This window comes from Oryza brachyantha, chromosome 3 (genome assembly GCF_000231095.2).
Source record: "Oryza brachyantha chromosome 3, ObraRS2, whole genome shotgun sequence".
NCBI classification, from domain to species: Eukaryota; Viridiplantae; Streptophyta; class Magnoliopsida; order Poales; family Poaceae; genus Oryza; species Oryza brachyantha.
Window position 1 is genome coordinate 11,004,362 of NC_023165.2, and position 70,056 is coordinate 11,074,417.

Sequence of the window (70,056 nt, forward strand, 5' to 3'; positions counted from 1 at the left end):
ATCATGCACTCCTATGTAACACTAAAATTCTAGTCTCATATTGCACGGACGCTGATTTCCCGATATTAAATTCTGGGGAAAATGTACAGATTATTGTTTGCTTCCTTCCCCCGGAGATCCTTACATTCTGAACTCTTGGAACAATCTTCTCACTCTAGAAATCTAGCAAAGCAGGGTAATGGATTAACATTAGAAAGTTTCAATATAGAAGCTGGAACTAGAAAGGGTTAAAAAAGCAATATTTCCAATCAAGAGCCATACTGTTGTATGAGAAAATGGTCTAATTTCGATCATCTAGCATTCACTACTGTATATGGAAGATTTCTAGGCACAGAAATTTTCTGCCATTTTCAAAAGACTAGTTAGTACTTAATAGCTGCATAAATTCGGGAAAAATATCATTCCAAGCACGGCTATATTAGTTTCTATTAAACTCCAAATAATTGCATTTTGCATTTAACCTGATCATTTCCCACATTGTACCGCTAAACCTTCATTTTCAATATCTATCAATTTAATTGCTAGCAATTTCAAGATTGTTTTAGGGTTTCTTTTTCAAATCCTTTTTACAGCTCACTTTTCATGATGCCTGTGAAAACAAGTAAAAACAATACCCAAAAAATCTCCTAAAAATCAAAATTAGTCTCAACTTGCAAACTATGCCAAGCAGTTACTAGTATGTGCGTATTATCTGCCCCATTATTGAAACTTGAAAGCATCTTGGCTTCATTTCGTCTAAAACCTTATATGTATGGTTGACATGACTTGATCAAAAGGGGGAAAATTAACGATTTGCCACTCTTACAAGTGCAATTAATCTCATGTATCTGTGACATAATGTTTCTGCTTCCACCCAACAAAAAGTATGGACACTATTAGTATGTGCATATTATCTGCCCCATTTGAAACTTGAAAGCATCTTGGCTTCATTTCGTCTAAAACCTGATATGTATGGTTGACATGACTTGATCAAAAAGGGGGAAATTAATGATTTGCTACTTTTATAAGTGCAATTAATCTCATGTGTCTGTGACCTGTAAACCCGAATCCATATGTCATAAACACGTGAGAGTGACAAAAAGTTAAGGTCACTCGTAAGAATGGCAAATAGTTATTTTAACGAGAACCGAGGCCTCGTAAAGGTCCTATAATATATCTTCTCATTATCTTGCGATGATCATATGTAGATACTTTGATCCCTTCAACCAAAAGAAAAGGTTCTATATTAGTTTCTTGTTGCTCATAAGTGAAACCCAATTTTGGTTCAAAAAATAAGTGAACCCCGAACCCAGGCAGATGGGGTCCTTTCTTTTTCTTCTGCCAGCACCAAAAACTGTGGGACAGAAATGTTATCTTTCAACTTTTAAATAATAAAAAGAACCAAATCCTTAAGCTGAAATATCAAATAAGGACCTCGCCACTTCTGTTGTCCTGTTCTCAGTCCATGATTCCTAAGAATAAGTTAGGAATCTACCTAAATGTCCTTTAAAATCAAAATTAGCTTCGACTTGGAGGCTATGCCAAAGCAGTTCTCTAAAGAATGTGTTAATTATCTGTAGCGTTATTGAAAGCATCTCTAACCCAATGTTTGATTGTTTGGGTTTTATATGTAAAAAGCCAAACGACATATTTGCAAACGAAAAATAAATTATGAATAAAACTTTTATATACGTAACAGTCTAAAATCCAATTCTGAAAAATAAACTTAGGTGAAAAAACTCAAAATCAACTCTAAATTTAGGCCCTGTTTAGTTCAAAAACATCACATCGAATATTTGGACATCTAAATAAAGCATTAAATATACATGAACATTAAAACTAATTACGCAGTTATGAGAAAAATCGTGAGATGAATATTTTGAGCCTAATTAGTACATGATTAGCCATAAGTGCTACAATAACCAATATATGCTAATGACGGATTAATTAGACTCAAAAGATTGTCTCGCGGTTTCAGGCAGAATCTAAAATTTATTTTGTAATTAGACTATGTTTAATATTTCAAATGTTTAACCGTATGCGTTGATGTGACATATCTCCTAATAAATTTTGCGAACTAAACATAGCCTTAAGGTTGAAAATTTAATTTTTGGTTTATAAGCATATGCATAAGCGAAAGATGGAAATTTTCTAAGAGAACCTAGACCTTTCAAGGGTCCTAATATAACTTCCTTCTCTCTTGCCAGGATTATATGCAGATATTTTAATACCTTCAAGCAAAAATTTACAAGTTTGATATTAATTAGTTTCTTGTCTCTCATCATTATGTGAAGCCTGGACCCACTTGTGATGCAGTCCTTTCTTTTTCTTCTGCCACCACCAAAAACATAGGAACATAAATGTTATCTTTGAACTTTGGAACAATAGAAAGTACCAAATCCTTAAGCTGAAATACCAAATAAGGACTTCACTTCAATCTAAACATATACTACTAAAATATCATATTAGAAGTAAGGACAAATTCTGCAATGCAGCTAGCTGTGTGCTTTGACTTAAGCTCCACAGATAGATCGAATAATACAACTTGAAGCTAGAGAGAGATAAAATTATCAAGAAAGAGAACATGAAAGAAGTCAAAAGAACCATTCCATCGATGGTGCGGCAATTAAGAAGTACAGAGGAAAATCGCCAAGAATGTCGTCACAGCATCTTTTCTTGAGTGCTTTGACTTATGCTCAGTTCCCGTCCTTCGACGCCGAAGCGGACTAGTGCGCCCCCGCCTCCGCCGCCGCTTCCGCTTCCGCTTCCCGTGCCTATCGGATGAGTTGGATCAGTCAGATGGCTGTGTATCGCCCCAAGCGTATTTCGAGATGGACTCTATAAACTAAATTTAAATTTTATTTTATGGTAAAATTTAATTTATTTTATTAAAGCTAATACTTTCTCCGTTTTATAATCTAAGATTTTATAGTTAGATTCATATGGATAGCAATGAATCTAGACATATATATATTTATCCATTAATAAATTTAAATAAGTTTAAAAAGTTTTATAATATAAAACAGAGAAACAAAGTACTAAACTACCTAGACAGTTCGTGGCAGTGGAAATAAATACTAATCGATAATGGTTTTTTTTTGAAAAAAATCCCACAACCGTGAATAGCAATAGAAAATGAGCTCTTTCTGCAAAAGAAAGCATATATATGATTGGAAAATAAGGATGAATGGATGGAAAGCATATATATGATTGGAAAATAAGAATGAATGGATGGCTGACTAGGAATATACTATAATTTAAAGGTATTTTTGGTGGGTGGAAAATTATTTTTTTACCCTGTTAGACAAACATGCCTTGAGGGGTTATTCTGCAAAATTCTAGTAGAACCTTGAATAGTTTTGGCTGCACAGCTTTAGCGGGCTTTTTTTTCGAGCTAGTTTAGCCGGCCATAGTAATTTGGGTTACCATGAATGGCGATTGAAATTGTTCTTTTTCTAGATAAACATACAGCTATTTAATGATATCAATATAAAGGAGGATATTCACTTTGAAGGGCTTTCTAGAAGATGTCGAGCCACTGACAAGGCAACATCCAGGTCCTCGTCTTGTAACTTTTTGCTTAAAAACGTCAAAGGTATATTTATAAAAAAATTATAATATATGTATTTTAAATGATCTAAAAGCAAATGCTGAAAATTAAAATATGATAAGAAAATCTCAAAATCAACATAAAATTTAAGATTAAAAATTTTAAATTTTGGCTTATAATCATAAGCTGAAGCTAGAAGATGGGGCACTAAATTAATACTATGTTTTTTTAAAAAATATAAGACCACTGCTTTTTAAACCGGTTTATAAAAAAAAGACAACTTTACAGTATTTAAGAAGGTATTAGGTGGATCACTTTTTTCTATGTAAATTTTAGTATTTCTTAATACCTTATATCAAATTTTATACTAAAATTTTAATAACTTTTGTTACCTACTCAAAGACCGTAAAATTGCACGCTAAATGAACCACTCACTTGGTCCCACTATGGTAGGCCCGATGGTGCTGAAGGTGGAAGCCAAAGCTCCGATGCAATCGAAGCAGAGGTGTGAGCACTCATGCGTAATCCTAACACTGTTGGAGACACCACCATCTTGGCATGGAAGGCATGAGCAGTCTAAGCTGAGGGTGGAGCTTTAATGAGATGGAAAAGGTAGCGATGACCAAAGTCAAGAAGATGAAGCCCGTCAAGAGTAGTGACAACGGGAAAAGGAGATTAGAGCCTAGGGGAAGAGGAAATAGGTGATGAAACAAGAACAAGCCTAACAAAAATGGGTTCTTTTTAGGCCTTGTTTAGTTTGTAAAAATTTTTTGCAAAAACATCCTATCAAGTTTTTGACACATATTTAAAATATTAAACGTAGTCTAATTGCAAAACAAATTTCAGATTCCGTCTGAAAACCGCGAGACGTATCTTTTGAGTCTAATTAATCCGTCATTAACACATGTTGCGTACTGTAGCACTTAAGGCTAATCATGTCCTAATTAGGCTCAAAAGATTCGTCTCACGATTTGCCCCGTAACTGTGTAATTAGTTTTAATGTTCATGTATATTTAATGTTTCATTTAGATGTCCAAAGATTCGATGTGATGTTTTTTGGAAAAAATTTTGGGAACTAAACATGACCTTATTGTTACTAGCTAAATGTCCGAAGAAATACAAATTATACACATGCCAGTATTAAATGAAGGGTTTTTTATCATTCTTGAGAAGTAACTCAAAGTACGAAAAATTTTAAGGTATTAAACTTTTACAAATAAAAAATATGGTATGTTAAAATACTTTTTCAAAGATGATAAGAAAAGCTCTTAAATGAAAGAGTCATCCACCCACGACTAAGCTGGTAGCTTGAGATACCATGTAATCGTGATCGTTCGATATATCGTTACAAACAGTTAGGATTTTAGTACTAACTTCATCGTAAGGTGGATAGCACAAGTGATGATTTTAGTATCTTATAGTACTAGTACCTCGTAGTACATAAGAAAGAATGAAAGTAGAATTCTAAATAAAAAATAAAACCAATATAGTATTATTTTCAAATAATATAGTTAATGGACGACATATTCACTGCCAATATCATTATTTTATTTTAAAATAGTATAGAAATATTGATATTTATCACAACAACAAAAATCAATCTACATATCAAGGAGGGAAAAAAAAGGCAAATTTACACGTAATAATACCAGTACAGCTCATACGTTGGATTGGTATTTTTATTTCTTGGTGTGGGTTGATTTTGAACGTAAAATTATGCGTAGCGTCACATTTACGTATGAATGATATCAAATTTCAAACAATTAAAATGGTGTTTAAATAAACAAGAGGACATTCCCTAGTAGGGATCAAAGTTTCTCGTCACAGCATCATGTCTTGTGTATTTTTTTTCTATCTACGTGTATTTTCTTTTGAAGATACTTAAGAGTTGCGTCCCCTTATATTTCAGATAGACGTGACATTTATGGCTACTCGCAAGAGTTTGCTGAATCTTTTACGAAGGATGTATCCTTCTTGACTGTTGGAGAATGAAGTGAAATCTCTTCTTTACAATCTGTCATGTTAAATTTGCATTGATTGAAAGAAAAACTTCCCAGCCACAAATTTCACCCAGTAATCACCCAAAAAACGAGCACGTGGCCATGTGGGGTGCACTTCATGCTTCTTCCTGAATACTTGCTATGCAGTGAAGAGGAATCCTAAGCAGGAAATGATAAGACTTTCATGGGCAAAGCTCACACCATCTTAAAAATCAGATTACATATTACACTGAAAAAACAGACTACAGCGAAGTGCTTTGTTACAGAAACAACTTTAAGACAACCAATGCCAACTACTTTAATGTACATATATAAGATGTAACTCACTTGCTGGACACACAAGTACATTCCTTTTTATTAACGGCCAAGCGGCCATCTGCTGCGCCGCCTTATTGCCTATACACTGTAAAAATCTTCCCAGCATGAAGATTTTTCTTACAGGAGTATCACGCACCAGTTTAGCACCCCGAGGACCGCCCGTTTAGTGTGCCTCGTCTACTGCAAGAGGTACAGTCTTAGCCTGCGTGAACGAAAAGGATTAGCCAATCAAAATGCAACGGTTTTACTCGGAGAAAATAATTTCTTTCAGATCAGAGTGCATAGCTCTTTCTGTTCTCTACAGGAAAAGAATATCTTAGTTGGGTTTGCATACTATGTCATTCTAGTCCAGAGCAAATGACATGTATTGGCATAGTTGGTTTTGTAACAACAGTATTTCGGTGTGCTAAGAGGGCTGAATTTTTTTTCATACCAGCTCACGGAACTTCAATATGTAGAACATCTCAAGGTAGCGCCTGGTTTCCCGCCTCTCAAGCTTCGAGGCATACTTCCAGAAGCCATAAACCCCAGCCAATGTCATCAACCTCTCAGAGTATATCTTCCATGTATACCTAATATACATCAAAGATCAGCAATTAGAGATACTACATAAGAGACATGAAAAACACCTGCACTAAAAACAGAATTCTCAGGGTTGGCAGTACTGACTTCTCATATATTCGCTGTAGGCCTCGATTAGAAATTTCATCCCAATGGTTGGGGTCTTGTTTACATTGTTCGAAGAAGTCAGCTATCAGATTTGCAGCTTGATCCGAATGATAAGGATCTATGTGGAACCCTGAAATCCCGTGCTCTATAATCTCTGCAGGTCCACCATGGACTGTTGCAAAAGTAGGGAGTCCACATGTCATGGCCTCCACAACAGTGAGACCGAATGCTTCATAGAAAGCTGGCTGTAATTGATAAGGCAAGTCAATATGTAAGTGACATGGTCTGCCCATGCCCATTCCATACGTCTTCTGATAGAACATGTAGGTTAAACTGACAACCATACCTGCACGAAGGCACCATGAGTATCACCTATGTAGCGGTAGAGCTCGCCATTGCGAGCCCTGTTTGTCTGAGCAGAGATCCAACGAAACTGCCCAAACAAGTTGTAGGTCATAATAAGTTCATGCATCTTCTCAATCTCTGCGATTTCTTCTCTGTCCTTGGATTTCTTGACATCATTATAGCCAGCAACCACAACAAGGTTTACCAGCTCCCTCAGCCTAGCGTTTTTAGCATAAGCTTCAACTAGTCCTGTTATGTTTTTAACTCTGTCAAGTCTTGCCATGGAGAAGAGAATGGGTTTTGATCGATCATCCAGATGTCCACTGCAAAACAAAAATGTTATCATCAGAAAAGAAGCAACCAGAGTCACATCTCACATGCCACCATCTAGTTTTTCATACACCCTATTAGTATCTCAAAATATATATGGATAGTGTGTAAAATATATATAGATAGTGTGTATGTTTCAGTATCTAACATTCATGATAACTTGGTGATTAAAATCTAGAAAAGGCCTGTCATCAGGCGATGAGAAGAGACTATGCCAGAAGAGTAATGCAAACAGCATCCAACTCAACCCTTGACGTTCCAAGAAAAAGAAACAAGAGAATAGAAATTACTCACATGTGTTCATCATTTTGCTCTGGGTCGTAAATCAAGTTCTCAAGTGAACCATGAAGCGAAGTGAGACGCTTGGTCTTTTCAGTGTAAGGAAAATATATAGACATGTCTGCTCCTGGAGAGACTATGTTGAACTTGGGGTCAAAAACATCAATTCCATGGACAATACGGTACAGACCAGGAAGAGTAAACGCGGTATGGCTCTCATACTGTCCAACTGTGTTTTTGCTGAAGAGAAGGACAGATATTATGAATCAGAATCCTCAAATTCTAAGAAATAACCAAGCATAACCAGTAGGTGTGTGGGCCAGATTTATTAATGAAATATACAACAATTTCACGTGCTACTATGTGTGAACAAATCAATTATCCAATAATGAAACCATGCTTGAAAAAATTGAATGGCCAAGAAGGTATAAGAGAATAAACCTGCCAGCAATTTCTTGGTATGTGCTGGTGATTATAAAATCAGCATTGTTCATTGCGATTATATCAGCTGTGAACTGACAGGAGAAATGGTACTTCTCATCATACTTCGTCCAGTATATGTCTGAGTCTGGATATTTAGTCTTCTCCAAAGCATGAGCGATATTGCACTGCAATCAATATACTGGCAACATTAGTAACTGAAAAGGTGGTGGAAACTTTTTAAGAGTATTTAACAAGGAATACCTGGGTAATTCCCATCTTGTAAGATAGCAATGATGCAACAAGATTACCATCACTGTAGTTTCCAATTATGAAATCTGGAGTACCTTGTAGTTCTGCAGCAATCTCACCAGCTGCATCCTGTAAAATAAGAACACACTATTAAATTGCTTGAGTATAGGATTGAAGTTCTAGTTGAGGAGAAGAATATTCCGTCACACTCAAGAGGAAGTTCCATATACAGAATCGGGGTTGCTAACTAGGACAGGTTACCCAAAGCTGGTATAATACAAATCAAATGCAAATGTACACCCATACAAAGTACTCACATACAGAATTGAAGCTTCTAAGATACATATAATTTACCTCTGCAAATTTCTCCAGGTAGGGCCATACATCAAATCTTGATATCCACTTCCTGAGTATCCCATTTTCATTTCTGAAGGGCACTCGTAAAATGTAAGTATGTTGTGTTCCACTTATTCTCTCAAGTCGCTGATTGCACGATGTACCTTTTGCTTCTGGTATCAGTCGAGTAACCTCAATGACATAAGAAGAAAATGGTTAGCTGGTCTCTTTTTCGTAAAAGAATCCCGACGATAACTTGCAGAGTTTACCATGCGCCGCCAGAGCATGTGAAAATAGTAATGTGCAGTAAAACAAGGTAACTGGAGCATGTACTGAACTATTTATTTATGATACTCAGATGAAAAAAATGAGTAAATAAATAGATGTACTTACAATGAGAATTTTAGGGGTGAAATCAAGGCCTTGTTTATTTAACCTAAGAACCATCTCATTCTCCAATGCACGGACTTGGTCCAATATATAGACAATCTGGAAGATGCACATAAAAATACAGCAGCATGATGCTTCAAAAGAGGAAAAAAACAATAAATGGCGATAGGAAAGGAATTTTATAGCCATGGGAAGCAAAAGATCACTGATTGTGCCCGGATAACCATTCAGTGTTTGTCAGTACCTGCCCTCCAGTATCTGGTAAGCCCAACACATTGGCTTGGCCAAAGTATCCATGAGGGGATACTACCACGACATTAAAGATCATGGGAACCCTTCCTAAGAAAGTCTCAAGAGTTGATGGATCAGGCGCTTGGAGCACATCCAGAAGGAGATGTATCATCTCCAAGACATATCCAGCTGTATCGCCCCAACCCTTCTCCAATCCCCATTCTTGAAACCTGAATGTTGCAGGCAAAAAATATACTTATGTTTAAAGGCATTCTTCCACGATCTGGTTTGCACTATAAAAGGCACACTTTATGAAAAATCTGTGAACAATGTGATAAATACAATGTATACCGTGAATCATTTTTCAGTGATGTGAATTCATGTATGCAAGACATGTCAAAGCATGTCTCTCCACATATGACCAACATACAGAGTTCAACCTGAGTTTACCCCTTGCCAATAGCCTTGTTGGCTAAAAAGTCGTTTACCCTTTAGAAAAGCTCAAAGCATATTCTAATTGAAAAAAAAAACATCTGAGTTGCACCCCTCTAGAAATATAGAATTTATGCAGAAACTCAGGCCTTGGTGTGATATGCCTCAAAACTTACTTATATGCAAACTGTGAATATGGTGTGTCAACTGGGAGTTTCGACAAGTGCTCCTCTGCTTTTGTTAGCACAGATTGAAGCCTTCCCAGACTCTGTATCCTATCATTTAGCATCATGACCTATGGAAATACACATAACAGAATTACAAAATTAACACCTAACATAAAATTTGACAAAAAGTTCTGATTGAAATTTCCACAACAGTTGCAAACTCACATGCCCCTTGTGCCGGTGCCCACGAAGGAAATCAAGTAGGGGCTCCAGGCAATCCTTGTTCCGGAACATAATTGAAGACAAGTGCCTGTTGAGAAACTGAACACCATTTCCAATTGAAGATGACCGATTCGGGCGGGGAACTGAGGCATTGAATGGCTCAAAATCAAGCTCCAGTATATATGGATCGTTGTACCTGACGTACTTAATCCAGGTTAAGAGTGGTGAAAAGAAAGTCCAAATAGGACCACGCGCTGAAATAAAATTAAAGAATAAATTTCACAAAACCAAACCAAGTTGCTCAAAAGCACATGTTTTTTGGTACGTGGCATATAACCACAAGTAGTATGGTCATAGAGTTTCAGAAAACTACACTATTAAGCCATTATTATTTGATCCACTATAATTAAGAGTTATGAACTTAGATGTAAAAATTTGTTTGATTTATAAGTTTTCTGATACATCATATACATGTAGCCATTCAAGAGTAAACTTTTTTTTATTTTACTCATAGTACCACGTTAAATTGATTAATGTTGTTGTTTTTTGAAACTTTAATACCATAGTACCTAGGGTTATATGTCACGTGCCAAAATCGACGTGGTTTTGTGTAACTTAGACCATAATACCGTTTTGTGAAACCATTCTGCCTGCACAATCCAGAAGCATGTATACCAAAGTATAGCTCTAAATTTGCGATCAAGTATCTAATAACTTGGACTACCCAATTGCATATATGAACCAAGTAATAGCAGACATGACTCACGAAGGTGAAATTTGAGTATGCCACCTTTCGTCATCAGACTAAACAAACATCTCACACTCAACAGAAATTTAGCGATTCAACTTAAGCCCGTGACAGTTTCACAGTAAGAAGAGATATAAATCAACGGATCGACACCTTTCATCTCTGCCTAATTGGGGCCACAGCCAACCATCCCACTAACGATCAGCTTAACAGGGGGCAATTCAAGCAAACAGTCATGAGAAGCCGAGAACCCAAAACCCGCATGAAACCAACCATAGAAATTCCCACGAGAGCAGAGTGCAGGAGCAGGGGAGGAACACATACTGGCCGTCGACGAGTTCCTCCTTGAAGCGCAGGTACTCCGACACGGTGAACTGCTCGACGCTGAGCTCGTGCACGTTCACGCGGACGTACTCCCACACACCGGGCCGCGGCCGCACCGCGATCGCCACGAACGGCGGCAGCACGATCGCCTCCTGTGAAAAACCACGGGAAACGGAACGATATCACTCAGGATAGTCCCCCAAAAAAACACGCCGCCACGTTGGCGGACGGAGAGTTTGGAGGGCTGGATCTCCCGCGCATGGCGCACCTGGGCGGAGCGGAGGACGTCGAGGAAGGGGCCCTCGACGAGGGCGCGGCCGCCGGAGCCCTGGACCTCATCGAGCGCGTCGAGGATGTGGTGCGGCTGCAGGATTCCCTTCCCCTGGCTCACGTACCTGCCGCCGCACGCACGCACAACCAGAAGACCCCATCAGCGAGCCATTAAATTTTGGGCGCGGCGCCGGCGATCGGTGGAGGCGCTCACTTGGAGAGGAGGGCGACGAGCTCGTTGCGGTGGGCGTGGAGGGTGTCCTCGACGCGGTCGCGGATGCTCGGTGTGCGGTCGAGCTTAGGGCCGGACATGGCGGCTGCTCCGGCGCGCGGAGTGCAGCGGCGGCGGCGGTAGCGGTGGCGGTGTGCGTGACTTCGAGAGACGCGGTGCCCAGCTTTATACACTCAGCCGCGGTGTACCGTCCCGTGGACGCGTACCGCGGGGTGGTTCGCGCCGTACCGCTGATCCGGTGGAGCCCACGTCCTCGCGGGCCCCACTTTTCAGTTGGATAAGGTGCACTGGTGCAGCGCCTGTGCAGCCGCAACGGTTGTGCCGTCCGTAGGGGAGAGAAGCTATCGACGGTTTCCTTGCGTGCCGCCTGGACCGGAGAAGTGGAGAGAACTGGCGAGACGTTGCTCCACCGACGCGTGGGGCCGGCGTCAGACGTGGGCCCACGTGGTGAAGAGACGAATGGCGACCATGCCGGAGGCCTCAACGTGTCCGGCCTGCTGGACCCCGCCCAGAAAAGAAAACCTTCGTGGACGAGGGCGAAAAACCAAAACGTCGAAGCGACGAGATGGTTCTTCTTCGGTTCTAGCGGTGGCATCGTCGTTCTTCTGGCACTGGAAAGTCATCGCGGAAAGCCACTTTGACGAGAACGTGGAGGAGGCGGAGGGGAGAGGGAGACGTTACGTTCGCCGCGTGGCCGGATAATGGTGTCGCGCCGACGCGCCGTGGCCTGATTTTACTCGGACAGTAGTAGTGCACTGCGGCAGGCTACGCACAGAGGAAGGCGACGTGCGTGCTCTATCCGCGCAATACCAACCCAACCTACAAGTGTCGGGGGGGTGGCGTGGCCCTGCCGGCCCGGGCGCCTGCTTGGCCAAACCAGCGCGGCCATATGTCCACACGGTCAAATCCATTACAAGCGCGACGTGCGGACAGCCTCGCTCGCTTCGCTTCGCCGGCCGGGCCGCGCCGCCGTTGCATTCTCACGGAATCGCCGCCGGTTTTTCGGCCGAGCGGAAGATATTTTGCCCCGGCTTTATCCGTGGCGCGAGGCATATATTCCTCGCGTGATCGCTAAGTCTCCGGTTGTACTTGCACGGTTGCAGTGAGGCACATATGGATTTGCAAATCCGTCCTTTTGTTTTAAATTTAAAGTTTACTTTGATGTTTTTATTGTGATTTAATTTTTAACCTTGATTTTTTCACTGCAAACACATATAAAAATTTATTTATAAATTATTTTTTATTTTCAATTTATTTTTTCTTCAAAAACGATAATATAAGGCACTTGGTTGATTCAACTGTACAAATATAATCTGCCAATAGGACGATGGGGGTGAGATCCTCTGAAGAAGAAAATACAGATGTGCTGCAGTATTTAGCATTAGCTTGTCTTTTTAACGTTAGATCTTTAATGGATGGTCAAAAATAAAGGGCTACGGTATATCGCTACAACACCCATGAGACTAAATCGGGCACCTAAACACTGTTGATATACTATTGCTACTGACCCAAGACACTGTGCTAATTCATATCGCTGTAGCACAAGACACAAATACCATTCACGCAGTACTCTCTGAATTTACTGCAGGTCTCTGGTTGGACCAATTTGCTCCTAGCTAGATAGAGTATCATACTACCATATATTATAAACATAAATTATGGGTATAGGAGAGAAGATGAACATGGAGAGGAGGAACGACCTTTACATCAACTTGGAGAGATGAAAGAAACGGACTAATAGATTAAGGACAAATAACTAAGGTAAAATTATTATGGTATATTAAGGTAATTGTTGTATACCTTACCTCCTAATTAATGAGTAGCTTTATTTTCATCAAGAATACTTATAAGCGCTTGATAGGCTGTGTGATTTAGACTTTTATGGGGACCGTTGCCTTATAGATGTATAGGTTTTGTTCCTATGACAAGGATAAAATTAAAGGTGGCTGCTATCTCTTATATAAAATTTGCTCTTATATCATAGGTGACGATATCTATCATTATATCTGCATCATTTATTTATCGATTAAAAGTTACTGCATACGATACATCATATCTAATACGCTGGCGTACTACTGTATTACATGTGTTTTTTCGTCCATTTACAACCAATCCACTAGTCACTTTATTTCTAAATTCTTGGAGTTTCTCCTCGCTAGTTCTCGTTTCTCGTTGCTTTTTATATCCTTGGAGTTTGTATAGAGATCATCCATTACACGAGGGGTGACTCATTCTGTTTCCTTCATCTCATTCCTTCATCTTATATGGCACCTGTTTGAGTTTATGCTTATAGACCAAATGATATATTTATAAATAAAAAGGAAAAAGTACGAATTACCCCCTAAAGTATCGTGGTCGATCGAATTATCCCCTAAACCCGAAAAACAGACATCCTTTACCCTAAACTTTCAACACCGAGCAAATTACCACCCTCAACACAATCCAAAGCGGTTTTGTCCTACGTGGCCTACACGTGGCAATCTAGTCAACATTTTCTTTTTTTTAATGGTGGGGCCCACATGTCATAATCATCCCCCTCCCTCCCCCCCTCTCTCTCCCTCTCCATCTCTCTCGGAGATGGCTCGCGGCGAGGAGGAAGCAGCGGCGCGTGGAGGCGACGACGGCCAGCACCGCGGCGACCACGGGCGCGCGGCGAGGTGGGGCTGATGCGGCTCGCGGCAGCCGCGGGGCATCAGCGGCGAGGTGCGGGCGAGGAGGAGGCAGTGGGAGATTAGGGCGGCAGCGGCGCCGCTGGTGGCCCCTCCTCATCGCGTGTGCCCCCTGCGCGGCGACGGCCGTCCGCACGCCGCGCCCCCACGCGTCGCACTGCACTGCTACAGCACCTCCCACTGCCAGTGCCGCCGCAAGCCACCGCGCGCGTGCTACCTGCCCATGGCCACCGCGCCGTGCGCTGCCCCCGCTGGCTGTTGCCGCGAGCCGCCGTGCGCAGCCCGCGCGCGCTACCCGCGCGTGGCCACTGCGTCGTGCGCCGCCCCCGCCGGCTGTCGCCGCTAATGCCTCGCGGCCGCCGCAGCCCCGCCGCGCCGCGCGCCTGTGGCCACCATGCTATTGGCCGCCACCACTAGCCGCCGTCGCCTCCACGTGCTGCTGCTGCCTCCTCGCCGCGAGCCGTCGCCGCGCCGCAGACGCCCCACGACTACCGCGAGACTCCCCGCGCGCCGGCGCACGCTGCCCGCCCGCACCGGCCGTCGCCGCCTCCACGCACTGTTTCTTGGAGAGAGATGGAGAGGGAGAGAGAATGATGATTAGACATGTGGGCCTCACCATTAAAAAAATATTGACCGGATTGCCACGTCTATATCACGTAACCGCTTTAGATATTGCTGAGGGGTAATTTGTTCGGTGTTTAGGGCAAAGGATGTCTAGTTTTCGGGTTTAGGGGGTAATTCGGTCGACCGCATTATTTTAGGAGGTAATTCGTACTTTTTTTAATAAAAAATAATATATGATAAAACTTTTGTATACGTATTCTTAGCTAAAAACAAATGCTGAAAAATAGACTAGGGTAAAAACACAAAATCAATTCTAAATTTAAGGTTAAAAAATTGTTTTTTATGTTATAGGTATAAACATAATTAAAAAGAAGTGATAATCTCTTCGCTGCATTCGATCTGCAGGCCGATGTAGACATTAGATAGTTTTTTGTTCTCGTTTGACACCTGTCGAGGAGTACCGTGACAATTGATGATACCTCCAGGAGGTTTGGTCTTCGAGGCTCTCATTTTAGCGATTGAAAATGCAGTGTTTGAGTTTTGAGCGACCACGGAGTCTCAACGAACACATCATTTTTTCAACAAAAATGCCCTGATATATCAAACACCGGAATTTAGACCCATTGAAACACATGGTATATATAAAAAATGTAGAAATTGAAATAGCATGTTTTCCTTATCCTACGGGAATTGAAAACACACGCAATGGAAGAGCACACCGTGGAAAAAATTGAAGCAAATGAAAGTTTCCTAATCTCTTGCTTATTTTCTTTATAGAATTGAGCATAGGAATAAAGTCTTATGGAAAATTTCATATTATCTTCCTATGAATCAAAGGACTTATTAGGGGGAATCCTAAAAAGAATGATTAACAACAACTCATTTTACGATCCTCCGATTCAAATAAGCCCCTTACATGGATGTGCCAGATTTCACCAGCGGTAGCGGCCCATTGGGCTACAACGGGCCTCCGTCTATTTCCACGTGCGGTCAATTCAACCTTTTAAATAGGGTTAATTAGGTCGTCCCAAAGTAAGCTTCATGAATATGATTAACTAGAGTAACATGTCATCTAAAAAGTTTGAAACTAGGATAAAACACTCTTCTTTCAATACATTGTTTTATCTATTGTTGTTTTCTAGGTTACATACAAGACACAAGCTCTCTAGGTAACGATGTCGAGAAGGTTTTATCTCCATGAAACTCATGTTATCTCTTTCTTTATTAATACTTTATCACATCATCAAAAATATCTACATGGCACCCTATTTATTGCCTATGAAACTCGCATTGAGATTGACATTAGGCCCCTTTAGATGACAAAAACTTTTTGGGGGAGAAGTGTCACGTCGAATGTTTGACCGGATGCCAGAAGAGGTTTTCGGACACAAATGAAAAAACGAATTTCACGGCTAGCCTAGAAACCGTGAGACGAATCTTTTAAGCCTAATTAATTCGTCATTAGCACATGTAGATTACTGTAGTACTTATGGCTAATCATGGGCTAATTAGGCTCAAAAGTTCGTCTCAAGATTTCTTCTGGAAACTGTGCAATTAGTTTTTTTGTTTTATCTATGTTTCATACTTTATTTAGGTGTCCAAAGATTTAATGCGATGTTTTTAAGAAAACTTTTTGGTAACTAAACAAGGTCTTAGATCATGCTATTATAAAGTTGTCTATTTTAAAAAATATCATTAGTAAGAGTGTTATTACAATTTTAGAATTATTCAAAATATGTCACCGTGTACCCTTTCAATGTACTTTTTAAAATTTTTAGACCATATTACCTCCATACCGTTCACCGCATATTTCGGAACAATGTTGGAAGTGCAAAGCATAATTTAGTCTAAAAAAATTGCTAAATGCACTAAAGAGATACGTAGTGGCATTTTAAATAATTCTAAAATTAGAATGATATGCACAGTAATAACATATTTAAAAAAGACAAAATTACATGATCTAATTAATCATTTTAAATAAGGCCCAACTAGCCCGACACTGTAGACTTCTCGGCACGTAACCAACCAACCTGCCGTAATGGTATTTTCAACCCAATGACTAGAATGATATCTATAGCATTAAATAAGTTAACATATAGGATAAAAAATGATGTGGCAAGTGAATAAATGAGAAAAGAGAATAAAACCATGTCTTAGATGAGATATGGTTTCTACACAATATCCAAGATATCATGTGAGATAAGTAACATTAAATTTAAGTATGGAACAAAGAGTAGTGTTTCTCGATAATAAAAAGTTTATAAAAACCATATCTAATGTTATGGGTTGAGAATGCTCTAGTCGCACCCGCCGCAGGCCCGCAGCTTCCCTTCCTTTCCACCTCAAATCGACGAGGCACCGAAGAAACGAAAATTAAATAAAAAAACACAAATAAAGAAGGGAGAAGCCGACCACCCCCCATCGCTCCCCTTCCTCCTCGCAGATCTCCGACGCCGGCCACCACCATGAACTACTCCGGCGGCGACCGCTCCTCCTCCTCCTCCCGCCCCACCACCACCTCCTTCGACTCCTACAAGTTCGACTTCGGCGGGGTCAACTCGTCCCGCCCCCTCCGCGACCAGAGGCCGGGGGCGACGGCCGCCGCGGGGAACGCCTACGCGAAGCCGGGAGGCGTGGCTTCCGGGAACACGTGGTCGCACCAGCCCGCCAAGACGACGTCGTGGACGCACCAGCCGTCCCCCGCCGCCGCGGCGGCGACCGGATCCGGGCCCACGTCCATGGTCGGCGACATCTTCGGCCGGAGCTGGTCCTCCGCCGCGCCCTCGTCCGGCCTCGGCATCCCGCAGGCGAACAACCCAGGCCTCTTCAGCGACCTCCTTGGCTCCGCGCTCGGGTCGTCCTCCCGCGCCCAGTCGAACGCGCCGCTCAGATCTGCGGCGCCGCAGACCTCCAAGCCGGCCAATCCCAACCCTAGCACCAACAGTTCCCCTTTCTCTATGGGCGGCATGGCGAGCACGCTCCTGAAGACGACCGGGGCGCCCATGGCCTCCGGTGGCGGGTACGGTGTTGGTGGCCGTCCAATGAAGCCGGCAGGCATGGCATCGGCGGCCGCGACGCAGCCTATAGGGCAGAAGAAGGATCCGTTCGGTTCAATAGATCCCTTCGCGGCGAAGCCTGGTTCCATGAATGCTGCGAAGAAGGATAATTCCGTCAAGCCAGATCAAGGTTTTGGGGCGTTCCAGAGCATGAATTCGGGTGGAGATGCAGGATTCAGTGGCTTCCAGAGCGCTGATGCTGGATTTGGTACTTTCCAGAGTTCCGGTGCCACGAAACCTTCCAGCTTTACTCCTCCACCGGCACCGGCTCCAGCGCCTGCCCCTGCAGCTGCTTCAGTGAACTCCGGTGTAGATCACTTGGACTCGCTGTTTGCTTCGTCAACAGCTGCTCCGACTGCAGCGAGTAACGGTGGTGGCGGAGGTGACATGTTTGGTGAGATGGATGGTTGGGTGGATGTGGAGGCAGATTTTGGTACTGGTGACAGCGGTGGCACAACCACAGAGCTCGAGGGGCTCCCACCGCCACCGTCTGGGTTGACAGCATCTGGTGCTAAGGCCAAAGGGATGGATAATTACAAGGGCGGGCAGTATGCTGATGCTATCAAGTGGCTGTCATGGGCTGTTGTACTCATTGAGAAGTCTGGGAAGGATGCTGACATTGTAGAGGTGTTGTCATCACGGGCTTCATCTTACAAGGAGGTTGGCGAGTACAAGAAGGCAATTGCCGACTGTTCAAAGGTATTTGCAATGACTTAGTGTTACCTGTTAACTGGCAATATATTAGGAGGTGTTTCCATGTCTTACCGTGTTTGTTTTATGTTTTCTGTCTTGTGCAGGTACTAGAAAAGGATAAGGAAAATGTCTCCGTTCTTGTGCAGCGTGCTCTCCTATACGAGAGCTCTGAAAAATACAGGCTTGGGGCAGATGACCTGCGTTTGGTTCTGAAAATTGATCCCGGGAATAGGCTTGCCAGGAGTATGATCCATCGTCTGAACAAGATGGCTGACTAGACATGTTTTGCTAGTGCTTTGTGTACAACCACTGTAATCCACCTTGACACGAGATCTGTGAGTTATTTTGAATTGCTTTACTATACTTGTGGTTTTGGGGGAATAATTTGCCAATATGTTGTTATGAACCATGGGATTACATCTTTACATACAGTATATTCTTTCAATTGTATAATCATATATTGTATCAAGCTTGCTTTTAAAAATTACTACTTTATGGCTTGACTGTTCCAACCTTCATCATGGTTGGATGGTAAGCATGTGATGTTATGGTTTCTCACAACATAACAGTAATTGGTATATTGGAACCGGTACAACCTTTAGGTAAACTAGTTCTACAATTTTAGAAACAGTTCTCTTACATAGATGGTGGCATTTCACACCTTGATGAATATTTAAAACTTGTCTTAAAATGCTCATCAGGATTCTTTTGGACTTGGATATCTGAGTGCTAAATTGGAAGTTTGAACGTAGGCATCTAATTCTAAGCAGGACATCTCGTTGAACCTTCACATGCTATTATTATACTTGAGCACATACAAGCTAATGTTGCGCATTTCTAATTCTTCTTGCTAACTGATAGCTATTTCTAGTAATTTTATTTGTGGTTTCATTTAAGCTATAGATAATGAATATATAATATTTGATTTGTTAGAACAAGGAAGCTGTAGCTTCAATGTTTTTAACTATCCTTGATATTTCATAGCGGGCCAATTTCCCACCAGTCACATAAATACTGATTGCAAAAAGGGGAACTGCTGTTTCATAATTAAAAGGTGCTTTCCAAGTACAATGAAAATGTGATCTGCTTTGTCCTTTATCTCATTAATCAGGGCAAATGCTTGCTCTGCTAGATTATGGGCCTGTTTGGGGGTGCTTTTGGCAGCTGCAACTTCTCATAGAATCTCTAGAAGTCAGAAGACAGAAACGCTCTCAACCAGCACTCGGCTTCTGAGAATTTGATGTTGTATAATTTAGAAAATGAACTAGACAGGAACTGGAAAACCTAACATTTTCATATTCTGATTAGCTGGCTTCTCACTAGTTGTTTCTCCAAATCTTAAACTCGCTAAGCTGGCCCTAGGTTAGGTTTCCCACCGTTTGTCTGCAAACGTCTAATTTAATTGCTATGCCTGTATTTGTTTGCTCGGAGAGTTGTCTTGGTAGAGCCCAGCTTTTCTAAAGTTCTAACCAAGCATTTAAAGGTGTGAATTAAATCAGCTACTATGATTGTAGTGTGCGTATGTAATTTGCTTCTGGCTTTCATTGATTGGTATAAGTATGCAATCTATGCATGTTCAACAGAACAAATTCATGGAATACGCTGTGGATATTTGCAGCAGCAGCTTGTCAGACCTTTGTAATTGCAATATTGTAGCCTAATGTTGCTTCCTATTGCATTCTGACATTGTTGAATTAGTTGTTTTTATTTATATTTTAAATTTATTTACCCGGCAGCTGTTGGATGGCACTTCAGATATGCTGTGATGCTTTTCGTCCATAAGAGCAGCCAAGGTGCATAGATAAGAAAAAAATGTATGGGATGGATGCTATACATCGGAGGGAGTGTTAAGCTAAATTTTCTAAGCACTCATTGTTTATTTAGCAACTAGTGCTAAGATTGAAAAAATATTTTAGCTAAATATTTAATGTTGCATGATGGATAAAGGTGAGAAGAATAATATCTTTTTATCTTAGTGGGTCTCACCTTAGTCTAAGCTATATGAGTCTAAACATTATAGTACACTTAACCAAGCTAACACCTCATGACATGTTCATTCTTAACACTTACTAAGAAAATATACACTAAAGATGCCTTACGACCATAAGTCCATAGCACGGTTGAATATGAAGGTTGGAAATTATTGTTATTATTTTAACATTTTTATCTATTAATTTAAAAACACTTTCAACACTTGCTACTCCCACTTGTGTGGCTGTGGACAAAAAAAGGCTTAGATCTAGAAATTAGTTGGTGAAGACTTTAGTTTTAAAATTAAAAAAGGGTCAGATAATTTTTAAAAAAATGAAGGTTGGTTAGCCATCATGGCTTCTCCACATTCTTTGTTTGTCTGTTTTATTCTCTGGCTGAAGATGATATTTATGCCCTTAACTGTTTCGGTTTGGCATGGAATACTTTTTTTATTCGAGCAACTTTTGATTACGGTTGGTCATTTGTCTTATTCAATATTTTTTATAAATATATATAGAATAATAAATCATGTTTAAAGTATCTTTAATGGTAAAACAAATCATAATAAAATAATTAATAATTATGTAAAATTTTTAAATAAGATAAATTAACGTGAATCCAAAAGGAAAAAATGTACATTTACACCCTTGAACTATTTCATTTAAACTTAACCTCATGAACTTGGCTTGGTTCAGAAAGACGAGGTTTGGGCTCGACCGCTCGGTTCATTTAGCTTTTGGGCCGAACCAAGCCATTTGAGATCGAACTAAGCGCACGAGTCCGAGGTTTTGTCTCACCCCCTAGTTACATGACTAGCATCGTGACAAAACGAGTTCTAACGGGTGATTGTTTGGTTTTTTAATAAAAAATTAAACGGTATATTGTAAAGGAAAATAATTTATGAATAAATTTTTTATGTATTATTATCTAAAAACTAATGTTGAAAAATAAACTTTGGTAAAAAAACCTTAAAATCAATTTTAAATTTAAAGTTAAAAATTTAAATTTTGATTCATACGCATAAGCGAAAAGAAGGGTTGTAAGCTTTTCTCAAACCTGTAAAGATTAATGGCAGTCATATTTTTTCATTTCTGCTTATTCTTATAAGCCAAAAAGTTAAATTTTTAACCTTAAATTTATTAGCCAAAATTTTAAATTTTTAACCTTAAATTTATTATAGATTTTAGAGTTTTTTAATTATAGTTTATTTTTCGGTCTTAGTTTTTAAATCGTCAAGAGCATATATAAATATTTTATTCACAAATTATTTTTATTTGTACATAGTAACAATCAACGTGGATGTCCACCACACCAACTAATGACGAGACAACAACACAGCGTCACGTCTTGACCCGGAGCAGTCTTTAACAAATGACGCATCTGATATTTTGATCTATCATAGACTACGCTAACACACAAAACAAATCACAGGTACGACGATTGATTGCCTCGTGGCACGCTAACAATTGCAGGTCAAAAGTGGCACGTTAGGCTACGTTCATTTCGCAAAAGAAAAAAAACTTAGATAAGGGTCCCATCGACACGAACACGTTTGAAACATGAAACGCAGTCTAATTACAAAACAAATGTCATATTTCGTCTAGAAACCGCGAAACGAATCTTTTGAGTCTAATTAACCCGTCATTAGCATATGTTAGTTAACGTGACACTTATAACTAATCATGTATCAGTACTACTTAGGCTTAAAAAATTCGTCTTACGATTTTCCCTATAATCTTTTGAGTCTAATTAACTCATCATTAGCATATGTTTTATTTAGGTATTCAAAAATTCGATGTGATGTTTTTTGGGAAAATTTTTTGTTAAATAAACAGGGCCTTAATAAGATGATCTCGCCACAAACCGACCACAGGGCTTTGACCTGTGTGGATCGCTAAAGGCTAAGCATCTCGTTGGAAACTTTTGAAAAAGAAAAGGATCTATCGGATTCGAGGTCTTTCCGCCAGATTTTTATACCGAATCCTAGGGCCTTTTTCACTTGCTGCGGACCTTTCGGTGGAGATGGCCAGCAGGATCTTAGGCTGTTTAGTTCCTTAAAACTTTTCCTAAAAACATCATATCGAATCTTTGAACATTTAAATAAAGTATTAAATATACATAGATATTAAAACTAATTGTATAGTTATAGAGGAAATGGTGAGACGGATCTTTTGAGCCTAATTAGGACGTGATTGGACATAAGTGCTATAGTAACCAACATGTGCTAATGACGGATTAATTAGACTCAAAAGATTCGTCTCGTGGTTTTTAGGCGGAATCTAAAATTTATTTTGTAATTAAACTATGTTTAATACTTCAAATATGTGTTTAAAAACTTGATTTGATGTTTTTGAAAAAAATTGCAATCTAAACCAGGCCTTATTGTAAGGTCTGGTTGAGTTCCCAAATTTTTTTTCTAAAAACATCATATTGAATTTTTGGACATCTAAATAAAACATTAAATATAGATGGACCAAAAAACTAATTGCACAGTTATGAAAGAAATCTTGAGACGAATCTTTTGAGCCTAATTAGTATCTGATTAGCCATAAGTGCTACAGTAACCAACATGTGCTAATGACGGATTAATTAGGCTCAAAAGATTCGTATCACGGTTTCGAGACTAGCCGTGAAATTCGTTTTTTCATTCGTGTCCGAAAACTTCTTTCGACATCTGATTAAACATTTAAAATGACATTTCTTCCAAAATTTTTCTCAATCGAAACACCCTAAAGTGTAGCAGTAGCTAGGCTCGCAGTTGCGGCTTCTTTGCAGGTAGCGTTACACTTGCCCCCTGGTGTGCAGATAGCTCAGCAGTGAGGGAAGCATTCTTGTTGGGAGCAACACTTAGCCTGTGCAATAAGCTAGTAGATTCGTGAAAAGACTAATCGGCGAATCTTTCGCACGTCCGTTAACCTGCGCGAATATTTTTTATATATAAACTATATAGATGATATTTTTTAGATAGATAGGTTTTCTACTTGATACTTTATAGGCTATTAATATGTTTCTATGTATAAATTTTCTATTATAAAGATGAAACTCTGTATACATAGTATAAAATATAATAAATATAATATATACATACATACATGTCCACGCAGGTTAACGGATGCGTAACCGTTGATCTGTTAGATCAAGAAAAAGATTAGACAGAATGCTTGCCATTTAGGGGGGACATATTGGTACACGAGGCCAGACATCCTTCTCCCACCAAGTCACAATCGCGAAGGATTTTGATGGTTAATGTTTTCCTTAACAAAATGATCTACTTTCTTTTTTTAAAAAAAAAACTTCTGATGAGCGTTGATATTTGTGCTTAGTTCTCTTTGGTGACACCATGATGGTGGCCTAGAGTTGGAGAGAATGGCATCCACCATTATACATTTGTACTGCGCATGTAAGTAATGCAAATAATGTGCGTTCAGGTTAAAAGCAGAGCGGTGTTATTTGAACGAGGAAATACACGTGGACTACCGTGATGAGATCTTGGATTACGCATGGTTCAAATTTCATCTGAAGTATCACATATTTTCGGTTGAAACACACACCATATCTGACATTTCTTTCATTCTTTTTCGAAGAGCAAAATAACTACATGAATACAGTTGGTAAGAGTTTGGGTTCAGACACCCATTGCCGTTTTTACACGAACACACAATTCATGCCTCTCTCCACAGCCCATCGGTAAGCTAAAAAGGATAACATGACACAAGCATCCATTGATTCTCTGTCCTGCAGTGGCATCAGTATCATTGATGCCTAAAAAACACGGACAGGAAAATTCCAGTGCTTATAAGTCAGGAACAGGGGTACGCAAAACTGTCATAATCATAACGATTATCACACCTAAACCGTCATGGGTTTATTCAAACTTTTGATTCAAATTTAAGTGATTTTTATGTGATAATCGTCGATAATCATATTATCGCTCGGAATGGTTTCGACATAGAAAACGGTTTTGCAAACCCGGTCCAAACACGAAGACGTGTGCCACGAAACTAATTGAATTCACGAGCCGAACGTGTGTGCGCCTCTCACGTCACAAGCTATTATGTGCACACCCGTAGAGGCCAGGAAAAAAAATCCACAAAGAAAGAAAGCCTCGAAAATGCAAAGGAAAAGACTCGGGAGTAAAGGGAGCAGGTTACCCTTACCACGCAAGCCGCTAAAACCATGGTACCGTGCTCCCGTGAATTCCGCATGTTAATCGTAAAAACCGTGATGAATTTGAATCTAAAAAATTACGCGGTAACCGCGGTAACTACTTGCTGAAACAGCACATGAGAACGGTGGTTACCACAGCTTCCTTCTCGGTTTGTGTAGCCGACACCGTGGTTACCGTGAGGAGACCGTGGGTGTGATGTCAAATAAAAAAAACTTAAAAAAATCTAAAAAAATACATAAAAAATAAGAAAATATTTTGTGACTATATTTATAATATAGGAAAATAGGACATGTTATAGGAAAAACGAGAAAAGTTTCACATGCCATTTTCTAAATTCTTGATATTGCAAGATACAAACATACACCGTCATATCAACCTTCACCAAATAATTCACAATTCACAGCAATAACTTTATTTTGATTACTGCGTCACAACTATACCTACTATCCATTATTACGAATAAGGCTTTGTTTCGATCCTTCAAAATAATAAAAATTTTACCATTTTAAAGTACTTTTTGGCAAAATAAATCTAAACCCTAGGGTGGGACAATAATAACTTGACATTTGGCAGTCTGTACTAACAAATTTTGGCCAAAAGTGCAAGGGACGCGCAGTACCCCTCACGGACGCACAATACCCCCGCTCACTCTCTCTCTCTTCCGTCGCACCCTCTCTCTCCCCCAAAAAAATCCCCATCCGCCGGCTCCGCCTTGCTCCGTCTCCTCCGCCGATCTCCGCCGCCTCTTCCTCCCTTGCTCCGCCTCCTCCCCCGCCTTCTCCCCCGCTGCAGGCGCTCACGCCCAATCAGCCTCCGTCGCCGCTCACGCTCGATTTTGGCCGCCGCACCAGGTCACGGCAGCCTCGACGTCCACTGATCTCCCCCGCCGCACCAGTCCGAGGCGGAGATGGACGACGACGGATACGGCACGAGGGACTTCATGTCCCAGTCCGATTCACACGCCTCCCACGACGAGCTCGACCCCTACACCGACTCCCCGTACTACACTGGATCCCGCAGTGGCCGATCCTCCAGGACCAGCAGCATTTGCACTACCCTCACGGCCGCAGCGCGCATCAGCATTACCGGCAGCAACGGCAGGCAGCAGCGGCAGGCACAAGTAGTACAAGCATGAGAAAGAGAGAGCTACGGGGAGAGGAATTAATATGGTCAAATATGTCTTTCCGGAAGAGAAGAATGGCAAAACTTTTACATGTCTCTAAACACCAACCTATAAAAAAAATGTAGTGCCAAAACTTTTGTCACCAAAACTTTTGTCATTTGTCATTTGCTATTTCAAATGCTTCTAAACAGGCCCTAAAACTATTTTGTATACTAAGATGCACGTATAATTTTTCTCTACACATATTTTTCATATATCCATCGTTGTATATTTGTATTTCTAACATTATATATCCTAGTGTCTAGTGTAAATAATAATAACTCAACACAAAATATTCTTGACCATCTTCCTATGAAATATTACTTGCAATAGGCTATTTTTTAATTTTGTTTCCCGAAATACTTGTTTATGATTTTTAATTACGCCGAGAATACATTTTTTTATTATTTTCTTTGATAAAACTACACTATATATCAACATATACGACATATATTTTTTTCATTAAATTTCCTCAAATTTTTTAAATTCTCCTCAAATTTAAACTCGGTTAACGTGACTTATCGAAGCTATGTGGAGGGTGCGGTTACCGCGGAAACGTAAACCCTGAACGGGAGATGATGCTGCAGCATGTGATCTGGTGGTTACAAATATAAGGCGTTTAGTAGCATCTGATGTTCTAGTTTGACTATTTGTTAAAGGATTCGAAAAGCTCCGGAGGTGTTTATAGAAGTAGGCTTGTGAGGGTCTGCTGTACCTTTGTTCTTAAAAAAATAAAAAAAATAGAAGAAGATGAGGAAACCGGCAAAAAGGGAAAAAAAAAAACCGGGATGCCAAGCAAGAGAGAGAGGGAGGTCGAGGCCGTTTGCCACCTATTTCACTTCACCACACGGTCGCGGCGGCGTTTTGTGTGGCCTTCGTCTCGTCGTCTCTCGTGTTATCCCTTCTTCCTCCTCTCCCTCCTCCTCTTCTCCTCCCCCCCTTCGGCCTCCGCCTCGTCCTCGGCAAACCCCTTCTCCTCCGGTGTCTCTCCCCCCGCCCCGCCTCTCCGAATTCGCGGCCGCGGGGGGGAAGGTGAGGGCGGCGACGGCGCGGCCTCCGAGTCGCCGATGAGATTGCGCGCCGACGCGACATGCAACCCCCGCCGGGCGCCGTGTCAGGTGATCCGCCCCCCCCCCCGCCCTTCGTCCTCCTCCCGCTTGCCCTAGGCGATTCGGTTTCCGCGGCTGCTGCTGATGCGTTGCTGGGGAATTAACGGAGCCTGGTGGTTTTTTGTTTTGTTTTGTTTGTGGCGGACCGGGGGGGGGGGGGGGAGGTGCAGGGTCGTCGTCGTCGTCGCTGGAGTGCGTGAGCTCGTGCAGGGCGTCGTGGAAGGGCCGCGGCGGAGGAGGAGGGAGGCCGTACGAATGCAGCGTGCTCTCGTGCGCATGGAACGCGCCGCGCGCGCTCACGGGGGCGCTCGCAAGCACCACCGCGCAGTGCTCCTCCTGCGGCCACGGGGCTGGAGCCGGGTGGAGGCGGCAGGGCCGATCGCGGCGGCGGGGTAACAATAATTCGGTGCGTTCCTGCTACCTGCTGGATTCCGTCATTTTTCCGGTCCTTAATGCTGATTGGAATTCGCCATTTTTCATCACTGAATCCTTAGGGTTAACGACATGAAAAATGGAGGTACTTAATAGTGTTTTCTTCCATTTGGTGGCATTACTGAAACTGCTGGACGCTCTCATGAATTGCTAAACCCATCGTATACGTACTGTAGGTCATACTGAGTTCACTTAGTGAAAAAAAGGAGGTTAACCTCTATCGCATTTCATTTTTTGCATATATGATTGGTTATCATACCCTACCAGTAGCAAGTCCTGTTGATTTTTTTGGCTTGTCTTTAGACATAGGGAATGGTTTTCTGTAGATTTTGTAAGTGTTATTTGATTCCATCAGAATATATTTAGTATTTAGAGTGAAGCTTTGAAGGCATTAATGAATTTGAGTACCTGGACTGTGTTGTTTGAAAACACTAACTTGTTAAATCTTACACAATATAATTTCCTTCTTACTCCCTCCTTTTCTTATTGTAAGACGTTTTGGCTATGCCTAGATTTATCTATTGATCAATGTATATTGTTTGTATATATGTTAGAATCCATATGAATCTAGACAATGCTATAAAGTCTTGCATTGTGAAATGGAGGTAGTAGAAAAGAAACAAATAGTGGTTTCGTACATATATAAGTAAATGCTTACTACTTGGTAAGACCTTTTCTTTAGAAGATAAAGGGAAATCATGATGAAACCTTAACCATTTGAAGCTCAGATCATCATGGTACCTCCACTATTAGTTTAATGCATCCCACAGTAGAGGATTGGCATGATTTGTTGCCTAGCAAACGATAGTCATCTAGTAACTTAGTTTTATCCCTGGTATATTTTACGGCGTCAACAGGTTGCTAGCACATGAAACGAAGAATTCTAGGGCTACACTTCTTCTGTGATAGAGGTTTCAGTGGGAGGTGCGGATTTGGGTAGTCAATCTTCTTTAGGAACTAGGAGTCAAGGATTGGAGCATGGTCAATTTGGTGTTTGGCAAGAAACATTATATCAGTTGAGCCATCAATTTGGAATATTTCTGTTTCTCATAACCTGACAGCTATGGTAATCTTGAGCTAACATGCTGCGAACCTGTAAATTAACTTGATTATGGAATATTTTTATTTTTGCCTCCTTATATGAATTTGACTATAATATATGGTTGTGCTTGGCACTACTTATTCTATAAAAAATCAAAATTTAAAAATGCCAATTTTAGTTAGAATTTTTAGACATCATCTTAGCAATCACGAAAATAGATCTCGGCAATGAGAGGCAAAGAAAAGCCCGTAAAATTAAATTCTAAAATCCAAAACAGGCTGTAGCTTATTTTTTTGAAAAGGTAGTGCCAAGCAATGCCTAATAATTGAAAATATATACATACTTATATGTAACTTGTAGAATTGTGTTTTGCACTGATGTGTGGCTTGGATATGATGGAAATGTGCTGGAAGAGATTATATGAAATCATTAAACACATGCATATTTTTACTGTTGCAATTTAGGTGTGTTTATTTGGTAATCTGGTGTAGCCAGGACTTCGGTAAGGAACATCAGTTTAGCTTTGTATACTGCGTACTTCAATCACATTTGCATAGTGCTTGTTCTAATAGCTTATACAATGTACTGTTGTGCGCCACGTAAAAATGTGGAGTACAAGTATGTGCCACTCACGCCTCATCTCTGATCTGACTTGTAAATGTTCCCTTTAAGAAGCAATAGCACAATGCCATATTTACCATTGTAGCTCCAATTAAGTTTTCAACAGGTTGTCCTGATGTCTTCCCTTCATGCATCTGAATTGCCAACTTTTCTCTGTTCCTTCTCCATTGGTTGCTGTTTCAGCCATGTACTTGTGCTCCACATATATATGTACATGCTGTTTTTATCAAGATTTTGGAGGTGTCTAGTGGAATGATCTCTGCCAGAGTTTCCATGGCTTAGCTTTAGTCTTATGACTATATTCCAAATGCCATATGAAGGATAGTTCCTACAAGCCAATCACCATTCTTCTGTATTTCTTAGCTCTGATTCCTGCTAGTATTGAGTGCCCAGCTGTCATGCACATGAACTATCCTGATGCCAAATAGAATGTCTTTTAAACCATTTAGGTTTTATTTGATTGGGAATTGTAATCTGTACACTAGCTTTATAACGGAAGAATTGCAGTGCAAATGGGCTACATCAGACTCTGTCTTCTCCTGGAATTATTCTGCTGTCCTAGTTGTATTCCTACTGGATGCATTGTGAAAAGTGTGTTTCAACCAAACAACAGGAAACACTTTAATCGTGCACTTAATCATGATCAAGAGGAGAAAACCGAATACCCCAGCTTTAGTGCCAATAAAAACTTCCAATGTTTCAAGTTTAGTTGCTGTCATCAAAATCCAGTTGAAAACTTATCCCCTTTTGGTAACTCTTCTCTACCAAGATCACTTATTGACTACAGAGAAAACATGCTTACCTTTCAAAGACTATTTAATCAGAACCACCCTTTTTTGATCTACATGGGTGAAACTGTTGGGTTGAACTGTGGCAAAGATCTTATAACTAATTACATGACACCAATCATGCTATATTATACCAAACATGGCATCATTAATTCTGAAATTTTTTAATGCCTCATACCATGTTACCTTTACCTTTTTAATGCTTACTATCACATCCATTGCCTACATGTGGAACAATAATTCTTTGCAATGTCTTAATGCGTTGTACATGCGGACTTATTTTTCCAGTTACTACAAATAACATGGGCAGAGGACGTCAATAAACGGAAGTTTGGTTATGGTTCATCGGCCCATTCTTTTCCCATTGGAAATTTTGTCAGATCGCGGTCAACTTCTGTGGACCCAACATGGAGAGCTTTCTGCTATTCGTCATCTGAATCATTCGATCATATTTCTCCAGAAACTTTGTGGGAGGTATGTCACTAAATTGCACAAATCAACCTTTTTTCTTGCTTTTTGGTTCATGACGCAGTTTATTTTTTTTATAGTTGAAGCATTTTTGAAGAATTAAGAGTTAATCATTTGCAAGTTTGACCTGTGAAACTTACATAAATAAGTCAGAAACCATTTTGTGCCTGGTAGTGGTAGTATAGTACTGCCGGTACTTTCTTACTGTCGTAAACAGATTTCATAACAATTACCTCTGCTTCACATTATAAGATATTCTGGTGCTCCCTGGATTCATATGGATACGAATAAATCTGGACATATATAAAACATATACGTTGATCCATGGATGAATCTAGATAGGGCCAAAAATCTTATAATATGAAATTGAGTAGAAACCATCAGTTGTAACCTGATAACATACTGATTGCATTCAGTATGAAATTGTAACTGTACTGTTCAAGTATATCCTCGGGTTCAACTTACCATTCATGTTCATTTGAAGCAAGAGCCAGTTTTGTTTGTAGCGAATTGTAGATTTATGCAATTGCGTGACAGGATCTCAAACCAGCTATCTCATACCTTCAACCTGAAGAGTTGGACTTTGTAAATGATGCTCTAAAGGTAATTGAATTGCAATATCATTCTTCCATATGTCTTGCAGACAACACCCTGTACTTCTATTATTCCTGGGCAGCTCATGAACCAGAGGTTGCATCATGTAACTGATTGTCTTGCAGTTGGCATATGAGGCTCATAATGGACAGAAACGCCGAAGTGGGGAACCTTTCATTATTCATCCTGTTGAAGTTGCCCGTATCCTTGGGGAGCATGTGAGTTATTTACCATTGGCAGTACTATGATGACTTTCTTGCCATATGAAGTTAAACTTTGTGCTATTCTTCTATGGACATAATTAGGAACTTGACTGGGAATCAATTGCTGCTGGTTTATTGCATGACACTGTTGAAGATACAGATATGGTTACATTTGAAAGAATAGAAAATGAGTTTGGGGTAACTGTACGCCGTATTGTTGAAGGGGAGACAAAGGTACATTATCTAACATTTCACATGTTCATGTTTTGTATATGGCTGCAAATTGTATATGCATGTTTATATTTTGTATTGCTACAAAATGTTTGTGATATAGGTAGAGAGATCTTAATGCTATAACAGACCTATTTCATTTAAAATGCAGGTATCTAAGCTAGGGAAACTTCAGTGCAAATCTGAGGATAATTCAAAACAGGATGTCAAGGCTGAAGATTTAAGACAGATGTTTCTTGCCATGACAGAAGAGGTTTTTTTTTTTTTGTTTCATCACATGAATATTATTTATTGATGCCTTTTTGAACAATCTATTAGGTGCCATAAAAACTGAAAAAAATGTAGGTTCGTGTAATCATTGTGAAACTGGCAGACAGGCTGCATAATATGCGTACACTCACACATATGCCTCAACACAAGCAGGTAAACTCTTGTTCCACTGAAAATAATATCTGTCTGTAACTTTGTTCTATGTTTATTGTAAGCACTCCCTTTGCAGTATGCCATCTCCATGGAGACACTGCAGGTCTTCGCACCCCTAGCTAAACTTCTTGGGATGTACCGAATAAAGGTATCTAATGAGAAATAATCTTGAAAGATAACTGTTATTTCTGCTTATTGAATAGGCTAACTTAACTACTGCAGTGCTTCTTTTGTGTTATTGCTGTGTTCCTTACAAACATTTCTACTAATTTGCACTCTGGCCATGTTTCTTCCAATGAAATTTGTGGCTGTTATTTTAATGATAATTGTTTTCGTTTTTGCTTGTGATTGTAAAATCTGTATTTCTGGTATAATTTGATATATACCTTACACTTGTTTAGGTAGCTATGAGATTGTCGCCTAGATCTATGATTTGTCCTATCGTTGATCAGTATACTTGTTCTCTTTAACTTACTAGTTATATTAAGAAATAAATCCATTTTACACTTGAATATTGCTCTAGTCCAGCAATCAATGCTAAAAATTGCTATATCACAAGCGCGCAAATATAACCTTTCTTGCCCAATTCACCAGTTTTTGGCTGGCTTTGTATTCCGGTTGCCAACTCGATGTTAATGTGGCATATGAATCAGCAATAGCAAATCTGGCGATTCCAAACTGGATAATTGTACTGTAGCCTTGTGGGTGAAAAGATGGTAGGATGGGAGATGAAATGGGATATTGGTCTTTCATAAGTGATCCAGTGGCACAGATTGAAAGAGTGTTAAAAGAACCTACCCTGAAAACTCAGGGGCCAATGGAAATATTTTTCCTTTACCTTATGTGTTATGGCTAGAAGAGGTGTTTGTTTTTGTTGTTCCTACCTTATGTGTTATGGCTAGAAGAGGTGTTTGTTTTTGTTGTTCAAGGACCAAAGACAAAAATCACTTTTATCTTATGGCTAGAAGAGGATAGTTTCATACTGGTATTTTTGTCAGTCCTAGAAAGTTCTCTGTAGTTCCTTGCATTGTGAGAATGCCAATATGTTTCTTATGAAGCTTATGGTAACTGTTGGTACTTTTCCTGTGTCCGTTTCACCGGCTGCTCATATTTTGTAGTCCGAGCTGGAGTACCTGTCCTTCATGTACATGAATCCTGGTGATTTTGGTGAACTGAAGAAAAGAGTTGAGGACCTCTACAAGGCCCATGAACAAGAATTGGAAGAGGTACTTTGTTTTTGCTATTGCACTTTGTTCATCAACATGTTTTTGGCATTCTACTATGGATGACATTCTTTCTAATTTTCAAATTCCAGGCAAATCAAATCTTAGGGCAAAAAATTGCTGAGGATCAATTTCTTGATCTTGTTAGCGTTGAAACACAAGTGCGTTCGGTCTGCAAAGAACTTTACAGGTAGACCAGACATTCCGTCTCATTAACTAAAAATAAGTAGTGTCTTGAACTGTCACCAGTTCACCTACACTTTACTACCGCTGCTTCTTGATGTACTGTTGGTATAAATTTGGTAGCCTATTTGTTTACACTGCTTACCAATCCAAACCATAGTAGAGCACAACGAATTTCCACACAAATTTCTTTAGTTAGATCTTTGTTAAAAAAAAAAGAAAAAGTGGACATTTGTTTTCACTATTTCATCAAATTGTTTACAGGTCAGTAAATAGTGTGGTACTGTTACAAAATTGTTGTTTGCTGCATCCTAATACGTTTTTCTTCTCATTTGTATTTTGCACCTAAAAGGTGATCAATAATTGTTTTTGCACTATTCATCTGCAAGTTTGAAATAAGTAGTAAAAGTGTTCCCTTAGGTGGATTATTTATTATTTGCAGCATTTATAAAACTGCGCTCAAGTCCAACAGTTCAATAAATGAGGTAAATCAGGTTGCACAGGTATGATTTTCCTATATAAGATAGTTATTTATGCCTAGCTTTACCATTGTAATGAGTAACTTATTTTCTGAAAATATCATGTCTGTTATTTGTTCAGCTGCGGATCATCATAAAACCAAAAGCCTGCAATGGTGTTGGGCCATTGTGCACCGCACAACAGGTATAACATTACATATGAAGTACAGTATATCATCTCTTTTATGTGAAATTAAATTCACTGATGCGCAAGTATTCTTAATTCAATTCAGATATGCTACCATGTCCTTGGTCTTGTTCATGGTATCTGGACACCTATACCTCAAGCTGTGAGTTATCTGTTTCCCTTTATTCAATATATCTTTTTACTTTGTTTGATTTTGCCATTTCTAAAAGCCAGTCATATAGGTGAAAGATTACATTGCAACCCCAAAGCCTAATGGCTATCAAAGTCTACACACGACAGTGATACCATTTCTAAATGAGAGCATGTTCCATTTGGAAGTCCAGGTAATGTTGGCTTGGCTGCTTACATTTAGCTAAATTCATACTACAAACTCTCAAGCATGTGCTCATTCTAATGCAAGTTTCAATTTTGTTTCTGCTGTATTGCAGATAAGAACAGAAGATATGGATCTCATAGCAGAAAGAGGCATTGCTGCGCACTACAGTGGAAGAGGAGTCGTTTCAGGGCCTGTTCGTCCTGGAATATCAAGCGGAAGAAATTCAAATGGGAAAGTGATATGTCTGAACAATACAGGCTTTGCTTTGAGGGTATGTAATGATTTCAAAGCTTTTTGCACTTCATATTAAGTATAATTATCTCTTTTTTCTTAAGAGAGTCCTCCAACAACTTCTCCTTTTTCATAGATCGGTTGGCTCAATGCAATCCGTGAATGGCAAGAAGAATTTGTTGGTAACATGAGTTCTAGGGAATTTGTTGATACTATCACCCGAGATCTTCTGGGAAGCCGTGTCTTTGTGTTTACACCAAAAGGCGAGGTGAGGCGCTGACTTGGATCATATTTCTTCCATTTGGGTTATCGTTTGATCTAAATATATTTTTCATTACCAGATTAAAAACTTGCCTAAGGGGGCCACTGTGATTGATTATGCTTACCTGATTCATACGGAAATTGGAAACAAAATGGTAGCTGCAAAGGTTAGTTACGGATGATAGCATTATTATTTGACAATCATTATATTTGAGTGCTCATGGTCTTCCTTTCAGGTGAATGGCAATCTAGTTTCACCAATCCATGTACTTGCAAACGCAGAAGTAGTGGAGATTATAACTTATGATGTCAGTACTCCTCTCATATCTGGCATGATTTATTTCTATCTTTGTGAAAAATTTTGTAATCTAAATATATGTTTATTGATTGAGTGATGTCTCTACATTGATGCATATGCACACAACATGCAAGGTGCAACTTTTATTATCTTTTTTTTTGTATATATGAGTGATTGGGGCTGACTGAAAGGAAAGCTATCTTTAATCTTGTTATTCAAATGCATGATTTGCATGCTAATAGTTCAGAAACTTCATTCCAGAATATATCCATCCGATCATATGATCTGTAGCATCATATTCCTATTTCAGTTGTACTGTACTATTCAACTTGCTACAGACAAATCAGTATGACAATCCCCTTAGGGGCCAGGATCCTGGCCCGTCCAAATTAGCCCTAAAAGGGATAGAAGCATGACAGCTCCCATTGTACCCTATTCGTTGAAAGGCTAAGGTTCGTTTCCAATTTGTGAGGCAGCCATTCATAGCTTGTAATTTGTTTGTGAAAGTCAAAAGATAAAATACTGAAATAAACAGATGGAAGTAGATGTGATGTCTCATAATGCCATTAGCAAGGTCTGTGGTTTTTTTTCTCACTTTAATGCGGTCTGCTACTCTTTGCTACTGCCTTTTGTCCATCAAGAGATTCCTACGAAGCCATTGGCATGCCTGTATTATATTGTGACATCAGATAAACTCATCCATTTTTTTTCTCTTGTTGCAGAAATTATCCAGTAAATATGCATTCGAGCGACACCAGCAGTGGCTGCAACATGCAAAAACTCGCAGTGCAAGACACAAAATTATGAAAGTAAGTCTGATCGTTAAAATGATTCATTCAATTGTTAGATGGATCCAACAACTAACCATATTCCTTTTTCAGTTCTTGAGGGAGCAAGCTGCTCTTTCTGCTGCTGAAATAACTGCTGATGCAGTTAATAACTTTGTCGCTGATCTTGAAGATGAAAGTGACAGTGAGCAGTCAATTCCAAGCTCTGAAAATAAGGACTATGCATTCAACTGGCAGAAGATATTGAATTCTGAAAAACTATCTTTTGGAAACAAGAAGAGCGATTGCTTTTTACCTGTTAAAAATGTCTATGTGCCAAAAGTTAATGGGAAGCACAACAAAACTGTCCAGGAACTGGGCATCAAGATTAATGGTTCGACATTTCGTGGTGATAGCTTCACTGATTTTATTCACCCTGGTGTTTCTACCAGTAAGGAAGTTCTCCCTAGTGTGGATAACTGGAAAGCTGGTAAAATTTGTGCGTGGCACAATACAGAAGGCAGCTCTATCCAATGGCTCTGCATAGTGTGTGTTGATCGAAAAGGTTTTCACTCCTTCCATCTAACTGTTGCACAAAACTGATACTAATATTTTGTTAGTTTCTCTCCTCTTTACTCCTTAAGCAATAAGAAGCTTCACTGCAAACATGTCCATGTCTTGTTCCTTTCTGCACAACTATTTACATCTGATTTGGTTTTGGATTATGTTGTTTTGACCTTTCCTTTCAAATTTTATATTATCACTTCTAGTGACTTTTGACATTCATTGTAGGTATGGTTGCGGAAGTTACATCGGCTCTAACAGCTTGTGGAATTACCATATGTTCTTGTTTGGTAAATGAATCAGCCCTCTATAATTTAAAATCATCCTTTTTTATTTGATAATCAATGTGACACTGCATTATTTTACCCTTTTTAGTTCTGATCTCCATTTTGCCAGCGTCCTCTTTGTATCTTTTGTGTTTGATATTCTGTGCTTTACTTAGGCCGAACGAGATAAAAGAAGGGGAGTAGGTGTGATGTTGTTCCACTTTGAAGGCACATATGAGAATGTGGTATGCTTCCTTAACTGGGCTGTGTTCCTTTTGTTTTTATACACTAGTACTACAGCTAAATAAAAAAAAAATGCAATTGCAGGTCAGCTCATGCTCCAGTGTTGAGATGATTCTTGGTGTTCTTGGTTGGTCTGTTGGATGCAGTTGCAATCCTTTGGGCGTTCTCGAGTGCTAGCGGACGACAGGAATCATGCTGCATCAGTTCATCATCTCCAGCTAAAAGGAGAGTTTTTGACGCACCAAGAAATCGGTCCGCTCAATGTTTCAGTGAGATCTTGGTTGATGAGGCTGTACAACCCTTAACTTGTTTGTCAAAGAAGGCAGAGCTAGGGTAGAGCAAGCCAGAACCAGATATTCTGGTTCATTTGGAAGCGAGAGTACTGTACATAGCTGAGCTAGTAGTGTACTGTTAGTTCAGGGGTTGGTTGGATTATTATAGTATTATACAGAGAGCATCCGTTAATGACCAACAAAGGCTGCTTCTCTCTTTTTTTTTGTTTACCATTCACACACTAGTTATGTATTTACATGTGCAGCTAGAATTTTGATCTGGGATACCAATGCCCCAAAATTTTGCCGCTATTCGTTAATTTTTCTAGGACTCTTGGTCATGGCTATGAGTATGCTATAGCTTCGGTTTGCGATGGCATTTTTTTTCTTTTAATCTGGAGAAGGGCGATTGTAATGCATTGAGTTGGGAACATCTACATAGTAATTAGCAGGTGAATAATTCAGAGGCGGTCCATACTGTACTGCTGAAACAAGAGAATGGCTCGCTTGCTACAGTGGAATTGTAAGCACCTGGATTACGACTGATTTACTGTGCAATGTGGACCAAGCATAGCCATTTTTCCATGTCTTACCGATAGGAATGGCTCGTGCCAAGGACTCATTGACCCTTGATTCCGTTGAGAAATGGGAGATATTTTTCTGTTTGACATGAGATAAAATAATCTGTGAATCGACACAGTGAGAACATTGGTGTGTTTATTCAACCACACGGACTCTAATAACCAAAAACCACGTGTTTGATCTTGTTTCATAGGATAGCGTATGTAAGCAACTCTTCAGCTTCGGTGGCGTTGCGACAGCAAGTAATTGAGGTCCTTGTCAGATAGAGTCTGGCAGATAATATATAGATGTTTCGCATCTAGATGTTCTCTTTTCACTATATATTTTGACAACCAATCTCACTAGAAGAGAGCAATATCAATATAAAAAAATGATTACAAAATATTAATAAAATATATTAGAGAGGATGTATTATGAATATTTTGTTGTAATAATAACTAATATAAAGAGAATCTATTTAAATGATAATCCAGATGAATGATCAAATTTAGATTAGTTATCAAAATGCTCTGATTCAACCGCAAGGTCAGTACTTTGGTTAACTTTGAGGTTTGGGTCCCTTGATTCCTCATGTGGTCAATCTGTAAATAGGTGCACCTAACCACGTCGACTACGAATGTTGTTTGATATTGTCTTGTCTTATTGCCTTACATGTCACTGATGAGAATTGAGATGACGTAAAGAGTACAAAAGCAACGATACCTTTAATTAGATACGGAGTATGCACAGTGTCGTAAGTGTGTTAACACTAATATAATTTATATTTTGAATTACATGGAAAAGAAAGATTATCTGATTTTTAAGTTACTTAATAGTATAAATTATGAAATAACTGCTACAAAGTTTAAAAATCTACTCTATAAAAATGAGACGATAAACTTCTATATAATTTTTTTAAAAGATATACTGTTTAGTAATTATGAAAGCATGCACGTAAAAACCAAAAAAAATAAGGGTGGAAAAAGTCGAACGGCATATCTGCAAATGAAAATAATTTATGAATAAAAAATTATATCTGTATTCCTAGCGATCTAAAAGTGAACGCTGGAAAATAAATTTTGGTGAAAAAAACACAAAATCAACCCTAGATTTAAGCTTGAAAATTTAAAATTTAGCTTATAAGCATAAACATAAGCCAGAGATGAGGGTAATATGAGAATACTTTGTGTAAAAGACACAACCATAATCATACATCATTGTACATACACAATATACACAACCATTAGTGCACCATCCAATATACTTCCTTGACATCTTTGACTCGTCGCACGCTTTACCATTGTCTTATTTTAAAATTATGTAATATGTAAAAATTTAAAATTAATTTGGTAATAAAATTTAATGATAACAAAATAAATAATAATTACACAAGTTTTTTAATATGACAAATGGTTGACGTGTGTATAAAAAAATAATGATGTTATCTGTTAAAATAAGAAGAGATGGAAACTATTAACAAATTCTTAACTTAACTAATCTTTTTTGAAAGTACAGATACGTGTACATAACATTTATAAGCTTTAGGATTAGAATCATGTTGTGGTGTAATCACGCACTTATGAGTTATGTCTTTTATCACCATGTTTTCCCTTTGGTATGAATATTGTTGCCGTAGTGCTGTCATTCTAGTGGTCTAGTTGCAAGAGTGATGGCAAATTTTGTGTTGTCCTCTTGTTTCATGTTCTTGATCAACATCTGATAGGCGACCGAAGAATTGTAGACAGGAAAGAGACTGTGAGAGATGCTAAAAGTTGCTAACAAGGAAGAGATCACACTTCGAGAAATGGGGAATGAATCCAAGTCTCTGTCGCCTCTCAAATTGTGTAATACTCTACATCATAGGTTGGCGCAGCAAAAAAGGAATGCATAGCATAATTTAATCTTTTTTTAGTACATTAGACATATATTCTCCATGTTCATGGATTTATGACATTTTGGACGTGCTAATAAAACCAAAGGGAATAAATTTCAAATACAAAAGTTTGGCTACAAATTCACTAATCAAAGCTTGCTTTTTTTTTTTCTAAATAGACTGTACATGGTGCTTCTAATTCTAGACCATCACCAGTGTATCTGTGTATGTAAGGTTTAGCAAAACCACCTAGCGATCAACAATTCAACCATTTCTGTTTAAGCTGAAAATAAGCACGCTTCTGTTCTTTATGTTCTTTCGTTTGCTCTACTAGATCAATCAAGACTATCTATACTCTTTTAAAAAGAAAACAGCGGTGATGACGGTCATTTTATCATTTCACGTCCCATCTACAATTATAAATTTTACAAATTACTCATTGATCTTCTTATATATTTTATAAAAAATAATAAAATTAAATCTAAATGAATTTGCATATAAAATAAAATTAAGATAAATATTTCCTATAGAAAATACTACCTTTGTTTTTAAAATATAAGCATTTCTAAGTTGTTTAACAACTATTAGGGTTAATAAAAAGACTATGATACCTCTTAATAAATGAGAAATAGATATGGGTGGAAGGATAAGGGGAATAAAATAAAAATAATTTTAAAAAAGAAATGATTGATAAAACATGTAGTACTATAAAGAGTGCTAGAAATGATTTTATTTTTTGTACAAGATTCAAATTTTAGAAATACCTAAATTTTCGAATATATATTAAATATAATATTATAATATTTGACAAAAGAAATTTATGTAAGGTTTAGGGATTAATGTTCTTCTATCTAATGTTGCCCCCTTTTTTTTACTACATCGTCCCTTTAAATTCCAAAAACAGGTAAACAGTAGAATCTCAGTAATTCCTTTTGGCTGCATGTCTCCATCTGTCCATCAAATGACTAGCAACTACTCGTCACACACTTGCATATGCATAAACAACGGCAACGTATCAAACCGTGGGCTTCTGGATTGAGTGTTTTGGGCGTATTAATTACTTGAGTGAATTGACAAGTACTGTCTCGTTAGCTGATCGATGATGACCACTCTGTGTTTATCAACATCATCTTCCAATTGGATCGTTTACTTTCTCCCATGTGTCCATTCTTTTTAATCTTTACCAACTTTTGCCCTAAAATATCATCAACGTGCATGCACATGACTATAGTATGTTTTACTCTGACTCTGGTCTTGGGTCTTTACTTCTCCCTTGCGTTTGGCCTTTTTGGCACCACATGCATATATATCATTTCGTCAAGTTCCACAGAAGAAAAAAGAAATTAAAGTCTGTTGCAAGCGTACATTTGGTCCAGTTGTCATTAGAATTTATCTCCGTCCCATAATAACTTTATTTTTTGTTTCTCCGTGTCCAACATTTGATCATTCGTCTTATTTAAAAAATTTGTAAAAAACTAAAAAAATTAGTCCCATATAAAGTACTATTCATATTTTATTATCCAGTAACAATAAAAATATTAATCGTAAAAAAATTTCAAATAACACGAAGAGTCAAAATATTATATTAAAAAACTGAAAAATGAAGTTATTATGGGAGGGAGGTGGATGTAGTAATATGTAATGAGTACTACCTTCGTCCCATAATAACTTTATTTTTTGTTTTTTCGTGTCCAACGTTTGACCATTCATCTTATTTGAAAAATTTATAAAAAACTTAAAAAATTAGTCACGCATAAAGTATTATTCATGTTTTATAAAAATCTTAATCGTAAAAAAATTTCAAATAAGATAAAGAGTCAAAATATTGTATCAAAAAACTAAAAAATGATCTTATTTTAAGTCGAACACGATATATATTTATATAGTCGCTTGACGTGAATCTTGATTTGATGGGGGAATAATCAGTGGGCATTTTCTGGTGCATTGACTAGTTGTTCTCAAAAAAAGTGCTCTAACTAGTAGTTTAATCATTTGACGCCATAGTCGTTCACGTGTAGATTAACTCGGTAATTGCATTGTTCACACGGGATTAATTAATTAAGGGCGTGGAGTAGCCTAGGTGTACGTCTCTACAGGGGTACGTATAAAATCATATGTATCTATCGCGGAGCGAGCTTGATAAAGCAACCACGCGACTGTAAAACCGTGGTATCGACACTATGCGTGAGCATTTCACAGCCATATATAGCCAAGTAGGAATTATAGTTACATGCTAGTCACTGTCGCTATAAAAGAAGAAGAAAAAAAATTAAGAAAAGTACGTGCCTGACACGCTTCGAATGTACCCATGTACCCTAGTACGTACGTAGAAGGTAATGTTTCAAGGAGGTGAGCACAAGAAATTATGGTGTCACTTAGGTCTTGTTTAGTTTCCAAATTTTTTTTAAAAAAAACATCGCATCGAATATTTGGACATCTAAATGAAGTATTAAACATAGATGAATCAAAAAACTAATTGCATAGTTATGTGAAAAATCGTGAGAATAATGTTTTGAGACTAATTAGTCCATGATTAGCCATAAGTGTTACAGTAACCAATATGTGCTAATGACGGTATAATTAGGCTCAAAAGATTCGTCTCGCGGTTTCCAGCCGAGCTGTGAAATTCGTTTTTTCATTCGTGTCCAAAAACCCCTTTCGATATTCGGTCAAACGTTTGACGTGACATTCCTAAAAAAATTTGCCATCTAAACACCCCCTTAGCTCGGTACCTAATTAAATGCAGTGATACTCCCTCCATATTATTTTAAATGATGTCGTTGACTTTTAGGTTCACGTTTGAGATTTCGTCTTATTCAAATATATATATATATATAATTATTAATTATTTTGTTATAATATGATTTATTATTATACGAACTTTAAGTATGCTTTATAATTTTACATATTTAGATATAAATTTTAAATAAGACGAACGATCAAACGTAGATTTAAAAGTCAACGGTGTCATATAAAAAATATAGAGGGAGTACAACTTAAGTGAATGCATGCACGGTGCATCCATAGTAGCACGCGTTTTTTGACGGTCTATAGCATATGTCACGTAAAAATCTCCATTTCAAACATGGCAAATTTTAGACCTTTGGATCAAGATCCAATACACCACGAGATGCCTCTGCCCTATCTTCTCTACCTCCTCTCACAATTTCGTTCAAACACTTATGAGTTGAGTATTTGAGTGTAACTGACGCTATCCTCCACCACGAGATGCCCTCATCATAAACTCCTTTGTCTCTCGAGACGGTTTCACTTGGTCATCTTCTCAAGTAAAACCGTCTCTGATGTTAGCCCACCCTTGGTTCCTGCATCCCCGCATGCAGCTCGTGTGGTACCGTGCACCATCCATGGCTATTCTTATAAACTTGGAGAAGCCTCTTCTTCCTTCCTCCCCTGAGTCCCCATCCTACCCTAACACCAAACCCAAACCCTGATCCATAGATCCTCTGTCAAAGTTGGGGCATCGATCGTTAGTGCCCAATATGAGGAAGAGTTCGTTGAACCGGAAATCTAAAAGATAAGATGTAATGTCACAAATCTTGGACTAGATCGAAGAGTCTAAAATCCGCAAGACATGGGGTGGTTTTGTGGGAAACTCTTCTAAACTCTTAAGAGAACATCTACTTAACTATTGCATATCATGAATATGTGAGGCATATGTATCGTGCAAACTTATTGTAATTGGTAAAAAAAAAATACTCATTCTGCTCTAGAATACTGGTTATTGTTCCTTGGCACCTTTTCAACTTCAAAAGATATAATACACTAAGTATGTAAAGAAATGTCCAGAGAGAAGACAATCTGTTCAAGTAAATTTAAATATGAATGAAGTGTCCAGCGACAGGCCGGTATTGGTGGCAACGAAGGAGTACAAGGATATATGTTTCCTTAAAAAAACACACGCATCATCGGTTTAATATTCGCTCCAATCAGGAGTCGAACCCAGGACCTTAGGTGGTAAGGAGGCTCTTGTAACCACTGGGCTACAGGCCCTTTCGCACGTATGCGCATGTACTTTGTTCAAGTTAATCACTAACCAAACCGTATCTCCCATGCGTGAGACGACGGGACGATCGACCAAACTACCAATTATATAACCTGAACGAAGCTAGAAAATTAGTTTATTAGGGTCAACTGTGTCAGAATACACTAATCTTATTTATTTTGTAAGTACCATCTTAGCTGCCTAAACAATTTAACAATGTATTTCGTCGGAGATTATCGAGGTCGGCTGTCTCCAACCAATGTACTGTAGCTCCGCCTCTTAACATATCCCTACATCGTAAAGACTCATACAATTTATAACTAACTGCAGAGATACAAGAGGAAAAAAAAGATTCTTTTAACACTTTTATTATTGATCAAACATTTGATTTTTTATTCTTTTGTCAAACACACACGTAATGTATGGGTGGCTTGGAGGGATATGGCGTGTATGAGATTTTTGATTTACAGCATGCCTTCAGATCATCATCTGACGAGCGATCAGATTTGCTTCAGATCATCATCTGACGAGCGATCAGATTTGATTGATAAAATTAAAATTTTCAAACGTTTGATCATACCCTTCTTTTTAACAACTCAGATGATTTTCTTGTTTCTATGCATAAGTTGAATTTTACGCAGCAGAAATATTTACAAACAAAAATTAACCGATCGATAAATACCGCGCGCGCGAGAATGCACATGCAGCGGGTCTCCGTCCGTCGTCGCGACTCGCGCCGAAGGATGAAGTCGTCCGTCCGGCGCCGGCCAGTCGCGACGAGGAGCAGGAGGAAGCCACCCGTCGCCTTCCGACCTCCGGACAGTACCGTCCACCACCCTACGCTACGCACGCAAGCGGATCGGCACGCGCGCGCGCGCTACCTCCTCCTCTCGCGACCTGTCCTTTTCGCCGGCCACGCGCCCCCCGCCTCTCGGTCGCCATCGCCGTCGCCTCGGTCCCTCTATATAAAGGCTCCTCCCTCACCGCCGGTTTAGATTCCTACACCGCCTCACCCCACCTATCGCATATACTACCTTGCTTTCTTGCTCGGTCGATCGGCAGCGTGCGTGCGTGCGTGCGTGTCGGATCGATCGGATCACTGACGAGATATGTGCGGCGGCGCCATCCCCGGCGGCAAGAGGAGCGTCTCCACCGCCGACGACCTCTGGCCCAGTGACGAGGACAACTTCACCACGGCGGCGGCGGCTGCGGCGGCGGCCGTATCACCGGATCAGCAAGGTGAGATAATCGAGCTAGCTAATTAAGCTTGACGTTACTTTGCATGTGCTGATTTCTATGTATATGTGTGTGCGCAGCGGCGGATGAGGAGCAGCCGCCGGCGAGGAGGCAGCGGCGCGGGGAGCGGAGGACGCTGTACCGGGGCATCCGGCGCAGGCCGTGGGGGAAGTGGGCGGCCGAGATCCGCGACCCGGCCAAGGGCGCCCGCGTCTGGCTCGGCACCTTCGCCACCGCCGAGGCCGCCGCGCGGGCCTACGACCGCGCCGCCCGCCGCATCCGGGGCACCAAGGCCAAGGTCAACTTCCCCAACGAGGACAACGCCTACGCGCTGCTGCCGCCGCCGCACCACCTCGCCTACTACAGCGACGCCTCCTCCTCCACCACCACCTCCTACCTGTACCCGACGATGACCGTCCCGCTCGCCGCCGCCGCGCCGCAGCAGCAGCAGCAGCTGGTGACGATGGTGGAGTACGGCGGCGACTCCGTGGACGTGGCTAGCGTCGGGATGGGATACTTCCAGCCGCCGCCTTATGAATTCTCCGCCGGTGGCGCCGTCGTCGTGCCGGTCTCGGCAGCGGCGCCGGCGCCGATGGCGTACGGGCAGAGCCCAGAGGTGGCAGCTCCGCTCATGTGGAACTTCGACGACATCACGGCCATGCCAATGTGATAGTATTACGCTGGAGATTAAGCTAGGCTTAATTATAGATTACATAAATCCGCCATGCCATTGCTCCTCCTAATCTCCTATTGCTCAAGGGCTTAATTAAGTGTATCTGGCATGGCTGGCTTAGCTTACAATTTATTTCCTTTTCATTTCTTCTCTTGCATTTCTCTCACATTTTGAGATGAGCTAGTGTCTGGTCATACGACTATTTGTTCATCTTTTCTTGTAGTGGTGGACATATATTTTCACCGGTTAGGCTTGGAATTTGTAAACAGAACAATTATCAAGAATAAGAATGCTTCTGGTTATTACTTTATACTCTTTTTTGTGCTTTCTTACTCTAAATTACCAAATTAGCATTCCAAGTAGTTGTTTTCAACTCATTTGCGTCCGTATATCATGTTGACTTTCAGTGGTCGATGGTGAATATACTCTGAAGACTGATAAGAAAATGAAAGGTGTGATCGTTTGTCTTTTTCATGAAACAAAAATCAAACAACATGTTTACAAACAAAAAGAAATTTATAGTAAAACTTTTATACACGTATTATTAGTGATCCAAAAGTCAAGACTAGAAAATAAACTTTGATAAAAAATTATACAAAATTAACTCTAAATTTAAGGTTAAAAATTCAAATTTTAGTTTATAAGCTTAAGCAGAAGAGGGAAGATAGGGCGAAAAATCCCAAATTTTGTGTTGGTTCTATCAGAGGGAACACAATTACAAGAGAAAGAAGCTTAATAACCAAATCTCAAATAGGAAAAAAGAAATTGTGATGATCGGTACTCCCTCCATTTCATAATATAAGATATTTGATTTTTCTATTTTCATTGTTTGACTATTTGTCTTATTCAAAAAATTATGAAAATATTATTTATTTTGTTGGTAACTTACTTTACTTTGTTATCAAAAGAACTATCAACACGACTTGTCATTTTTATATTTATACTAAATTTTTAAATAAAATGAATGATCAAATGTTAAAAAAATATTTTACTTTATAAAACAGAGGTTACATTATGAAACGTGAAACGGAGATACTACCGTTTTTCCAATGGGGGAGAGCAGGCGTTTGCGCGGCGGAGAGGTGGGGGCTGGAGTTTTCTTCTCCGACCCTCTCACGAGCCGTTGGATTGAAAACATGTGGATAGGATCTGATATTTCGGTGGCTACGGCTTTTATAGGCCAATAAAGCGGCCCAACTAGCTGAGACCAGGAATGATTTGCCGGCCTGCTAAGCGTGCGTTGCCGGCGGGGGATGGCGACCTCTAGGATGGAGGCATCTGATGACTACCGTTTCCATTTTTAGCCATTTTAGTTTGATACAAAATAAATTTATTTTTAAGTAAACATTGCATTAGAGTTTATAAAATTATAGTATAAATATATTAGAAATAGATAAAATAGAGGATATTGTATTAGGATTTGATAAAGCATAAGGTATTCAGTCTTCAAGACCTTGTATTGATAAAATGTGTGAAGTGAAAAAATAAAGCTAATTTTAGAATAGAATGAATACCAGTCTTCTTCTGGTGAAGACATACCATAAGATCTTATTAGTAGACTCTTCAAACCGATTCTTAGGATTAGTAGACTCTTCAAACCGATTCAAAAGTCTAGTACTCCCTAAGACTTTCTAATATTGACTCACTTTATGTTACAGGATTTTCTAATATTGAAAAGACTGACCATGGCTCAATGTAGATGTTTCAATGTAGATGTTTTGTACAGGTGTTTAAATTAATTAGCATCCATACGAGGAAGGGCAAAGCCAAGAAAATTTTAAAGGGTTAAGACGGCGGAAAACGGTGTACATGCTAAAAATACCCGTAATCTGAGTCTGTTCATGTCAAACAAAAACTCTGGCAGAAGCAGGGATACAAGATACGAGAGTCTAACGTGCTGACAACATCTGCAATTTTCTGATTCGAAGTGCATAACATTCGAGCAAAATTTAGTTGATCCTGGCACTTGAGCAACAACACAAGAAATTCGGAAACTCAAACAAGAGATATGTAGCCCATTTGGTGCAAGCACATGAATAACAGGCAATAACTTAGACCTTGAAGCCTTTGCTGTTCCTCCTTCCTCTTGCCTTCTCAAACTTCCTTCCCTTCGACCGCACATAAGGCTTGGTGTTGCTGTGTGGCACTCCAGGTGCAGGACCAAAGTGCTTCACTGCTTCCCTAGCATTCTTAGGACCCCTCAGGAGAACCTACCATAATGCAAAATTGTCAATTGCGAGAGGACATTGCAATGTACCACAAAGGATAAGTAGATCACAAAGTGATATCACCGTTGAAATTGACAAGGGCACACGAAAAATAAGCAGAAGAAATTCAGAGCAGACATAAGGTTTGTGTAGTAACTAGTAAGCTAATTAGCTCTCATTTACCATCCAATTCCAGACATTCCTTTCACACATAAAACAAGCGCGGCACCAACAAGATTACTGGGAATATACAACAATCGCTGCAGCCCTTACAAGTACAATAATTTCAACAGTATATCCATTGTAGAAAGTTATAGCATGTAACTAGAACCGCAGTTCATACAAAAAAACTACCCACAATAAGGAGCAAAACACCAAAGGAGCTTTAACACGCCTTGTTATCACAGTAAGATAGGAAACCAGCAATGGCTATTTTCCTTTTGAACATACTTTGGTTTGTTATTTTGTTAAAAGAGCACCAGCACCAAATGTCACACAAAAGGATTAGCTAATCAGCTAGTGGCATCAGATAATAAGCGGAGTATTGGTCCACACATTGCATTCAGTGTGTAGGATAAGAATGTCCATCATATGCCATTATTCCATCAATAACTTCAAAATTAAAAGCAAAAACCAATTGAGGAAATGAGTAGGTAAAAGACCAGCAGCTGATCCAAGTAAAATTTATGGCTCCACAAAATCAGCAAAAAGAAACTACCTCAAAGAACCGCAAGATAAAATTAAGAGTAAATTTTGGTTAGAGCATTTGGCACCAAAGCAACCATGTTGTCACAATGGGCTGGTAAGACCACCATTTAGATCTATGCACATGCTATACCTCCTTGGCATTCATTAGGTTCTCCAAGAAGAAATTAACTGGTGCAGGTATTATGCTCAAAATTATGACCCTATGCTTCTTCTCATATCAGTACTCATCGATATCAACACCACAATTAACACCTATTTGATTCAGGCAAACTAACTTGTACAAGGTGCTACAACATAAGCCAGCATAAGCCAGTTAATTTTAAGAAGCTAGGAAAGGAAAGCGAAGTTAATTGTTCCCACTCTCAGATGCGCTCCAGTAAAGGAGTGCACAAACATGCAGACACTCAACACAGCATCAGGTTCTGACCGCCCGTCTGCTTTGTTCTCATCATTGAGAGATAACAAGAATAATAGCACAGCTAGATTCAACTAAAGAAACTCAATTTCACAAGTAGATTTAACTTCTTTCTAGGCATACAACGTTTCTTCACGGGCTGATCACAAGCAGACAATGTAGGCGTCATCATCACTCAGTTAAAATGCTTGCAGAAACATCAATCAGGCAACATAGATCAGAATCGAGCAGCAGAAATTACCGTGTTCTGGCCCAGAGGAGCACGGAGCGCCAGCTGGTCGAATGTAAGGCACTCGCCGCCAGCATTCACGATGCGGGCCCTCACGGTCTCCGTGAACCTGAGCGCGGCCACCTTCATCGCCGGCACCTCGTAGACCCTCTTGTCGTCCGTAACGGTGCCAACTATCACGGCGATCTGGTTCTCCTGCAGCGCGCGCAACAACCAACCACGAAACCGAGATGAGATCCATCACGAAATTCGCCGAGGCATATGCTCGCTCCTGATAGACGCAAACGAATCAAATGGAGAATGCACGGACCTTGCCCTCCATGAACCTGACGAGACGGCGGAGCGAGAGCGGTGGGCGGTTGGTCTTGCTCATGAAGAGCCGCCTCAGGATCACGGCGTTGAACGGGCTCTTGGTCCTCCGCACCAGGAAGCGGTAAAGCTGGGCACAGATCGGGGGGGAAGCAACGAAACTCAAAATCCAGAGACCAGAGAGCACTACTAGATGATGACGAAGACGACGGGCACCGGATCGGGGGAGGACGGGGGCGAGAGGGAACTGACCTTGACGATGAGCTTGAGGTAGACATCCTCGGATCTGGGCGCCGTGCGCTTGGTCTTCTTGTTCCGGCCGCCGGCGACGAGGTCGATACCCTGCGAGCGGAGGAGAGATAGAGAGAGAACGGGGCGTCAGTTATTGCTCGAGGCTATGGAGATGACGCGGGAGCCGAAGGAAGGGAGGTCACCATGGCGAGCGGCGGTGCTGCGGCGGCGGCGGCGGCGGAGGGGGGTGAGTTCTAGGGTTTTGGGAGCGAGATGAGAATGAGGCTTATATAGGTGTGCGAGTGGTGCTGTCGACTCGACCGGAATGGGTTTGATTGAACCAAGTTCAAACTCTCTCGTTGGGTTGGGCCAGCGGCCCAGGATCAGACGCTACCATCTTTTTTTTTTTTTTGAAAGACCCTGTACCACCTAGTGTATAAGAGCATCCCTAACCGCTTATCTATCCCAAAATAAAGGATGAAGACTATAAATTGAGCTCTAACAGAATGACTATCCTATCATCTATTTTTAGAGGTCATCCATATTAGGAGAGAGAACATATATATTTAGATGATTTCTCTCTATCCTTCAAAGAAATATAGAGTATGTCATATATGAATGATCTAGTGGAGTACAAAGAGATATGAATGATAAAACTAGTTTAGACGATCATCCAAATGAAGATATGGATGACCAAATTTAGATGAGCGGTTAGGGATGCTCTAAGGGCATATACCATGATAATTACTAGCTGACTCTCTGTTGTTACATGAGCAAATAAGATAACGTGGATAAAAAATGGTTATTATGCATGTCAACAGGTAGAGTCAACTCTTCGCATTTATTTAAGAAAATTTTGTTGCATGGGGTAGATTAAAAGAAAAAAGAATAATAAAATATATTTTGTATTATTAATGATGAAATCATATCTAACCCTACCTTTATACATATGCTTATAAAATAAGTTAGTATTGCTAATATGAATAAGGAATGAGTCAACACTAATCTCTACCTTTCAACATGCTCTAAGTGAGCCGAGAGGTAAGTGATTATCCACGCCACCAGAAGTAGACTATACCGTGGATTATTTGCTTTACACTTCCGAAAGTATGTTTTCTTAAAATACTGCATCTACAATATTACATGGATCACTTATTCTGAGCTATTTGCTAAGTTTATTTTTTATAAGTTTTTATTGTCGAAGACGATAATCCAGGGCAATAATATGGTGAGTAAATTTGTTTCAAAGTTCAAACGGTAGGAAGCAAATAAACAGTGAGAGGTAGGTTGTTTCGTCTCAAAAAGAAGATGAGAAGAAAATGAAATTTATGACTATGTTATCTCTAAAGCTAATAGCTAATGAATCGTATGGTGTAAACCCTACACGCTGAAATTTAACTCGGGCAAAAGCATACAAGCAGAAATTTAACAAGGGCAACAGCGTACACGCAGAAATTTAACAAGGGCAACAGCGTACACGTGGAAATGTAACAAGGGCAACAGAGTATGGTTGCTTCTACATTGTATATCTACTGCTGTGGTCAACATGAGAACAAACAAAAATTGGTCAGAACTCAGAATTGCCTATTATATTTAGTATTTACTTCTATTCTAATCTATCTTCCCTGTCCTGGCCAAAGCTATAAATTATGTTTCAATTTGTGTACACCCTAAACATAATCTATTCGCTTCTTGCTTCTTCATCAGAATCCTCAACAACGGTGTTTATCTTAGCCCTCTTCCTTCGTGCTAAGACTCTTTCCTCCTCTTCATCAGACTCAGAATCTTCAACTGTCTTATCACTGCGTGCACTGGCCTGTGGGTCTTCATCGGCATTTGTTTCAAGAGGAGCATCTGCACCTTCCGCGTCCTCTTCAGGCCTGTCTTCAGATGACGCAGCTCCGGCTGGACTGGAATCCATTTCTTGTTCGTCCTTTGCCTTTATCTGAAAATCCCTTGCCACGCTACGCTTGGCATGCCTCAGAAGGTTCATATGTGTAAGCTTGCTCAGCTGGATTAGATACTTCTCATAGTCTTCGATCTGGAAAATAAGATCAGGAATGCATCTGCTCTCTCTTTTGATCCTAGCGAGGATTCCTCTTTTTGATGTTTGTTGATTCTGCAACCGAAAAGGAGGCAGGAGAGAAGTAAAACAAGCTGCAGTTACTCAGGCCTTGAAAAGAATACAAGCATCAAAGGAATATTTAATTGTGCATGCGAGAATGCAGACCTCTTGAACAATTGCGACGAAGACGTATAGTGGAGCCGTCAGCATCCTGCAAGTTACTTCTGCAAGCTTCTGAAACTTTAGACTCGGTATGGTTTGTTTGTATCCCTTGGGTGCAATCTGAGACTTGGCCATGCGAGCCAATAGCTTGTAGAACTTAGCAGTCAATCTCAGAAACTGTTCAGCCTGAGAATCTGAAAATGAAACAATAAAATCAGGCTACATATAAGATTTGAATAGATTGCTGTTTTCTGGTACCTTATAACCTACCCTTAAGGCTCATATCTGCAAAAGACGAGAGGACGTGAACTACAGTTGTTGATCTTGAGTAGAGTGCTTCCTCTAAATATAGCCTTTGTGTACTTTCATCAGCTGGCTGATCCTCATCAATATTAGCAGAATCATAAGCTAATGCAAGCATTAGCTTAAGCTTACCAGTAACCCAATCCAATTCAGTAAGAGATGATTCAACCATTTGAAGAAAGACAGCAGTAAGTGAATTCTTTGTTTTACAATTTATAACAGGAAATGCCTCTGACGAATCTATCGAGTCCTCATTTCCAGAAGCTAGTAATTTCAACTCTGCTGTCATGTTATGCACAAGAACCAGATCATCTGGAGCTGCCATAAGATGGACAGCAAGTTTTACCATCTCCTGCGCAATGCTTGGATTCTGAACGATATTTTTTTGACACAAGCTTGCTGCCCAATGCCCAACAAGGTGACTTTGTTCATGATGTAGCTTTCTTGATATGCCGAAAATCAGTTCAGTCACAGCCTACAGAAATAAACAATAATTTCAGTCTACCACCAAAGCAAAATAGTAAACTATTTTAATTCTAGCTATTCTCATGTCTCTTTCACAAAAACTGTTCTAAAACAGCTATTTCTAAACCATAAAATATTATACTCCCTCCAGTCAAAAATATTTGTCATTTAGAACAAGATTTTGTCAAACTTCTAAAATTCTGACAAACAATTTTGCGTTACAATAAATTTATAAAAACTAATAAGTTTATGATATTATGATAGTACCTTCCGAGAATAATCTATATGTATCATTTGTCTTGTATTTAAACTAAGCATTTAAGAAATTATCGATGGTTGAAATTTTATAAGTTTGACTAAATCTTATTCTAAACAACAAATATTTTTGACCGGAGGGAGTATATGCTCCAGATCCATATTTGAAAAGGGAAACAGGAAGTCAATTGTGAGAAACTGCTTCACATAAAGATAAGTGGAATCTTGTTCTAAACAACAAATATTATTGACCGGAGGGAGTATTTGGCATGCTCCAAATCCATATTTGAAAAGGAAAACAGGAAGTCAATTGTAAGAAACTGCTACACATAAAGATAAGTGGTAAACATGGACGGCGAACTAATACATCTGTGAATTTTCTTTTTCTCAATGAAATGGATAGTGCAGAAGCATCTAGTGTGCTGTTTGCATTATATTCATTTATTATGCTGGCTAAGTTTTATTGTAAATCCTATTTCAACTAATTTAATTAATTCTGTAAAAAATTAAGCCATCATACGTTCCTTTACCATCCAGAGCACACATAGATTTACCTCAGATTCACGTGGTAGTGACTGGGAAAGAACTCGAACATATAACATTTTCAATATATTCAGAAAAACATGGGGACTTCTTGTATTTGGACCAGTATGATTCCTATCAAGAAGCTGGCTGCAATGCACCATATCTTCTATATTTGGTGGAGCTGAAGATACAAGGACATCAAAAATATCACCAGGACGATCTTCTGGAACACTTAGCTTAGACATTTCTTTTAGGCATGTCAATGCCAAATATAGTTGGTCCTTTTTGCTATCCATGTTTTTCTTCCCTTGGGTCAGGTTCCTCTTCGTTCCACCATTTTCTTGCTTTGAACCTAGCATAAGCCACCATATAAGCTGCATCATTGGCCCCATCAATCTTTTTACATCTTCATACAGCACAGTACTTAAATTTCCAATAGTCACTCTGCTTCCCTTGGCTGCAAGCGATTTGAACATTCCAAGACAAGCTTTGAGAACAAAAGATAATAGACTGGAGCACTGGTTCAGTTTAGATTGGCTAGGACGTTGACTACATTTTACAAGATTATCAGCATCACACTGCTTGATACACATCGTTACAAGTTCATACAAGCTTGTATCCATAAATTTGCCCCTCCTTTCATTTAATTTCTGCAATGTTGCACTGTAATACTCCTTGGGTCCATTCGTCTGCTTTGCAGTAGAATCACTTGAATTCCCTGCTCTTTGTGCAATCTTCTCCTTATTCTTGCTTGTTTTTCTCTCAAAGCTGCTATGTGCATCAATAAGGTCTAGTATTTCTTTTTCTAACATTTCCTTCTGTTCATCAGCTACTTTCACTAGTTTTGAAGCAGCAAAATCGACAAAAACCTCAATGATTCCAAGCATAGCAAAGTTATGGCAATGAGCTGTGTCCAAATGCGAAGAAAGATAACCATTTTCTTGGGTCTGCCCTCGTTGATCTGGAAGATATAAAAATTGTAGCACAAAGGTGTATTGAATAATATTTCTAAATGGGTTGCATTTATATTTAGTTATCACAAACCTTCTGCAAGACATTTTTTCAAGTACTTTTGGATATTTGACAAAGCTTCCATGAATAAGTCACTTGATGATAATCTTCCAACCTGGCAATAGCTTGGGTCAAAAAACAGAAAGAAAATGATATAACCAAAGACTCTCGTATGGCTATAAAGTTATTAAAGAGCAAACCTCATTATCCTGCGAAGGAGCAAACCCGAAGCACTTCCAGTATGCATCTCGTGTTCGTTCACATTTACTATTGTGCTGAACTTGAAGAACACATGAGATACATGACAGGAGGCAATCTATTGGTTCCACAATGCACATTTTAGCACTCTCACTTTTAAAGCACAAGTCAGTTTTAAGGGGACATTCTGCATGCTAATGAAAGTCAGGCAACAACTCATTAGAACAACTTCATCTGGCTTGCTAAGAGTATGTACGGAAGACAATCTGCAATGTCAAGAAAACAGAGATGAACACAAGAAACCATCAGGGAGTCTTACCTCTGTGTAATAGTTTAGGAAGTGGGGCCAAAGGAAATCAAGGACATTCTCTGCAATAATCGGATCTGAGGTAACAATTTGTATGAGTCCGCTGTATAAGGCCTCTTTGACTCTAGCCTGTAACAGAAAAATAACAATTTCGGGACTTTGGAGCAGTACATGTCTTGCTAGACATGAAGATAAACAAATGAGTGTTACGATATTTTCCTAAAGAAGTTAAACCTGCTGCGAGAAACATCTGCGAAGTAATCCACTCAGTTCTTGAAAGAGACCTCCACCAATCTCTAAATGTGCCTCAGGTTGCTGGCTAGAGCTTGGTTGACTTGATGAGTCTTGAAAAGGATTTGCTTCGTTTTTCCTATACTTGTTCTCCATAATAATTAACTGGACAATAGCATTTGTGGCAGCAATGCGCACATCATCCTCCCGCTTGAACATGGCCTTCCTTACAACTAATATTATGTAATCCTGTAAATTGAACTCTATAACAATCATCATACTGCCGTTTACAACATCATAGGTAAGATTTACTATAAGTTCAGACCTTTAGATCACGGCTGAACTTTGTGAGTGGCAAGATGCAGTTGATCAGACCAGTTGATATCTTGTCATTCAAGAATGAAAAGTAATCCAGCAACTCTTTAAGGTGCGCAATGTATTCGAGCATTTGAAGTGGATGAGTACGAACTAAATCTCCAAGAAGTCTGTAGGGGCAGATAATTTTTTTAAGTCTATATTGAAGGAGTAATTGAATTGAAGGCTAAAAGTTGCAATTAGGATTCCAAGCCTTTATTACCTAATGACTGGTACAGTTTGAGAAGGCTTTGCTGAGAGAATCCGGAACTTGCATTGCTCGATTATCTGAACTCAAGTTGAAAAATTAGAAACACGCTATTACATGATGTTAAACAAACGCAGAGATAACAATGACTTTATGCATACCTCAGTTCGTGCCATTCCATGGATCTCAAACAGTGACTTCACCATATTAACACCTACTTCTTCAGTGCTCATAACCCTTTCATCCGAGTCACCTTCCTCCCTTCGGTCGCTATCTGAGGCCTCCAATAGGAGAAAACCCACCTGAACAATGCTTGGCACGACATGCTCCCTCCCGCCAATGCTCTCCCCAACCTACATATATGAACCACCAATATTACTCCGAGATTACTAAGAATCACAAACTCCAATGCTTTCGCGATCCACATCGAAGCTTCGAAATAAGAATCCCTAACAGCTTTCAGCAGCGCCTTCTCGACGCAGTGAGCAGCCCGACCGCATTCCTCTTTCAGGCAATCCGGCAACCACTTGCAGCGCCTAAAAAATGGCAGTCGCCCAATCAGAACAATTTTATGCTTCACAAAAGCTAAACATCTCAAATAGCTTCGGCCATTCCCTCACCGCGATATCCAATAATCCCGGCGAGACGTGGTGACAGCGTCTCGAAGCACGCCCACCGCGGCCTCGTTGAACCTCCGCACGCGCGCCACGGAGAGCAGCACCGACACCGCGAACCCGCTGAGGGTCCCCGCCGCGTCGGCCTTGACGGCGGCCACAACCTCCCTTGCCAGCGCAGGATCCTGCTTGACCGCGAAGGAGACGTGCATCAGCACGGTACCCTCCACCTGCCGCGCGATGGACGGCGGCGCACGCAGGCGGGCGCCCCTGTGGCCGCCGAAGAAGCGGAGGAGGCCCGAGAGGACGGCACGCGGGTGGAGCGGCTTGGAGGCGAGGAGGAGGAGCTGGTACGCGAGCGCGGGGAGGTCCTGGACGTCGGCGCCGGGGAGGAGGGAGAGGACCTTCCCGACGAAGGACGGTACGCGGGAGCGGTAGGCCGCGGGGAGGTCGCGGAGGAGGGAGGCGACGGCGAGCAGGGTCGGGGACGGCCAGCTGGGCGCGGAGAGGAGGGCGGAGAAGGCGGCAGCCGTGGCGGTGGGGGAGGGCGAGAGCGCGAGCACCGCGGGGAGGAGGGCGAGGTGGTTCGGGGGCGATGCGGGGGAGAGCGAGGAGAGGAGGTCATTGAGGCCGTCGGGCGGGAGCGCCGGGAGGAAGGGCACCGCCGAGGACGGGTCGCGGGAGGCGAGGGCGAGGATGGATTCCGCGGTGGGGGGAGGGGCTTGCTGCGAGGAGGGCGCGCCGTCGGACGCCGACATCGCCGGAGGAGCGGCGGTGGCCGGCGGGGAGTTTGGGGGATCGGGCGGGAAGGGGGTTGGGGGTTTTCCCTCCAGGCTTCCGTAGATTTTCCAAGGAGAGAGTGGAGGTTGTGCGGTGGCCGTTCGTTAGCCCACATGATGGCCCGGCCCATCTATCTAGGCCTCGCCTGGATTACAGATTATATGGGCCGATCAGGTGGAAATGGGCCCATCAACACTAGGAATAAGTCCACTTGAGATTCCTCAACTTATCGTCCAGTCTGTTTTTCATCCTTTGACCGCAGAACCGGATACAACTGGTCCCTGAACTATCAAAATCGGTGCAAAAGAGGTCCCTAAACGGTTTTGAAGGCGGTTTTGGCTGACTAGACGCCTACATGGCTAGTTTGACTAGGCCTCCGTCCCACGTAGCATTGGTATGGTGCTTACGTGGCCATTATATATCAGAAAAACAGTGGGCCCGCCTGTCAGCTGCACACAAAATGATTTAAAAATGACAAGTCCACGTGGGTAGTTGACAATGGGCCCACCCGTCAGCTACACACAAGAATGATTTATTTCTTTTGGGTAGTTGACTGTGGGCTTGCCATTTTTAAATTATTTTTTGTGTGCAGTTGATAGATGGGCTCATTGTTTTTCTGATATATATTTGCCACGTAAGCGCTATGTCAATGCCACGCGGGACGGAGACCAAGTCAAACGAGCCATGTAAGCGCCAAGTCAGCCAAAATCGCCTTCAAAACCGTCAAGAGACCCCTTTTACGCCGGTTTTGATAGTTCAAGGACTGGTTATATCCGGTTCTACAGTCTAAGGACAAAAAACAGATTGGACGATAAGTCGAGGGACCACAAGTAAACTTATTCCTCAACACCATGGCTTTTCTCTTGCACATTTTAATACTACCTCCGTCTCTAAATGTTTGACGTTGTTGACTTTTTTGTACGCGTTTGACTATTCATTTTATTTAAAAAAACTGTCAAATATGTAAAGCTATATATATGCATAAAAATATATTTAACAATACACGAAATTATATAAAAATAATTAATAATTAAGTAAATTTTTTAAATAAAACGAACGGTCAAATATGTATAAAAAATCAATAGCGTGAAACATTTAGGGACGGAGGGATGCATTTGCGTTGCTACAGGATTGGATTGGATTCGACAACGTTCTTTTGGCAATGAAAAAGAAAAAATGAAAAAACATATGATTTTTAATATCTAGTATAAACAATAAAATTAGTTACTTAAAAATCAAAATCTACTTTAGAAAGATGTGAATATGAATGTCTTTATATAAATTTTTCATTAAAAAAGACTGTCTTATAATTCAGGAAAAGCGCCCACAAAAAACAATGAATAATCTAAGGATAATTCTGTTAAAAGAACACAGCATATAGATAGTTAAATGGGGCGCCGCTCAACATAGCCCGGCCTTAAGACACGGGATCGGCACGACCCGATTGGCACTTCGTGTCGTGCTGTGCCTACCCACGGGCTGCACGCCAAGCCCAGGCACCACCACAACCATTTGCGGCGGACGGCGGCTGTGGCGGCGGATGTGGTGGACAACGAGTTGATGACCTCTCTGTCGTGTGGCGCCTCCATGCTGCTCCCCAACAGCATCGACCGGTCCGTGCTCCCCGACACCCGCAACGCCGTCGTTGTCTGACAGGTATCCATTTATGCTTATTATATGGCCGAACATTTGTGTAGTATCCATTTTATGCTATATCCAAGATATCTATGAAATTCTATTATCTGATATTTTATGATATCTAGGAAATTAAAGTCCCTATTATTCTTGTAGGTTTATGATCTTCAAATGATATCTTCTAAATTAGTTATCAGTTCTGACATATTAGCTATTGATTTCATTCTGCTGATAAACATTTTGTATTGTTCAATGTTTGTTAGGCTGTGACTGCATGCTAGGGATATGCCATTTGTAATTAGATATATCTTTACTACTAATATGAAAGCCTAAATCAATCAAATCTAAATGGATATCCATATAAAATCAAATTGATATGGATTTTTTCTATTTATTATAGTAATAACATAATATGTTTTTATTCTTTGCAAAGCACAAACATTCAGCTATAACACTATAGGCCGCGTTCGGTATTGGAGGGAGGATAATGTAACTTATTCCCGGCACGAAAAACGTATTAATAGATTAGTACATGATTAATTAATTATTAATTATTAAAAAATATAAAATGGATTAATATGATTTTTTAAAACAACTTTTCTATAAAAATTTTTTATAAAAAATACACCGTTTAGCAGTTCGGAAAGCGTGCGTTAAAAAAACGAGAGGTAAGATAACTAAAGGAGCTGTCGAACGCAACCATAGTTGCATACCTCGTCCATTCAAACTACAATTACTGTGATTTTAAAAATATTGCTTCAAAACAGTTATGTGTATCATATAGGTTTATTGATATTTACTATTTTTTTTACTCTTTGCTGCCTCCATCATTCGCCGTGAACCCTCTGGGTTCGGGTTAAAAACACCCGTATGGGCTTGAACGAGAACAGTCTCGCTAGCGAACCCGTCGCGCGGCGGTCACACGTATACGAACGTACCCCTTTTCACTTAAGGCCTTGTTTGGCTCTTGTGTATAATTTTTCCGAGGAAAAACACCAACAGAGAGGGATGGGGTGGATCCCCTCCCACCACCCAATCCCCTCCATCATTCCCCTTTCACGGACGGACAAAATGCATGGACCAGCAGCATTACACATGTGTTCTCTTAGATGACCACGGACGGATATAATGCTTGTGGTCTTCTGAATACCACTTGGAAAATTTTGAATACAACATCAATATATCTAAATTAATTAATTATAAAATTCATAAATACTAAAACAACGGTATTAAATAGCATGGAAATCAGATGAATAATTACAATCCCAGAATGAATATTGTAGTACTAAACAAAGTACATGCTAATAGAGACCAAGATTGGTGCAATTCCTGAATCCACAAGTAGTGAATTCTACATTACCAGAATCCACAACACGCGAATCAATACCCAATACATTTAGGAACCAAAAACTAAAAGTGTCAACTTCCAAAATCTAATTTTATCCATAATATTAAGAATTGAAGAAGATTTTGCTGCAAGAGTTGCTCAAAGCTTCCTATTTTTTGAGCAAAAGTAAGTTCAGTACAATATAGGGACATAATATTGAAGCTAAACTAAACTCAATAAATTTCAGCAAAAGAAAGTTCAATACAATGTAGGACATAATACTGCATGTATGGTTAGATTCACTGCACCAAAAAACAGATCGATTGCAACTAGCAACGAGAGACAAATCTTAGGTGACTGTCACGCCCAGAAATTTCTCACACGAATTTCTGAACTTAATTGTATATTAAAATCCTTGTCCAGGACCAGCCAGGGTATAAGAAAGACAATGTTGACTACATAACCATCATTCTTAGAAACAACTGAAAATAACACTTATTCTAACGAAAATGCAGCGGAAAGAAAGGTAGACTAGCTTCCGCAGGTACGGCTCCAGTCCACATGCAAAGCTTCGACGGCAGACCAGCTCACTCCTGAGAGTCACCTCCATCGAATTCCACTTCTAACTCTAGAGGGGGAAATTGGGCAAGGCTGAGTACAAACCACCGTACTCAACAAGTAGCACGAAAAAGAGGGTAATAAGTGATGCATAAGGATCATCAAGGACAGGCTAGGGTTAGTTGCAATAAAACAGCTTTAAAATAAAAAACAGAGATTAAACTGAATAAAGGTAATTAAATACATTAAAGGGTAAGTAAATAACAGTTGCAAAATACCACAACACTGTCCAACGTTACACCATGTTGCAACAGGCCCAACCACTACTCAACGTTACACCACGTTGTAGTAGTCTCAAGTGAAAACCAGTTTACCCAGGTCATTAAAGGTTCACTAATCACAGTGAAGCTGGGAGTCTGCCCGTAACCGTGGGCACGGCTATTCGAATAGATTATACTCTGATCAGAGGTATACTACAGTACCCATAAGACACGACTCCACTACACTTGAACGTGCGCCGACATACCACCATGGCATACCGGAAAGAAGACCGTGATAGGACCCGTCACATAACCCTCCCTATTTAATCGCACTACACTTCAGGTTTCACCCCCTCCTTTACACCAAGTCGGGCAGTCCCCTCTTGTGCCTTGGTAGATCCAGAAGCAGCAGAGGCTTTCGTTACACCACGATTGCCCGTCCATACTCCATCCGCCTATCCTTGTCTTGGTACGTCAAATAGTTCGAAGCCATGCTCCAGATCTCACCTTACCCATTCGACCGTGAACCGTGCACCCACAGCCCATCATTAGCCATATTTTAGTTGCCACTTACCCGAACCGGGTAATGAATTATTATTACAGCTATTCAGAGCTAATCATGATTATTAAATGATCCCATGAGTTACTTGATCTAAGCACGGCTAAGCATTAAACTAGGCCTAACTCTAGTCAAGTTACCCCTGGTCTAGCATGAATAAAGCTGGATAATCAACGGCATAATAATAAGGATTACCCGAGAAATAAATACAGTAAATATTTTAATTAAAACAATGCATATTTGAAGAAATAAAGCGGGGAATTTGCAATAATAGGTTCAATATGATAAAAAATGAGTGCCACTTGTCTTGCTCTGGCCCCTGGGGTACTTCGGCGACGATCTCAAAATAAACCGGCTCTTCGGTGGGGTCTGAATCTAAGCAACAAAGCACAAAAATAAATAAAACAGCCACAAACTCTACTAAAATAGTAAAAGAATGTTTTTTTAATGGATTCTTGACAATTTTATGAATTTAATGAAAGTTGAATGGGCCTAAACAGAGACTAGATGAATTACTTATGAATTTTACAAGTTTTCTGGGTTTTTTTAACTAAACATAAAAGTCCTAAATCAATTATTGCACAATTAATAGGCTGCTGACATCAGCGAGGAGAGAGGAGGCACGCCGACAGGTGGGATCCACCTGTCGATGAGGGAGAGAGGGGAGGAGAGGCTGACGGGTGGGCCCGAGGCAAGAGAGAGGGAGATAGCGGTGGGTTGGCCGACCAGTGGGCCCGGCCGAAAGGGAGAGAGGGAGGGGCTGGCGAGTGGGACCCGCCGGCCGGTGAGAGGGAAACAGAGAGGGGGAGGAGAGCGTGGCCGGCGATGAGCGACTCGAGCGGCGTGGAGGTGGCAGCGACAGTGCGATTCGGCGGCGACCGGCGACGCGAGGGCGAGAATGGCGACGGTCGGTGGCGGGAGGGCGACGACAACGACGGCGACGGCCGGCGCAAGGCGACGGGCGACGGCGCATGGTGCCGAGGGCGACAGCGACAGCGCGCGGGAGGGAGAGACAACGGCGGCGACGGCAGCGGCGGCTTGGCGACCGTGCGGCGACGGCGACATCGGGCGGAGATGCGGCGGCGAGCGCCGACAGCGCACGGCACCCGGCGACGGCGCGGGTGCGAGGGGACCCGGCGGCGACGGAAAAGGAGAGGGAGAGAGGAGGGGAGGGCTCACCGGTGGCGACGGACGGTGGCAGAAAATCGGCGAGGAGGAGGGACGGGTGATGGCGAATGGAGCGGAGGCAGCAACGACCGAGGCGCGGACGACGGTGTGTTGGCGACAACGTCAAGCGCGGCGGCGAAGAGGGCGAGGAGGTGACGAGGGCGCTCGGGTGTCCTCCGGTGGCGACGGGGGCAGCGTCGGCAAGACGGCGGGACACGGGGTGACGGCCGGCGGCGAGGGTGGCAAGGCGCAAGTGGCGAGATCGACTGCGGCGGCGGAGGAGGACAGCGTGGCGGCGGTTCGGGCGAACGGGAAAAGGGTGGTGGCGGCGCTCGTGCAAGGGGGTTTTAAAGGGGAAGAGACGCCGGCTAGGGCGGGACGGCCGTTGGGGAGGAGACCGAGTCGGCGTCGGGCGGATTCGTCTGCAGCCGGAGTCCGGCTCGGTGGCGAGGAGGACTCGGCGCGGCCAGTGCGGGGAGGCGCGGCGGACTTCGGCGGCGCGAGCGAGCGGGCGCGGAGGCTGGGCCGAGGCGGCCCGGCCGGGAGGAGGGGAGGGCGCGCGGGAGAGGGGCGGCCGGGAGGGAGGTGGGCCGGCTCGGATGGGCCGGCCTGGGAAGAATGAGAGGAAAAAGAAAAAGGAAAAAGAAAAGGAAGGGGAGGCAAATTGGACTCCGGCCCAATTTGGGAAGGAAGGGAAAAAGAAAGAAAATAGGAGAGAAAAAGAAAGCCCCACTTTTGCCGAGTTTTAAATTAATTTGTTTGGCCAAATTTTATACTTGTTCAATTTGAGTTTAAATCCAGTTAATCGATTTGCGAATCTCGATTTAATTAAATTAATTTCTTTTCGGGGGATTTTTCCTGAGTTGATTAAGCCAATTATTATTTACGAATTTCTTTTACGAATTTAGGCTTGGGATAAACTCCGGGTGTGACAGTGACCGTTAACAATCTTCAGTTTAATTAATTTGTGACCGCACTAATCCAAGAAACAACATGGAGGATCAGATCGGCTACACATGATGTACCTGCTGATGGTATTGTCGACAGAGTTGGAGCGTGAGCACGAAACCGGCAGATGTGGAGGGACTGGAGGAAGACGGCGGCGGAGGTGGAGCTAGAGGGAGGATGCGGTGCTGGTTGCTATGGAGGGAGAGGCCGCAGCGACGGACGTGGAAGGGGGTGCCGGCCTCGACGAACGACGAGGAGGTGGCGCAGATGGCTGTGGAGGGAGAGGAGGTGGTGCCGGAGGACGTGGAAGGGGCGGCAGCGTTGGCGCCGGCGGACGACGAGCGAGGTAGCGACGCCTGCCGATGTCTTTGTTTTTTCTGGCAGCGTCGGTGGCAGAGTTCCACCGGATGAGTAGTGGTGTGATTTCTCTAGGGTTTGAAATGGATTGGGCCGGAAATCCTACCTTACCGGGCCTTGTCAAATGGATTTTTTTGTGTCCAGGGATTTGTCCCCCCTCGTGGTGGGCTTCCCCTTTGAGGCCGGGAAATAGGCCAGGATCCCGGCCTTTTACCCACCAGCCAAACGAGGCCTGAAGGATTAAGATCTGGAGCGCATGTATCCAAATGTCTCTCTCTACTATTTACGTTATAATAGCAAAAGTTTTCATATACGGCCAACCCGCGAGGGACTTTGCTCGGCTCAGGTTCTCCGCTATCATACCCACTCCATGGCCACGTACGCCATCTCTCTCGGAGCTTGTCACTGCCACGTCCTTCGAAACTACGATTCATCTATGCGTCAAAATTGGTTCCTAGTGTCGACTGTCACATCTCCGATCGAGTCTACAAAATCCGTCCTGCCTAACAAACGACGTATGAAAATGGTAAATATGCGCACGCCCGAGGACGTGGCACGGGCTCCCGCCCGCAACGCCTGACACCGCGTGGTCGCTATCGCTCTCATCCCGTTGCCACCGATCCAGCCAGTCGTATTCGCACAAGGCGAAAGCAAAAGAACCTACTGCGCCAACATTTGCTGTGTTCGCTCCGGCGGTCCGGCCCATGACGGGCCTGTTTGGTTACCGCGAATTTTTTTCAGGTCTACGTCATATCGAATGTTAGACATTAATTAGAAGTATTAAATATAGACTATTAATAAAACTTATATCATACTCTGGACTATTTCACGAGACGAATTAGGCCTAATTATCATGATTAGCGAATGTGGTGCTACAGTAAATATTTGTTAATCGTGGTTTAATTAGACTTAAAACATTTGTCTCATGAAATAACTTTTATTTATACAATTAACTTGTTATCGGTTTATATTTTACACTTTCAATTAACGTCCAGATATCCGACGTCACAAATGACAAAAAAAAAAGTCATGATCCAACCAGCCCAGGCAAGCTAGCTAGCTACCAACTCCTATAAGTAAAATGGATGGCAGCAGTCGCAACGTGATGATACTGCGCTACGCCACACACGCTAAGGTGATGTTTAGATTAAAAAAATTTTGAGAGAAATATCATGTCTAATGTTTGACCGAATATCGGAATAGGTTTTTGGACATGAATGAAAAAACAAATTTTACGACTAGCCTGAAAACCGCGAGACGAATCTTTTGAGCTTAATTAATTCGTCATTAGCACATGTTGGTTACTGTATCACGTATGGCTAATCATGGACTAATTAGGCCCAAAAGATTCGTCTCAACATTTCTTCCGTAACTATGCAATTAGTTTTTTGTTTTATCTCTGTTTAATGCTTTATTTAGGTGTCCAAAAATTTGATTTGATGTTTTTGGAAAAAAATTTAGGAACTAAACAAGGCCTTAGACCTATTTCAGTTTGCAAAAATATTAGGCAAAAACATCACATCAGATATATGAACAATTACAGATTCTGCTAAGAAACTGCGAGACGAATCTTTTGAGACTAATTAATCCATCATTAGCACATGTGGGTTAATGTAGCACTTATGGCTAATCATGTAATAATTATGCTCAAAAGATTCGTCTCACGATTTCCCTCGTAACTGTGCAATTAGTTTTTATTTTTATCAATGTTTAATGCTTTATTTTAGGTGTCCAAAAATTCAATGTGATATTTTTAGAAAAAACTTTTTGGCAACTGAACTGGGCCTAACCGACGATGACAATGCACCGCGTCCGCATCGATGTTACTCAGGCCTTGTTTATTAGTTGCCAAAAATTTTCCAACCAAAACATTGTATCGAATCTTTAGACACCTAAATAGAGCATTAAATATAGATAAAACGAAAAACTAATTGTACAGTTATGTGAGAAATCACGAGACGAATCTTTTGAGCATAATTAGGTCATGATTAACCATAAGTGCTACAGTAACCCACACGTGCTAAATAACGGACTAATTAGGCTAAAAAAGTCAAAAGATTCATCACGCGGTTTCCAGACGAGCCGTAAAATTCGCTTTTTCATTTATATCCAACACCCCTTCCAACATTCAATTAAACATCTAACATAACACCTAAAAATTTTTTATTTCTCCTGACTAACACCCCCTCGCTCCCTCGCGGACTCGAGTTTCTCTGACGTCCATGGAGATGTAGCACACTAGCACTGCCACATCTACCGGACTTTGCGTCACACAGTCAGCACCGGAATTTCTCCCATTCTTTTTTGTAGCCAGCGCACGCGAGACTTGCTTCCACCTCGGCGCGACGTGTTGCCCCTCCACTCGTCCAGAACTCCAGAGTCCAGAATCGAATTTTTTTTTTCTTCCTGTCTGCCTCTTCTCCAATTTTCCTCCCCCAGTGAGACCGATGATATTCCAATCGATTTTCTTTTGCTCATATTTATAAAATAATATTTAAAAATTTAGCCCTAAATTTAAAGTTAATATTAAAAATATTTTTATCATAGTTTATTTTTTAGCTTTATCTTTTAAATCATTAAAATATATATTAAAATTTTTTATTAAAAATATCTTTTATTTATAAATATGCCCTGTTCCTCTGCTATTCTGCCCCCCTAACCCCGAATCCCCGAATCGGTCTCTTTTTTTAAAAAAAAATTTGCTTCAGTTGAATAAAAAATAATAAAAAATATCATAATATATTTTTTTTTTGAGTGGAGCAAATATCATGTTTCTCCCTTCTGTTGCCTGGGAGTAGTAGTGAGCTGTGAGCCTGTGCGGACCGTCCGGTCGTGTCTGAACGCCACTGGAGCAAGCAGGGAAGGTGCCTAACGAACCCAAGAAAGTAGCATTAGCTGAATTACCGTCGATCGATCTGCCTAAGCTTTAGGTCCGGTTAAGTTCTCAAAAAGTTTTTCAAAAATATCGCATTAAATTTTTGAACATCTAAATGAAATATTAAATATATATAAATATTAAAACTAATTACATGATTATGGAGGAAATCGTGAATCTTTTGAGCCTAATTAGTATGTGATTAGTCATAAGTGCTAAGTAACATGTATGTGCTAATGACGAATTAATTAGGCTTAAAAGATTCGTCTCACGGTTTTTTAACGGAATCTATAGTTTATTTTATAATTAGACTACGTTTAATAATTTAAATGTGTGTCCGTATATCAATATGATTTTAATTTCCAAACTGAACAACTGAACGAGGCCTCAGTGCTTTACCGGTTGTTTACCCTACCCACAAAAAGGCAAAACCAATTCTCCTCTGAATCTCTGCAAGATAAAGGAAAACGTGGAATAGTTCCCTCACGTTGGTTCGATTCGATCCAGCAAGTGTTCGTGATGGATTTCGCCGCTCTGTTACGCGCGTAACAGGCCGGTGTGTGGTGCGGGTCCCATCATATATCTCCAGAACCCGTGGCTAGTATTTTGTCCGAAAAGGTCCCAGCCAAACACCCTCCTAGTGTCACCGGCTACTCCCAACTTGCGCTATAGATTCGTCTTCTGAGAGATGTACTGACTACTACTCGATCCATTTCTTGGCATCAAGGAAGCTCCCAGCAATGGCGGATCCAAGCTTCTTCGTCGGAATCGTAGGTCAGTAGCGCCATATTTGTAGCTGAATCTTGTCAGTTCCTTGCCCCCCTTTTGTTTCCCTGAACCCCGTGCTAATGATAGTCTCGCTGTGTTGAATCAATCACGTGAGGCAGGGAACGTAATCTCCATACTGGTGTTCGCGTCTCCAATGTGAGTAAATTTGCAGCCATCGATCTCGCCCATGAATTCGATCGCGTGTTGGTACCAAGAGATGATGGCCATGGCGTCCATAGTTTGTGTGCTGATTGATTTGGTGTTGGTTAAACTAGTGGGACTTTCCGGAGGATCGTGAGGAGCAAGAGCACGGAGGAGTTCAGGTGGCTGCCGTACGTGACCACCCTGCTGTGCACATCCCTCTGGACGTTCTACGGCCTCCTCAAGCCCGGCGGCCTCCTCATCGTCACCGTCAACGGCGCCGGCGCCGCCCTCGAGGCCGTCTACGTCGCGCTCTACCTCGCCTACGCCCCCAGGGAGACCAAGGCACGTACGCTAGCTGCTGCCGCGGCATCCATATCTCTCCAATCCATGGCTTGCTTGCGCGATCGATCGAGTTATTGGCGTCCGGGAGAGAGGGGATTAATTGCCTGATGGTTAACGATCTTTTTTTTTTCAGGCGAAGATGGGGAAGGTGGTGCTGGCCGTGAACGTGGGCGCGCTCGCGGCGGTCGTGGCGGTGGCGCTGACGGCGCTGCACGGCGGCGTCCGGCTGTTCGTGGTCGGGGTGCTGTGCGCCGCGCTCACCATCGGCATGTACGCCGCGCCGATGGCTGCCATGGTCAGTAAACTCTGGCTGCTTGATGATTGATCGTTCGATCTTTTCGCTTATAATTATAGATCAAAATTTAAATTTTTTAACCTTAAACCCAAAGTTAATTATATGAATTTTACTGAAATTTATATTTTTAATATTTTTAGATCGCTATATATATTTATATATATAATTTATAAATTATTTTCCGTTTATAAATAGATAATTTGTTTTTTTTCATTCATCCCAGATCACCAATATATCTGGTCAGGAAAAGCTGTGGCAGAGAATGCCCAGCTCAGTGTGGATCGATCGAAACACTTTATTACTACTCCAATGTCATTACCGATCTGTCATTCTATCATTCTCTCATCAAAGGTGTGTTTTGGCCGGTCAGATGTCGTTTTCTCCGATTTATAGCAGCAGAAAGGAGAAAAAAAGCACTAACGTCTCTGAATCTGAAGCTCGCATGACATCGTCCTAAAACTAGACATCTCACCTAAATCCACGTAGCTGCTGTCCCATATGGCATTGAGGCATAATATCCAGCTAGTGTGGCGCCCATTGTGCATTCATCTGTTCTGGTTTTAGGACAAGCAGCTGAACGTGACTGTTTCGTTTTTTTTTTTCATAGTGTCATTAATTTTGCACCGAACAGGAGCTTTGCTGGCCGGCCTTTTTGTCTCCTTCAGGTTGCTTTGAAATTAAGATGCTATAGCAGTATGAAGTGTACATATGTATTTACTTTCATCATATAATTGCTGTATTCATTTTTCATTATGTTCAAAAAATGTTAAGCTGTGCTTAATTAATTTCGAGCTGACGGTGTGAATGATTGATGAATGCAGAGGACAGTGGTGAAGACGAGGAGCGTGGAGTACATGCCCTTCTCCCTGTCCTTCTTCCTCTTCCTCAACGGCGGCGTCTGGAGCGTCTACTCCTTGCTCGTCAAGGACTTCTTCATCGGAGTACGTCTCGTGCATTAAAATGATTATTTCTCAACTTTTATATGCACATTTTTTAATACTACTAAACAATATATTTTTTGATAGAAGTTTCGATATATTATTTTTAATCCTGTAATAGTTGATTTTATGATATATATATATATATCATATAATAGTTATAAAAAATCAGATAATATTTCGTCGTAGATCTTCGTTTTAACGAAAGAACACAACCCTAGGTTCCGAACGCCATTGGGTTCGCGCTGGGCACGGCGCAGCTGGCGCTGTACATGGCGTACCGGAGGAAGAAGCCGGCGGCGGCGAGGAAAGGGGAGGAGGACGAGGAGGAGGCGCAGGGGGTGGCGCGGCTGATCGGGCAGGTGGAGATGGCGCAGCGGAGGGTGCAGCTGCACAAGGGGCTGAGCCTGCCCAAGCCGGCGGCGCCGCGCCACGGCGGCCTCGACCACATTATGAAGTCCTTCTCCACCACCCCCGTCGAGCTCCACTCCATCCTGCACCAGCACCACGGCGGCGCCGGCGCCCACCACCACCACCGCCGCTTCGACAGCGTCCCCGACGACGAGGAGGAGGCCGCCGGGCACGACGTCGCCGGCTACGACAGCCGATCCAAGAGATAAAGATGTAGCGCTCACGGTATAGCACGCAACGCGTTTATGCATTCGTGTGTTTGGGAGAAAGAAAAAAAAAAGAAAAGGTTTCCTCTGCTGTGCTTACGTGATTTTGGGCCGCAAATTACGGTCCATGGCCAATGCAACGTATGTGATAGCGACATTACGGCCCACGCCCACCCAGCACGTGATGGCCCATATGCATTTGGACCGGCAGTAGCAAGCCCAAGGCTGGAGCACAAGCGCATCCAGCCATTGCAGTATGGGGAAACTCCACCTCAATTTCCTCGGCTATGGGTCAAGTTATATTTTCGTCCCTTAACTACGAAACCGGGTATAGTGAGTATTTGGAGTTGGAGATTTTGATGATG

At 41.1% G+C, this 70,056-nt stretch overlaps 7 protein-coding genes and 1 non-coding gene across 8 annotated transcripts; 4 read left to right on the forward strand and 4 right to left on the reverse strand.

Moving 5' to 3' along the window:
* Positions 1-5,709: 5,709 nt before the first annotated feature.
* LOC102717886 (sucrose synthase 4) lies at positions 5,710-11,646 on the reverse strand. The gene is made up of 15 exons (XM_040521738.1): positions 11,477-11,646; positions 11,261-11,387; positions 10,993-11,144; positions 9,924-10,116; positions 9,708-9,826; positions 9,113-9,329; positions 8,872-8,967; positions 8,497-8,670; positions 8,155-8,271; positions 7,912-8,078; positions 7,486-7,710; positions 6,863-7,184; positions 6,517-6,761; positions 6,281-6,419; positions 5,710-6,049 (listed from the first exon to the last, which is right to left on the reverse strand). Exons 1-15 carry the CDS (start codon positions 11,572-11,574, stop codon positions 6,011-6,013), a joined length of 2,430 nt encoding a protein of 809 aa, XP_040377672.1. The 5' UTR covers positions 11,575-11,646; the 3' UTR covers positions 5,710-6,010.
* Positions 11,647-17,058: 5,412 nt separating this feature from the next.
* On the forward strand, positions 17,059-18,990 carry LOC102705054 (spidroin-2). The gene is made up of 2 exons (XM_006649996.3): positions 17,059-18,482; positions 18,581-18,990. Exons 1-2 carry the CDS (start codon positions 17,193-17,195, stop codon positions 18,752-18,754), a joined length of 1,464 nt encoding a protein of 487 aa, XP_006650059.1. The 5' UTR covers positions 17,059-17,192; the 3' UTR covers positions 18,755-18,990.
* Positions 18,991-26,324: 7,334 nt separating this feature from the next.
* On the forward strand, positions 26,325-37,286 carry LOC102718165 (putative GTP diphosphokinase RSH1, chloroplastic). Its single transcript, XM_040521863.1, has 24 exons — positions 26,325-26,895; positions 27,057-27,292; positions 30,058-30,243; positions 30,775-30,840; positions 30,957-31,049; positions 31,137-31,268; positions 31,417-31,518; positions 31,611-31,688; positions 31,765-31,836; positions 32,807-32,914; positions 33,004-33,101; positions 33,537-33,597; positions 33,695-33,757; positions 33,846-33,902; positions 33,982-34,083; positions 34,189-34,347; positions 34,444-34,575; positions 34,649-34,735; positions 34,805-34,876; positions 35,589-35,675; positions 35,748-36,198; positions 36,426-36,487; positions 36,640-36,708; positions 36,791-37,286. The coding sequence occupies exons 1-24, from the start codon at positions 26,868-26,870 to the stop codon at positions 36,881-36,883; spliced, it is 2,694 nt and encodes an 897-aa protein (XP_040377797.1). The 5' UTR covers positions 26,325-26,867; the 3' UTR covers positions 36,884-37,286.
* A 7,157-nt stretch (positions 37,287-44,443) lies between these two features.
* LOC121053957 (ethylene-responsive transcription factor RAP2-3-like) lies at positions 44,444-45,603 on the forward strand. The gene is made up of 2 exons (XM_040522659.1): positions 44,444-44,654; positions 44,732-45,603. The coding sequence occupies exons 1-2, from the start codon at positions 44,525-44,527 to the stop codon at positions 45,319-45,321; spliced, it is 720 nt and encodes a 239-aa protein (XP_040378593.1). The 5' UTR covers positions 44,444-44,524; the 3' UTR covers positions 45,322-45,603.
* A 1,610-nt stretch (positions 45,604-47,213) lies between these two features.
* On the reverse strand, positions 47,214-49,718 carry LOC102705325 (60S ribosomal protein L18-3-like). The gene is made up of 5 exons (XM_006649997.2): positions 49,627-49,718; positions 49,445-49,534; positions 49,194-49,322; positions 48,896-49,078; positions 47,214-47,534 (listed from the first exon to the last, which is right to left on the reverse strand). Exons 1-5 carry the CDS (start codon positions 49,627-49,629, stop codon positions 47,376-47,378), a joined length of 564 nt encoding a protein of 187 aa, XP_006650060.1. The 5' UTR covers positions 49,630-49,718; the 3' UTR covers positions 47,214-47,375.
* LOC121054040 lies at positions 48,050-48,130 on the reverse strand. Its single transcript, XR_005811507.1, has one exon. It is a non-coding gene; the product is annotated as a small nucleolar RNA R16 (small nucleolar RNA).
* A 1,140-nt stretch (positions 49,719-50,858) lies between the features above and the next one.
* LOC102718444 (Fanconi anemia group I protein) lies at positions 50,859-58,565 on the reverse strand. The gene is made up of 14 exons (XM_015834399.2): positions 58,411-58,565; positions 56,128-56,955; positions 55,962-56,043; positions 55,669-55,860; positions 55,523-55,587; positions 55,271-55,430; positions 54,949-55,194; positions 54,727-54,843; positions 54,410-54,601; positions 54,243-54,324; positions 53,228-54,159; positions 51,921-52,428; positions 51,654-51,844; positions 50,859-51,542 (listed from the first exon to the last, which is right to left on the reverse strand). The coding sequence occupies exons 1-14, from the start codon at positions 58,563-58,565 to the stop codon at positions 51,105-51,107; spliced, it is 4,188 nt and encodes a 1,395-aa protein (XP_015689885.2). The 3' UTR covers positions 50,859-51,104.
* Positions 58,566-67,149: 8,584 nt separating this feature from the next.
* On the forward strand, positions 67,150-69,846 carry LOC102718727 (bidirectional sugar transporter SWEET16). The gene is made up of 6 exons (XM_006651299.3): positions 67,150-67,361; positions 67,475-67,511; positions 67,631-67,841; positions 67,975-68,136; positions 68,958-69,077; positions 69,296-69,846. Exons 1-6 carry the CDS (start codon positions 67,328-67,330, stop codon positions 69,692-69,694), a joined length of 963 nt encoding a protein of 320 aa, XP_006651362.2. The 5' UTR covers positions 67,150-67,327; the 3' UTR covers positions 69,695-69,846.
* Positions 69,847-70,056: the final 210 nt, after the last annotated feature.

Coding starts and splice junctions, on each gene's coding strand:
- LOC102705325 (XM_006649997.2), bottom strand. Junction 49,323..49,444: donor ACCTCAAGCTCATCGTCAAG/GTCAGTTCCCTC, acceptor ATCTGTGCCCAG/CTTTACCGCTTCCTGGTGCG. Junction 47,535..48,895: donor CTCCTCTGGGCCAGAACACG/GTAATTTCTGCT, acceptor GCATTATGGTAG/GTTCTCCTGAGGGGTCCTAA.
- LOC121053957 (XM_040522659.1), top strand. CDS start 44,525: ATGTGCGGCGGCGCCATCCCCGGCGGCAAGAGGAGCGTCTCCACCGCC. Junction 44,655..44,731: donor CGTATCACCGGATCAGCAAG/GTGAGATAATCG, acceptor GTGTGTGCGCAG/CGGCGGATGAGGAGCAGCCG.
- LOC102718165 (XM_040521863.1), top strand. CDS start 26,868: ATGCAACCCCCGCCGGGCGCCGTGTCAG. Junction 26,896..27,056: donor CCCGCCGGGCGCCGTGTCAG/GTGATCCGCCCC, acceptor GGGGAGGTGCAG/GGTCGTCGTCGTCGTCGCTG. Junction 34,576..34,648: donor TGTTTACACCAAAAGGCGAG/GTGAGGCGCTGA, acceptor TTTCATTACCAG/ATTAAAAACTTGCCTAAGGG.
- LOC102705054 (XM_006649996.3), top strand. CDS start 17,193: ATGAACTACTCCGGCGGCGACCGCTCCTCCTCCTCCTCCCGCCCCACC. Junction 18,483..18,580: donor CAATTGCCGACTGTTCAAAG/GTATTTGCAATG, acceptor TGTCTTGTGCAG/GTACTAGAAAAGGATAAGGA.
- LOC102718444 (XM_015834399.2), bottom strand. CDS start 58,565: ATGGATACCTGTCAGACAACGACGGCGTTGCGGGTGTCGGGGAGCACG. Junction 56,956..58,410: donor GCCGCCGTCCGCCGCAAATG/GTTGTGGTGGTG, acceptor AATCTACGGAAG/CCTGGAGGGAAAACCCCCAA. Junction 54,602..54,726: donor TCCTAAACTATTACACAGAG/GTAAGACTCCCT, acceptor GACTTTCATTAG/CATGCAGAATGTCCCCTTAA.
- LOC102718727 (XM_006651299.3), top strand. CDS start 67,328: ATGGCGGATCCAAGCTTCTTCGTCGGAATCGTAG. Junction 67,512..67,630: donor CTGGTGTTCGCGTCTCCAAT/GTGAGTAAATTT, acceptor TGGTTAAACTAG/TGGGACTTTCCGGAGGATCG. Junction 69,078..69,295: donor TCAAGGACTTCTTCATCGGA/GTACGTCTCGTG, acceptor ACACAACCCTAG/GTTCCGAACGCCATTGGGTT.
- LOC102717886 (XM_040521738.1), bottom strand. CDS start 11,574: ATGTCCGGCCCTAAGCTCGACCGCACACCGAGCATCCGCGACCGCGTC. Junction 6,420..6,516: donor CTACAGCGAATATATGAGAA/GTCAGTACTGCC, acceptor GATGTATATTAG/GTATACATGGAAGATATACT. Junction 6,050..6,280: donor TATTGAAGTTCCGTGAGCTG/GTATGAAAAAAA, acceptor TCGTTCACGCAG/GCTAAGACTGTACCTCTTGC.